This window comes from Dermacentor silvarum, chromosome 4 (assembly GCF_013339745.2).
Source record: "Dermacentor silvarum isolate Dsil-2018 chromosome 4, BIME_Dsil_1.4, whole genome shotgun sequence".
Taxonomy (NCBI): Eukaryota; Metazoa; Arthropoda; class Arachnida; order Ixodida; family Ixodidae; genus Dermacentor; species Dermacentor silvarum.
Window position 1 is genome coordinate 163,304,536 of NC_051157.2, and position 65,591 is coordinate 163,370,126.

The 65,591-nt window shown below is 46.0% G+C and overlaps 1 protein-coding gene across 1 annotated transcript; it reads right to left on the minus strand.

Moving 5' to 3' along the window:
• Positions 1 to 20,574: 20,574 nt before the first annotated feature.
• LOC125945055 (venom allergen 5-like) lies at positions 20,575 to 60,612 on the minus strand. Its single transcript, XM_049666612.1, has 7 exons — positions 60,459 to 60,612; positions 53,393 to 53,723; positions 52,367 to 52,454; positions 38,651 to 38,826; positions 32,255 to 32,370; positions 23,093 to 23,186; positions 20,575 to 20,945 (listed from the first exon to the last, which is right to left on the minus strand). Exons 1-7 carry the CDS (start codon positions 60,527 to 60,529, stop codon positions 20,775 to 20,777), a joined length of 1,047 nt encoding a protein of 348 aa, XP_049522569.1. The 5' UTR covers positions 60,530 to 60,612; the 3' UTR covers positions 20,575 to 20,774.
• Positions 60,613 to 65,591: the final 4,979 nt, after the last annotated feature.

The following is a 65,591-nucleotide window of genomic DNA, read 5'->3' on the forward strand; positions in this document are numbered from 1 at the left end:
GACCAAATCAAAACGCGCCAAGCGTCTCAACGCACTCGCTTGCCCGCGAGGAGATCATAGCTCTAAAGACCGCTCAGCTGCGTTTAATTGGACGTTAGTGCTATCGAATTCACAACTCACAAGAGGTCCCTTAGGTGTCCTCGGATTTTCTTCTTCTGTGTACCTTGAACTACATTATTCTTTCGCGGGCTTGTTTTTTAGCACTCGTTACATTTGTTTACTCGCATGTCTTTACTACTATTAGTTGATTTGTTCTTAAATATGCATTGTCTGTCTCTTTTTATATTACATGTTTTAGCCATGCTAAAATGGAGCAGTATGTAAACAACAAAATAAATAAATATATAAGGGAACTTGTGGCCTGTTCAGCCTACTTCGTCATCTTAGGACGACACTCATGCATGCTGGAGTATTCGCTTGTTCTGGAAGGTGCTTGTTTAGTTTAGCAGAAAAAGGAAACATTTGAATGTACTTGGAACGACGCCGTAGGGCCAGGTAAAAGTTCCATGGTGTGAAGGCATCACAATAGAAACAAATAAAATTAATCTCACGTTATTCCTTGAGGAAAACAACCATAACTGCTAAAACGCGTCCTCGGAGGCAGCCACAACGCTCACTTGGTATACTATTGTCGGAAGCCTTTCTGAAAGCAAAGAGTTATCAAGGTGCTCTCCAGTAATAAACGCGGAAAACGAATATAACTGTCTTTTCAACACGTTGCAGAGGAAACACCTAAATTCTCTACTGGAAAATGCAGTTTCGGTGTTCCGGAACCAGCGTGAAAAAGTGACAAAGGCGTTTCATGAGTGGGGACATCACGGTTTTTGGCGTCATGCGCTGACTTAGTGGCAATAAATATATGGTGGTGGCCAAATGTGCCCACCTCGAGCTTACACATGGCATGAGCCTTCTCATAAACGACGAGACAATGTACTCCCAATGTACACGTAACCTTTCTGACACGCTCTATTGCCACGTTGCCTCTCATGACGTACAGTCAACCACAAAAGTTTGCGGACCACGCGAGCGCGTGGCCAAGAGCCTCTTCGCGACACTTCCGCTACGTCACCAGCGATCGACAGCAGCGCTACGTTGAAGACGCATCCCTCTTTAAATCTATGGCCTGTCTATTTTCGCACTGTGCGCAAATATTTTCTACCTATCTCTTTCAACGTGACGCGCTCTTTGTTAGCCAGGGCTACTTGCTTATATTTTGAGAGCAGAATATCAGTACAAGTAATCAGACAGCGTATTCTTCGGCTGTTATCAGTTCTATTTTAGCGTAGCCACGCTGTTTTTTTTCGTGAGTGCGTGAGTGAGCGGTGAGGCAGCCATGGGACACAGATGCTTAGTCAGTAGGCAGAATTTTTCCGTTCCTCCCCCATCGCTACGTGACAGTAGCGGCCGGGATTTGATCGCCTGCGCCCAGGTTTTGCTGCGCAAAGCCCGAACCACCGCGCTGCTATAGTGGTTACATTTAGAAAAATAAGAAATAATCGGGTGCGATGACTCTTTTTATAACCCTTTGCGACACGGCGTCCTCGTTTGGGGACTCGAACTTCGTAGGCGCGTCCCACGCCACGTGTTTCTTCAAATGACCTAAAACTCAGTGTGCCAATTCGTGTCCGCTTCCTGATGGGACAACTAGCGGTCAGTTAACTTCATTGTCCTGCGTATTGCTGCAGATGATCACTTTGCTGGAGACACTACCATGTTAGACAATCGTTCGACGTGCCGCGTTCCAAGACCAACGTCAAGAGTATTTTTTTTTTCTCCGGTCGACACGAATACAACCGAAAAAGCAAGTGTGCATGCGTTTCGGGCCTAATAGTTGATTCTTTTTATGCAAGCATTGAAGCTGACGGATTTCAGAATAATTAGATAATGAGTTATACGCTAATTAATTTTTTTTACTGAAACTCGCACAAAACAGCACATTGCTTCGTCTTCTTTCTTGGAATGTAAAAGTGAGCGTCTTGAAATGATGCCATGCGCATTTGACGCATTTGCAGACAGTGCATCATAATTCGTGTCTGAAGGGGATGAATTTATTCACAAGACATTTACAGAAGTGTCATAAAACATAGGTCTCTCAATGATCTAGTAGGAAGTGAAATGTCCGCCGTTTTCTCGCACCTTATTGATGCGTGTGGGCATCGACTCGTACAAAGATTCAGTAATCTCCGGTCGACCGCGCAGGCTTTCCCATTCTTGTGCGATCGCTTGCCACAGCGTATCGGCCGTGCGGCCGCGGTTGGCTCGTGTGGACAGCCGTTTCTTCAACATGCCCCAGACATTTTCTATGGGATTCAAGTCGGCGCCACATGGAGGCCACTCAAGCTGGCAAACAGCATGTTCTTCTAGCAATGACTGGACGATACGTGCTTTATGGATCGGGCTGCGGTCGTGTTGAAAAAAATAGCAGCCGTCGCTGAAGGGACCGTCCAGCGCATACGCAACGAGGTGTCTAGTGATGACGTCGCAGTACCGTGACGCAGTGAAGGGCCCTTCTAGACGCACAAGGGGACCAAGGCCATCTTTGCTGATTGCTCCCCACACGCTCACGGAACACCGTCCACTGGATAGAACACTCTGTGTGTAATTAGGCAGATATCTGCAAGAAATAGCATACAATTGGGTTCCAGCGGCGCGTCTAAAAATGTTGTGATTCCTCTTGCGTATGAACTTTATAATGCTGTTATAGAGTTGCAATAGAAAACGTGCAAACATCATTAGATAGTACTGAAAGACCCACTGGCAGCTTTTAATTAGCTTAAGAGTAAGTTGTACTATGAAACAATCGTTAATGTTTTCAACATAATACCACTACAGAAAAATCTCGTAATGTCCAAAAGCTCATTTTACGTGAAACATGTTGTGATGCAGAATTAGCTTCGTGAATTAACTGCCAATACACTATAAACACACCTGCAGTTTAGTGGACGCCAAACCCGCTTCCGTTGGTCCCAGCGCGTGGAAAAAGTTGACTCGTCGCTAAAGATGACATCGCCCCATTTCTCCGGTTTCCAATCTTTCATTGCTGTAGCGAACATGAGTCGTTCTTGTAGCTGGCTGTCTGAGAGGCAGGGCTTCTGTGCTGCTACGAAAGACTGCAGGCCAAGCTCACTCAGCCTTCTTGTTACAGTCTCAGACGATACTATGAGCGAGAGCGCTTCTCGGATATCCTCTGCACTTTGAAAAGGATCAGCCACGATGGCGGCCGTAATCAGGCGGTCCTCTTCCTCAGTCGTGGCCCTTGGACGCCCACTGCGCTCCATATCTGTGAATCTGTCATCGTCGCGGAAAGCTTGAATAATCCTATTCACGGCAGTCCGGCTCCTGTTGGTTCGGTGGCAGATTTCGCGCTGAGGTATTCCCTCTATAAATAAACGCACAATGTGCCTTCTTTCGTCAAGTGGAACACGCAGCGGCATCTTTCCAAATAGGCAATCACCACGTGGCCTGAAGCAAGTCTACTACGTTTTCAGCGACTGATGCGAAGATGCGCCTATGTGTGAAAGAAAATTTTCTATGCATCCGCTTTTTCTTTATTTTTGAGTGACAGTGAAACACCTCCCTACCCTTTCTCTCAAGACGCAGAAGCAGCAACACTCATTGGACCAAGATGCTGCCAACCAAAGTGCGCCAGTAAACGTCGCGTAAAAAAATCGTCGCAGCGCTTCGTGAAACTTATCTACCCACTGGCACACCAGTCGACAAAGGTTGCAGTGATTGCTCCGATACTGCTATCAAGCCAGATATGTGGCGGTCTTATCGCAGACAGCGCTCTGCGTCAACACAACGAACTAACAATGTCATGCACGGGAATAAAAAATTAACAGGCAGGCGAGTACCAAGAGGGCTCATATCCGGGAGAGCGCCCCTGTCGCCGCTAGGTGGCGTACCGCTAGGTGGCGCGGATAGGCAGTCTGGCACGCGCTCGCGTGGTCCGCAAACTTTTGTGGTTGACTGTACTTATAAAGGGGTTTAGGCAGCAGTCATTCCTGTGACTGACAGGTGACTCGCTCTGGCAAGAAAACTTCGGGCCATTTTTTCTGAAGTTATATGTGGATGAGCACATCCGATTGGGGTGTGTATTTCGTTGATGCCTGCAGTTCAGTAAATGCGGCGCAATATCCCGTTACTAATCCCGATGCAAAACTGCATCGCAGTAAAATCAAAATATAAACACGGGATGCATATTGTGACAAAAATCTATATTTTAAAACTGCAGCGCAAAAAATATGCATGCGTGGTGTTTAAGTAGTGGGTACAGGGTTTCTCGCGTATTTTTAGTTAAAAAGTCGTTTTTTAAGGCAGCGCCGTTGTCTTTTGCTTTCTTTCTTTGTCGAGCCCGTGTACTGGTGCTGCAGTTCTAAAGTGCATTTCACTCGACTAGCCAAGGATTGGTCCCACTGAATAAATTGCAGACTTATTCTACCCAGATCACTTGCGTTGCTGCAAGAGGATCGCATTGAACGAAGGTACCGCAGCCGATGTGAGCTGTAGGCATTCGATCAGCATACGTTGAAACCAGGACAACAAGCACACCTGCAGTTTTCGGCTATGAATAATCTATAGCGTAGTGACACTTAAAAGGATGAGGCATTGTGCATTCCCAACAGCTGCTTCTTATACTCCAGCAACTGCCGCTAGAGGAAAGTGAACTTGGCGCGAGCGGCGTTCGTTCCGCTGTGGCCTTCGCCAGCGGCCTCTTACCGCGTGCCCCCACAATGCGGACTTGGTAGAAAGGTGGACAAAAATAAAAGTGTATATTCGGAATGTGAAGATTTCAGTGGCCTAGCTACTTCTATCGAGAGTGCAAAGAAAAACAACGAAGCAACGCGTCTCGATTGCAATGAGGTTTCTCGTTTTGCTCTGCTTGCTTTGCCTTGTTTTGGATAGTATTGGTAAGTAGTTCTTTCTTGCAAAGTTTACCCTCACAAACATTATATGAAGCCACGTTGGCATAGCGATAAATGCGTATATACATAATAGGAGCAAAATGATCAAAAATATAAGTGGTCTTATATTAAAATGTGAAATCCCTAGAACTTTTTTTTATTATTTTAATAACTTTTTGCTATCGCCCCGATGCGCGCGCGTGTCCAAAGCGCATTCAGGTGAAGTCCCAATATGACCTGCCGAGGATGCTAGCGTCATCTGGATATCATTTCCGCAAGAAAAGTACCCGAGCGTGCGGCTGTGGGTCTGGTAGAAATGCTGGAAAAGGGGTTTGTGTTTGAGTTTCCTCGTAACAGAATTATGTTTTCTCGTACATTCAAATAACAATCCGACGCCGAATCCGACGCCGAATCGTAAAGTCGTACTTTGACATTTTCTGGTGGATTTCACGGTGATAAATTTTTGTTTACCAAAACCTTGCACCACATGAAATGCCTGCGCAGTTGGGGTGGTTGGGGATAATTTTCTACGCCACGGATGCCGACATCACACGCCGACGCTGGACGCCGATGCCGACGCTGATGCTGATGCCGACGCCGGATTTTCTGCGACACGGGGCCCTTAACGCGCGTTAAAATTTTATTGAGCAGACGGTTGCTTTTGTCCTATGGTGGGAGGCGTCCCTCAGTCAAAGAACCCTTGGAGACGAGCCATCCTCTCTGCCCGGTCCACCAGCTTGCGCTGGTTATCCGGGTGGGTGTTGGTCAGTTGGCGCTGCCACTGCTCGAGGAAGGTTTGGAAGTTGGGTACTAGGGATATGGCGTGTGGGCATTGCCACATCATATGGGACACCGTACAGGGTGTTTTGGAGAGTTCGAACTAATTCTGACGCACTGTAGTAGTGGTCAAGGAACTGAGAAAAATATTTTTTCCGTTTTATTGCCATGTTCCCTACACAGTAGAACGGAAAATATCCTTCTTTCTAGATTTCCTTGATAACTACTACAGTAGTTGAGAAAATCTATAGTTTTAGCAAGAGCGCAAGATCACGAAACATGGCTGCTCTAGATATCACAGTGCATGGACGCACTGTGATATCTAGAGCACTAGTTACCTTAGCTCGTTTGGCGTTCCACGTACCAGAAAGGTGGAACACATCCGTTTAGGGCGAGTAAATGTGCTATGGCAGCGCGTTTGTGTGTGACAACAACGTCAACAATGACAGCTACTGGACTGCGACGACGACACCAGCAAGAATGTATTTACTACGACAGCCATACGAATGACTTGACGATGACCGCTATGGCATGACCGCTACCGTGATGATGTCATGACGACGACAGTGACAACGAAGACAGCATGACGGCTGATGCACTTATTCTCTTAGCATGACGAGAATATAAAGTAATAATAAAGTAATATGAAGTAAGGCTGTGTAACTGGGCCGTTGAAGAAGGTGGTGTGATGTCATTGATTGTGTGATAGTGCTAGTAGCGACGGTTAAAGTAAAGTATAAAGTGGCGCTCTATGGCTTGTAAAAGTAAACTGTTGGTATGTGATGTGACACACGTTCCATTCCTCTCAAAGCGCTAAAGCCGCCACAATTCAAGTAGAGGGGTGAGATTTTAGGCTCGTTTCGTGCTTGAGTGCAACAGCAACGCCTGCGCTTTTTCAGATGCTTTCGAGTGTTTACATGGGTGCCGCGTATTCATTTTATAGAAATATTTCTCATTTATGTTTTACAGCGTGGCTTGTTTATATAGGTTAAAATAGTTATATGCACTCTGATTAGTGAACAACGGCTTTTTCCGATACAAGAAGTGCTACTTCCTGTTCGTTTTACTGTACTAGCTAATATATATATATATATATATATATATATATATATATACATTGTCTCCGCCCTGCTGCACGTAGAGCTAGATTGTATTCTGTGCCCGGGTTCCACGATCAAAAAGTAATGTAGCGCGTCTGACGCCGTGAAGATTAGGCAAGCGATGTGACAGAGCACGATCTCATTGCAGGATGGTCTGCTTCACATAGGCGACTGCTTACTTTAATGTCATTCAGATTGTGGACATGTAGTGTTTGTTAGTACCTGCTATATCACAACACGGTGACTCGTGGTTTTACATAATCATGTAATCAGGTATCGTCTATTACGCAGATTACTCGTGAAAGTCATGGAAATATTCTTGAATGAAACGTGTAAAAATGGACACATAATCCATAAAGATTCTCCAAGGCCTCAAATCTAGACGGCTCTTGTGCAAGACTTAAGTTAGAGTTTTTACAACATCACGCCCACAAGAAGCCGGTCAAGGTCCCCGTAGGTCCTCTCCAGTCAAAGATTGATCGGTATACTTGAGCTAACGTTGTACCAATCATTGTCTTTGCACAGAATATCGTGTTCCTTTTCTCGGGTACTTCGCTCTCCTCGCGGTCCGGACTGTCTGCACGGCCACTGAGATGCAGGTATCGCCGAGTGGATAGGTGCTCAGTGTCTTATACTGCTGTAAAAAGTAAAAATATGTCTGTAACGGTGGTATTCTTATGAAGCGCAACTCACTTCTACGATAAGAGATAAGAAAATAAGAAAAATAACAATAACTATGCCGTAGTAAACACTCCCCGTAATCTAAAGATACCCGTCTCTAAAAGTGACTTTTGAATCTAATTATCCTGAATAACCTCAAACTTCATCCGAGGCTACGCTGATTACCGAGCCACAAGGCACATCCGCATACTACTAAAGCAACGCGTTATGTCGATCCGAGAAATAGAGAAATTAGTTTCTAAAAAATTACTAAATGTTTAACAAGATAGTCCCCACGCAGGAGACAGTGAATATACTGAAGAACTGCAAGCCAAGGTGACTAAAACCCATTCGAGCAATTCACTGTGGCGGAAAAGACGAGCTAAATCAATGCACCCATATGTCTTAGCAACCAACCAGTGGCGCGCCAACGAAGTAACAAGCAATACTTTGCTCGTCATGGTCATACTCATACTCCAATAACAGAATGTCGCTCATAGTCACAGACTGCTCCTAAGAAAGCTACGACAACCTGGCCTAAAGTGATTCGTTATTCCCATTTGCTTTCTACAAATAAAAACCCTTTATTCGATACAAGATTTTCAAGCAGTCATATATTTTTATATAGAAACGTCTACTTTTTCATCGTTCTCCGATGATAACGTTTCACCGACTAACAAATTTTAAACTTTATCGCATGACACCGAACGCGCCTGTTATAGTATCGGACGTTTCTCGCACGTTATCGATGGTTCTATACGTTGCCTGTTGTCACCGAGCCTTGTGTAATCTGACTGTATGCGCAGTAATCTGAATTGTGCAGTACTTTCTGGAAGACATGCGGGCACCAGCGATTGCGCTGGAGCCTTTGACGAGTCATGTATAAAAGCCGACGCACTTGACCCGCTGATCAGATTTTGACAATCGCAGATTGTGCTCGCAGCTATCGTTGGGCCGCTTGCTTTTGTGGTCACAGGTTCTCCTTATAAAGAGTGCGTTTTGTGATTCACAGCTTTTGTTACTGTGTTCTGTGTTCTCCGTCACCATAACGTGCCAATATATGTGTATATATATATATATATATATATATATCATAAGAAACCACGATTTGAAGACCTACACGATACATATATACATATGTATATATATATATATATATATATATATATATATATATATCTTGGCATCATAGCTAACAGCTATTGATGCCAAGACAAGCATAGGGGAATTGGTAAATTATGAAGCAAAGGAAGAATGAGCGTTATCAACATAACTTGCCGCCGGTGGGATCCGAACCCACAACTTCTGCATTACGCGGGCGTCGCACTACCAATTGTGCAACGACGACTGCTGTCAGCGCTGTCACTAAGTCGGGTAATATTGTGTACATGATTTCGGCCTGGGGTTCCGATTCCACCGGCGGCATGTAATTTTGTGCCAACGTTCACTTTCACTTTTTTTTATTATATTCTTTTTAATTTCAACCAAAGATAATTTCCCTTGTGCTTTCCTTGGCTTCAACGTCTGGTGATTGACAAACATTTTCCTTCTTCTCATATATGCATGCATATACGATTTTTAATGAGAAATTTGCGCATCTAACTGTTATTCTCGGTATGAGTTCTAAAGTGCGTCTCAGCTAAATTTAGCAAGGCTGCTCAACGAAAAAAAAAAACGGAATAAAAAACACCGCATATCCACGGGGTGAATGATGATGAGTGGGCGAAGCTCCGGAGGGAATCATCGGTAAACCGTGAATCTTCCGTGTAATTCGCCCAGTCTCGCCGCACTAAATCGAACGATTTACTTCTACCAATGACACGCGCCATATGTGACGTCATTCCTATTTTATAACAGCGCCCTTCATTATAATTGCACCAGCTCCCGCTTAAGGGGACGCTAGCACGAACGCGTTAGAAACGTGCAGTAGTCTAAGGGGAAGAGGCCACAGCGTCTTACGCAGCCGTTTACACATGCCGGAACGTGCACCGCGTTTGCCGACGCCATCAGCGTTTATGAATACGGGGGTAAGGCGGAGAGGCCACAGCGTCTTACACCAGCTTCTTGCACGGGCCGTAACGCGCTAGCACAAACGCGTTAGAAACGCGCAGTCTTTCGTTAATGTTAGGTATTTATTGCCATCGTGGTGCGTCTGTCCATGTGCGCTTCGTGGCGTAGTGCATTCTTTCGTCGGCTCTCGTGTGCGTCGGACGCTAGAATCATGTGCTCCCTCGGAGCGGCTTTGGCGGGTGTTACCCGCGGAAACAGGCTCAACGAGAACGACGATAGCGATTATCAGGTTGTTTTGCCGCAGTTGCCTACGGGTCGTGTCGCTTTAAACACCGTCTTTTTACACGGCGACATCCGAGCAAGGCCCTATAAGGTGGAGGATTTTCGTGATGCGCTGCGCCCTACCGGACTGCTGCCTGAAGTCGTCGCACTGGGAGCGTACCAGATAAATCATGTCTGGGCGGTCACTATGTGCGGTGCTGATGCAACAATGAGGCTACAGGCCATCAAGGAGCTTCAGGTGAAGGGGCGTCACTGCCTCATCATCGATCCCCAGGACCGGACGGTGAAGCTGCGGCTCCACTGGCTACTTCATGGCGTCGAGGACGAGGATGTGAAGACAGCGTTCGCGGCCTTTGGCAAGGTGCTAGAGGTGAGCCGGGAGCGCTGGCGCGTCGAAGGCGTCAGTGACAAAGGATCCATGACGAGGTCTGTGTTGTTGAACTTCAAAAGCGGTGTCACCGTGGATGACCTGCCTCATCAGATCCGGGTCGCCGGTGAGCTGGCTCTTGTAGTTGCCCCTGGACGGCCGATGCAGTGCTTGCGCTGCAAAGGAAACGGCCACGTACGTCGCGACTGCAAAGTGCCCCGATGCTCACTCTGCAAACGTTTCGGGCATACTGACGCCAAGTGTGAGCGGTCTTACGCCGCAGCAGTTGGCCAGGCTGAGAGTGATAAGGCAGCAGAGCAAACCATGGACGTGGTTGAGGCCGAAGACGCGGCCAAGGGCACAGGAGACGCGGCGAACCTACAAGAGGTGACCCCCACAGAGGCACTTGACGCGGAGGAAGAACATGTGACGCCTAAACCCGCGACTAAATCAACGACACCGGCAACGGATGAAAAAGAAGTCGCGAAAGAGGACTATCTTCCTCAAGTTGCTGTGGTCGGCGTTCCGACCGCCTGCCAAGACCACACAGCGTTCGGGGCCACCCAAACGCCGGTTGCTGGTGCGGCCGTCAAGCGACCGCTGGAAAAGGAAGAAGACCTCAATGGTACCACCGAGGCAAGCAAGACGGACGGACCGCCCGCAAAGGCACCCCTGGGTAGACGTTCTCGCTACAAGCCAATGTCCAACGTCGCGACAGAGAGGCAGATCGGGGACAAACCGGCGTCGCAACAAAACGACACCGGGCAACCGGGCAAGCACGGTGACGTCTAGCTATGTGCTAGACGTTAAAGGTAAGCACCATGCCTCGGGTTCACCTCTAACACTGTTAGTGAACGATGGCTTCCAACCAGCCTTTGAGGTTCGCCACACTTAATGTGCGAGGACTGGCCGCCAAGAAAAAGCAGAGTCAGGTCTATCGACTCTTGGTAGACCAGGATCTAGACGTGTTGGCAGTACAAGAAACTAAAGTGGCAGGGGAGGAGGAAACTGGAGGCATGGTGCTTCGTTTCACGTCTAAGTATTTTGTTATGGTTAGTCATGCCGTTGGAACATCTGCTGGCTGCATTATTTTTGTTAAAAAATTACAGGGCCTTGTGATACAAAATTATTTTTCCTGTGTGTCGGGTAGGGTCGTGTCATGCGATTTTTCGCTGGGCGAGCGTGACTGGCGGGTCGTTTGTGTGTATGCGCCAAACGCGGTTAACGACCGCGTCAGTTTCTTTTCAGAAATTAAGAAACATTTAAACGTTACGAAACAACTGGTTTTGCTAGGGGATTTCAATTGTGTACTGAGTGGGAGGGAACAGAACGACAAAAATTGGATCGAACGATAAGAGCGCCGAATTTTTGAAAGAACTGATACAGGAGCATGAAATTGTCGACGTTGCCGAATGTCTCGAAGGGGAACGCGAGGTGCAGTACACACATTTTCAGGGCTCTAGTCATGCTCGCCTAGACAGGATTTACGTGTCCCTTCAAATTATACCTACATGTAACATTTACAATGTATTACCTGTTTCTTTCTCGGACCATTGCTTAGTCAAGTGCGATGTGGGCTTTAAAAAAAGAAGTAATAGTTTTAACTGGGACCTATGGAAACTTAACGTAATGCTCTTACGGGACGAGTCTTTTATAAATTTTGTGTCGGAAGCAATACGCGATGTTAAACTGGATGGTAACAATAACATAGGTGTAGACTGGGAACTACTAAAACAAAGATTTAAAATAAAGGCAATTGAAAGAAGCAGCGTGTTAAAATACCGCGAAAAGATGAGAGAGAGTGCATTGAAAGCAACATTGCAGAAAATAATTGCGCTGGAAAACAAACAGCCTGGTCTGTTTAAAGATGACCTAATCAAGATAAAACAACAGCTAGAGCAATTCGAGGAGCACCGCTATCGCGGCGCGCTCGTTCGAGCCAGAGCAGAAGCATGGGCCGTGGGTGAAACGCCCACGAAACGCGCGCTAAGTATCGAGAAGACGCATGCACGCCGCAACGAAATAGACGTTATTGAAGAGAATGACCAAGAACTGAGTGACCGAGAGAGCATCACATGTGCTTTTAACCGATATTACCAGCGGCTCTTTGCCTACAAGCCGGTGGATATCAAAGGGTACAAGGAAAACTATCTGTCACGTATGCCCCAACTATCAGCTGAAACGAAGTCGCTTCTAGAAGCACCCATTACCCTTGCGGAAATTGAAAACGCTATAGATAACCTGAGTCCTAATAAGTCGCCAGGTCCGGATGGCCTTAGTGCAGCTTTTTATAAAATGTTCAAGAACGAGTTGGTGCCTTTGTTGAAAGCGGTGTTTGACGTGGCATTTGCGAACAACGCATTACCACCATCATTCTCGGAAGCACACACCGTCCTTATTCCTAAGACAGACCAAAAAGCAATGCTGAGACTGGTCACATCATACAGGCCCATTTCGTTAACCAACACGGATTACAAAGTTTTAATGAAAGTTCTTGCAGGTCGACTACAGTCGGTCATTAAGGATCTTGTTGGACCACACCAGACTTGTGGTATAAAGGGACGCACTATCGCCACAAATATACACACGATGAGAAGCATTCTGGAATGTTGTGACGATTATCAGTATGTTGTTGCCATTATGCAGATAGATTTAGAAAAGGCTTTTGATTTTGTCCCGCATGATATTTTGTTGTTAGTTCTTGAACATGTGAAGGTAGGATCAATCATCACTGATGGGGTAGCTCTGGCGTACCGGAACTGCTCAACACGGCTGATTATTAATAAGACACTGGGGGCCCCCATTAAAATAGAGCGTTCCGTTCGCCAGGGATGTCCACTGAGCCCGCTTTTGTTTGCCATTTATCTAGAAAGCTTTTGTTTGGCAATCATTCAGAACAGTAGCATAAGGGGCTTCAAACTTATGGAAGCCGAAGTGAAACTCTTAGCATATGCAGATGATGTAGCAGTGTGCTGTACGTCGAAAGAAAGCATTACAGAAGTAACCACCATTGTTAAACATTTTGGAAACACAACAGGGAGCACAGCAAATTGGAGTAAGTGTCTGGGTTTTTGGCATGGTGAATGGCAGTCAACACCGGAAACATTCGCCAACATCAGATGGATTAAATCGCCAGCTAAATACTTGGGCGTACCACTCGAACATTACCGTCGTAATGAGGACTACTGGCTTGAAGAAGCTAAGCGAATCAAGGAAAAAACAACTAATTGGAAAGGCACTCATCTGTCAATGTTTGCGAAAGCCACTGTATGCAACTTGTTTTTAATAAGCAAGATATGGTACGTCATGCAAGTTTTATACTGTTCTCGTAGAAATGTGCAAAAAATCCACAGAGTTTTTGCTGTGTTCATTTGGGCATCAGAATGGGAGAGATGTAGCCGAATGAACTTGTTTAAGCGAGTCAAAGACGGGGGCCTAGGCCTGTCCCATCTTTTCGTTAAACAGCTAGTGAACAGGTTTACATTCTTTCGAGACGTGCGCGACCCCTTTCTGCGCACCATGTGTCAGTTGCGACTGAGCAAGCATCTGCCGGCTTATGTGGTAAGCAATTCAAGTATGCCTGGTTCTCTTCGAGGGTACCTAAGGGAAGTAGTTGAAGTGTCCGTTTTCTATCCGTACGTTTTTCTAATGATTACCTTTTTTCGGTGTCACGGAAGAAATTATACAGGGATACACTTGACATGATCATACCGGTTCCCATGTATAGAGCCATAAACAGTGGAGGACAGGGACATGACGTTTTAAAGCGTGTTAAAAAAATGCAGGTGCAGCCAGGTACAAAATCCTTTTTCTTTAAATTACATACCGGGACTTTGCCAGTACGGGGCTTTTTACAAGAAAAGGGTTTTTATTTACCTTGGGGAGCAAACTGCCTTATATGTAAACAACTGGAAACAATCGATCACGTTTTTTTGCATTGTTGGGAAGGGGTTTATTTTTGGGACGTTCTTCAAAGAACACTACAGAAAGAATTGCCCTTAAATTCATTAGGTATTAGATTTTTAACTGTAGAAAATGAGGACGGACTGCCTTTGGATCTCATTATGCTAATGGGCCTCCACTGTTTATGGCGGGCTCGAATGGCAGGTTTTTATTGTGAGCCTGACCGAAGGCCTGCGCGACAACTTTTCCGGGAGGATGTTTCCAAGTTCATCGATGTAATTAAAGATCAGGAATGCCCCCCGGATTGGCTGACGAGGATTGAGCCCCTCGCAACTTTAAAAGAATTTTAAACCTGACATGACATGGCAGCCAAAATATGGCTGACCGCACAACATGGATGCATGCAACTGTGAAAGTATGTGTATATGTATGATTATGTATTTTGTTTTTTGGCAAGAACTGTTGAAATTGGTGTCCACAAAGTGAATGTTCCGGCAATAAAGAAAAAAACCAAAAAAGAAGCTTCGTGGCGTAGTGGTTAGCGCCACGCGTTCAGAAGCGAGGGGTCCCTGGTTCAATTCCGCTACGGCCACAACTCTCGGAATTTTTTTTTCTCATAAAAGTAGACGTGGCTACCTACTACGACGACTACTACTACTACAGAGGAGGGACAGACCCACACCCTAAGGAGCTTCGCCCCTAAAAACTCAGTGCAAGATACAATTATAAGGCCTGCAGTGTTTGGTCCCCAGAACTCTGGCGAGCACAGTAGGTCTTAAAATCGTGTCTTGCACCATGTGTGTCTTCGTTGAGCAGCTTGGATAAAGTTAGCCGGGACACCCTATATATTCAAGCACATGTTTCTTTGAACCCTTTAGATGCATCACCTCATGCCGCTGCCGCGTTGAATTCAACTCGCAGACGAAGGTCACTAATAAACTGTTTGTTCTGAATCTGCATGCTTTCTCTATTGGGCCTCTCTGCTGGGTAAGAATAATTGGAACCTGTGGTGAATCATTCATTCAGATAGGTGTTTTTTTCGAATGCATTACTCGCACTAATTTTATTGGTTGATCGTAATGTATTTTTGCTTGCTTTTTTTACCTTTTGCAGCCTTCAAACTTCCTTTCTTCTGTCATAATTTTTTTACCTTTTGCAGCCTTCAAACTTCCTTTCTTCTGTCATCTTTCGGGAAACCAGTGCGTGCCACAGAATGAATGTCCCAACGGCAAGAAGTCGTGGATTATTGGTTGCGGAAAAGGCAATGTTTGCTGTAAAATTGGTAAGAAACCTTTCTTCCGGTGCTTGGTTTTATTATTCAAAGCCATCATATTCACATTATAGGGCAAAAATAAACGAATGGCTCGTGTAGGAAGACGATTATTTAGAGAGGGAAGTGTAGGTGGGCATGTGATGTTATGAGTAATAGTGCACGAGACAATATAAGAGAGAAGCCATTGAGAGAATCAGGGCATTATTTTCTGATCTGAAATTGGCTAAACAAGAGTTATTAGCCCCGAGAACGTTGAGTTGCGCCTCTTAGCGTGTGACGTCAGCTTGGGGACCCCGCTGCCGCTCCTCTTGAGTGCTCGACACCTGAAGGCTTCCATGACGTGACGGGTCTACTTAGCCTGCCTGAGTTTATACAGTGACGCTAGTCGGCAAGCTTTTACTGCATGGTACGGGATGTACTAGGACCCTAGTCACCACGAAATTGACCGGAATGTATTGATCATGGAGTCGTTTGCCGAACATGACTGCGTAACGGCGTGGACAAGTTGTAAAGACAGTTGCGTATTCGTGGAGAATCTATAGAAACTTCCCGGCTTCTTTTTAAAAATCAACTGCAGCGTTGGGCGCTCGCCTGCCCTGTCAGTGCAGTAATAATATAAGTGCTTACCTCTTTAAAGCACACCCAGCGTGGTCCGTAGCACTTTCAGTTGAGCATGAACGTTTTGATTTTGTTTCAGAACAGCACATTAGGCTTATTACAGACACCCTATGGCATTCGCAAGAAACTATGTGGTTATTAGGTTGATGCTAGTGCATGGAGTGCTTCAGTGACATTGCTCCGAAATGCGGTGTTTTACTGTTATAGGGCGAGAGCGGAAAAATGTGACATTACTTTTGTGGCTTAAATACCAGCAGGTGGAAATGGCTCGGCATGATGCAACCTGAGCGTGCTTTATCAACATTCCTAGATTCAACTCACATTCGAAGTGCCCACAATGCACTAAGAAAGGCTGAAAAGAGAAATTATGTGGGGCAGTGTACGAATCGCCCTAAATTTCAATTTTCTTTATGCTATTCATTAATGGCAACAGGAGCATTTCAACACCAGAAAATAGATGAAACTCATACCATCGTCAACACTTCAGTGCATATTTTCTACCGCCTATATATACAGCTATTTGGCGGTTCTGAAATGTCTTGAAGCTCTGGTAAAATGGCAAGCAAAATTAGTGGGCAAAGCAGGCACTGGTATGTCGTCATGTGCCACACTGCTGACCTGGATTTTGAAATTAAGCTTGATTGTTTCCACCATTTCTCAGTTTCGGCAGTGCATGCTACAGTCGGGTCAGATCAGTTTATTTCCTTAAAAGCCCCTTTGTCAGCGGTGTTACATACGGGAGTCAGCGTAAGCCAACTCTTATTCAGAGTTTTTTCTTTGTCCCCGTAATGGGTAGCGCGAGCTCAGCGAGGCTTGTACTGTGATGTGAATAAGTTCTGATGTAATAAAAACAGGTCTCGGCCCAATATTTCTTGCATTGTCTTCAATGTATTTTATTCTATAAGCGCCTCACATGTATTCTGAAACTGCGAGAATATAACTGAGGGGAAAAGTTTGGGTTTCTTATTCGTTATCTAAACAAGTAAAAATCTCGAGCAATATACGAAAAAGGACAACTTAAGCGACACATGCCAGCGCAATACAATGTGCCTCTTACCATGACTCCCTTATAAACAACGTTTCCTGCTTGTTTTTCTGTCTTTTTTTTTGGATGGATCAAGAAAACGTTTTTATTTTTCCAGTGATAAAGTCCTATTTCAGGACAGCTTTATTGCTTTTTTAAAAATTGATTGAAAAGAAATACGCTCGCCATGCTATCCCCCCAAAAAAGCTACAATCAATATTTGCGATTCAAATTGATAGCGAGATATCTTTGTGAGAGGATAGTGTAAAACATACAATTTTCACCCATAATAAAGCGTGGTGCAACTGGGGTTAGAAGTGGCCGCTTATCAGTGAGATTATGAGACTTCTCTTGTAAGCAAAATTTTTATTATCTAGAACAATGCACACAAATCGAATTGAGTAAAATGCCATGATCGTATTCAACCGCACTGCCGCTTCGTGGACAGAAAATTTCGATAATGCGCCTTAATATCCTGCGTTGCTTACAAAGCTGCGTAGAATTCAGTTTACTTACTGAGCGTTATCTTTTGCGAGAGTCATGAGAATGTGTCTGTGACCACAATTGGAGTGGTGTTATTGAAGGCATATCAACCCTTTCAGGCACCAGTTCTGTTACTTGAAAACTTACTTTCACCGCATTTCTTCCATCTTCAGAACCATAATATGCGTACAGCTGCAGAGCAGATTAAGACTTTTGAATTCTTTCGTGAGTTTTGTCATGTTCAGGGAATATGTACTCCATGCAAAAACGTAGCATAGGAACGTCAGATATGAGAACATCAACCATTTCATGCCTAGCAGGCTTGAAAATCACCTATCCAACCACTTGTTAATTATGACCAGAGCAGCAGATTGCTAAAAGCAATTAAAGAATTGACCCTCCTATATACAACAACGTATTCACGACGAGCAAAAATACGCGACCATCTGCCTTCCCACTCGTTTTACTAAAACGTTGTGCAGATGTTTTTGCACAGGTTTCGCAAACGTTTTGCAAAGATTTCAAGAAGGATTCGTTGCAGAAAATGCAAGAAATTTTATCTGCGATGGCCAATAATAAGCGCCTATGCAAAGGTATTTCATAGAAGTAGTCACGCGAATTAGTTCTCGAATGACGAACAGCTCTCAAGTGGAGGACGATTTGCTTGCTCAGGTTTTATTGAGGGTCATTGAGAAGCACCTATAGGGGCGTTGCAGGCGTTGCACATCGATGTTGCGCGAGGTGAAACCGAAGGAAAACAGTCGACGTTAGTCACTGTCCAAAGAAATGAGTACGTAGATTTGCCTTGACGTTTGTTGTCCCTTCAGGTCCGACCAGTGCATGCAGCATGGTACGGTACACGCGTAGCTGGTCCACAGAAACACTAATGTGTGTTAGCACAACGCGCGTGCCAGCAGCGGAAGCCGCAACGTTGTCCTGGCTCGGGTAGGGCCTATCGTGCAGTGCGTGACGGTGCGTCCACTATGATTCTTCGCTGTTGCTGCTGACGTTCTATACATCTACTTGCGAGCCACGCCTGCGCTCCACAACTGTTCCAGCCACTGGCAGTGCCACCACCAGCGACGGCCGCGCATGCGCCTCTAGCGACTTCTAAATCGCTTTCTCAAATAAATAGCTCTCAAATATCAACGGAAAACAGGTTAGCTATATATATATATATATATATATATATATATATATATATATATATTAGGCGGGACCATGCTCACCCTCAATGGATCAGGCTAAATATTAAAACAAACGTTGTTTTTTATTCCTAACAGCATCATTCAACATGCGGAAGCGTAGTCCTCATTAGGCAGTTGCAGAAGTTTTCTATTTCACCAATTTAAAACTACTTTGTCTTGTTTCGTACTCACACTGAATTCCTCTACCACGCAGCAAAAAAGCCTGCGTGCTCGTCGTTGGGAGGAACGTGCGAAGCAGTTTGCAGCGGTCGTATCAACAGAAATGCTAGCTGCCCTGGACTCAAGGCGTGTTGCATTTACATGATCTAGTGTGCATGTGCCGCTGTTGACCTCCGCACAGTACTCGAGTGCACCGAAGGCCAGCGACGGTGACATCTGCTGTGTCGTTCTTTTTCTCCGATTGGACAATACGAATAAACTATTGCAAATTCTATGAAGTTCGTTTGTAGATTTCGCATACAACTTTAAGTTGTGCACAGTCTAGCAATGAACTTGGCAAGCACTGCTACGCGAAGCAATGATCACTTTTCGTTTCTTGATATTCTATTGAAATCCTTGAGCTCTTTTGTGCGTGATGCTGTAGCATATTTAAATACGTGTAACCAATTTTAAATGAATTCAGACCTTTCATCTTCTTTGCCACTGCAACACAAACAGCCTTTTTATGGAGAGTTACCACAGATGTGAGTTTAATTTTCAATAGTCAGTCTCACATAGCAATACAGTACTTCATGTGTGAATGAGTAAATGCTTAATAATGATTGATGAGTTGTGGGGAAAAAAGTAATGCTGCAGTTAGAAAGAACCTATAAGTCATGATATGCTTCTTGCTCAACATGGTGCGCATGCGAAGTTAACTTTTGGTAAGAATCTGTAACTATGGTGCTTTGAAATCTTGGATTATAGGAGTGCTTTATTGAACAGTTGTACATTACGTCATTATTCATTGATGTTTGCCTTCGCGCAGATAAAATGAATGAACAGCGTTTTCGTAAAAGTACGTGGGGTGCCATTAATCGCGCACCAGTAAGATCAATTTTGCAGTTAGCCATTATTGCTGCAAACTAGGGAGCTAGGATTGCTATATATAATAATATATGGTAGTGTCGTACATGCAAAGAATCGCAATAGCATTTGCTAGGTGAAGAGACACCCCATCGACATACAAAGACTGCAACCTGGGGGTTTATTGACAATAATATTTTACTACGCGTGTGTAATTTTTGCGCTATATATTTCAAATGACTCTGGATATGTGCTAAAATTGTATCAGTAATTCTTTATCGACATAATTTGCATTCAAGGTTTTCATGATTTAAAGACTCAAACGCATTTGTAAAGAAGATAAAAAATCCTGCTAGTATACATCGGGAGTCTATTGGTTTACTAATGGAGTCAACTAGACTCAAATTGCAGTCATCGTACATTAGTTAATTTCTCAATGTTTAGTGAAAGGACAATAATTTCGAAAGCAGCTATTTGCTACGCCTTTACTTTGTCTTCATATAATACAGGACGGCGAACCATTTGAACATAGTGAAATTGCACAACGTCGAGTAGACAGACTTTCTCTTTCACATTTCGTTTGTTATGATGGTCATGACTAACAGCGCGGTATGATGAAGGCCAGTAAGGAAATAGGCCGCTAGACTTAATGCACAGTGAAGATATTTGTAGCGATGGAATATTAAAATTTCTGCTTGGTATTATTGTCACAAAGTACACCTATCATGAAATTGAACGCCAGAAGTATCAAATAAACCCGGTACCAATAATTTTGAAATGCGTTGACTTTTTGAAGTTGATGAGCTGCACCGCTTCAAATTAATGGTTTACTCGAGATGACAAAAAATGTTCAAAATGATTTTTCCTTTGACGCAAGGTGTGCGCACAAAATCCGCGCTTGCAGCTAAAGCCTGCACATGTTTGAGGGGCATAGAACACCAGCGTGATTATAGCAGCTGCAAGCAAAGCGTAGCACATTTGTTTTATTTGCAGACATGTGACAATCAAGCGCTATGGTTTCGAAGCGGAATAGTTACAATAAATTGAATGCAGAACGCGAAAGAAAGTTCGCAGAAGCCGCATACGCCGCCTAATTCCAAATGTATCAGCTGCTCGCTATGTTCTTGCCTCTTCCAATGACTCTGCATTCGGCACGGCTCTCAGCTAGAGACAGCTGAAGCGGCAGTGGTCGACCGCAAGTAAAGAAATCCAGTGCCAACAACTGCGGCAGCAATGAGGCCCAGGATGACGAACGGCAGTATCGCCCACGATGTAGCGGCGCCGGTACTGCTGCCCGATTCGCCAAGGCCGTCCGAATCTCCAGGTATGTGCTGCAGGAAAAAAATGATTGTGTTGTTTATTGACACACTATACCCTCAAACATTTTCAAAGAAATATGAATCCAGGATACCGGAGTGTAATCACTTAAATTGACTAATAGAAATGGATGCATACATGTGCCGATGTGGAGACTTGCTTCATCAGAAACATTGCAAACCGTAGTTTCGAACCTTTTATAACTGTTCCTTGAAGGTGTCGCGAAGACGCATGAAATTATTATTCAATACACACACACACGTTTACGGATCAGGATATACACGCCCAGTTGTTCATAGCTAGTACACCTATTCTTACATATCGGAAGTTTTATAAGGGGGCAAGTATATAGAAGGTACCTTGCGACTCGACAGTTTATTTAAAGCAACGATAGCAAAAACAATAAATATTATGGGATACAAATAGCTCCAGTGACATAAGAGAATAAATCAGAAAGCACAACAGGCTGTTTTTATGCTTCATGACCTCTAAATGTCAGTCAGTTCATTTACTTGCCGTTCTCGGTATAGCTTTTCCAATTAATATTGTCACTTTTATTGTTTACAGTTTTAGCATAAGTAAACACAATACCTTAGGTTTCTCGTGACTTTTTTCTGGATTCAAACAAAGGCGATATACAATGTCATTATATATTCGTCTCCCTAAATAACTGGTGCTCATGAAGTAAAAGAGCACACGTGCCTTCCCAAACAGGCTTACAGCCACAATGACAGGAATGCAGCAAAGGATGAGAATTCGGGAAACCTTCTGACGAACTGCGGTTCTCTGGAAGTGTGATGTTTAAATGTCGGTCACTCTTGTCTTCATATAGTTTTTCACATGTAGGTGGGAGAATCCTTCTCCAACGACAATGCATGAGAGAAATCGCAGTGTTTAATTTGACGGTCCATTTGTGCAATCATTATTTTCTGTTTAGGTGCCTTTGAACGAGCGAACAAGCACTACCAATCTTACCCATTGCCAGAAAGATAATGTCCATTATGTTTTTTTTTTATTCTGGCATTATTTTTTGACACAATGAGACACGCCATGAGTGGATCGCGACCATTCTACGGCCCTTCTCGCCCCGTTGCATTTATACCTGTGTGCCACCGGTTCTTATAATAGTTCGCTCAATTTTGGATAGGTCGCGTCGGTGTAGAAAGCATCAAACTGTGAAATGAGTGCGGAATTTCTAGGCGTGGGTATCAGACACGAAATCAGCATACAAAGCGATTCAAGGGAACCACGGGCTTTATAGTATTTTTATTAGCGTTCGCAAGAGCGTGGAGAAAGTACACAATACGCTCACGGGCAAAACAAAAAGACTGAGAAAATTCCCACGTAGTAAACGTAAAAAAATTCAAGGGCACTTAGGTACCCCTACGTGGATTAATGCGAAAGCATCGCGACCTCTTCCCGATGAGGACTCGTTTTACGAAAGGTAATGGTATTGTTTTCACGTTCCCTTATATCACTTCTCGCATCACGAGACTCGTTCGCGTACTTGCGTGGATGTTCAAAGGGGCTCGGCGTAGATATACTGACTGAGATGTCGAAGTCGAATGGTTCGTCCATCGGAGCGCACGATAGAACTCATCGAAATCACCGCACTGACTGGCATTGGGCCCGTGCCGTAAGCGCGTTCACAGAGGGAGGGGCAATATGGGAACGCTGACACGATGAGCGGCATTGGAACCAGTTGTGGAAGAAGACGACGAACGCGCGAACAGTGGCACGAGCGCGTCTCTGTGGCCACGTGACTTTTGTATCTTGCGTGTAGTCGAAGTGTTTTCGCTCAAAGACTTTGAATGTCGACTGAACGATGAGACATATAAGGCTTCCGCCTTAATAAATGCGCACGCATGCAAAATTGCAGAGTGAGTGGCCGGCAATGGCCTCAGACAAAATAAATATGTAACTGTCATGTCTTGTTTTTTACGAAAACATGACTGCAATATTGGTGTATTGTTAATGAAAATACCTTGTGACTGCCAACAATTCCTGATGTTAAAGTTTATTTAAAGCGTTTTGGACACGTCTTTGGTATATATATATATATATATATATATATATATATATATATACGCCTATTTGCGCAAAGGCAGAGATAGCTGCCGTTTGGCCCAAATTTGTAGCTTGTGATTTGAGTTAGACTTACGCACAGGCCATTGGCAGTATCACAGGTTGTTCCATCTGGGCATGCGCTGCAAACTGGCCCTTTCTTGTACATGGATGTACCAATAATGTTTCCACTGTAAGGGAACGAGTAAAATAGCGACAACAATGGTCACGAAGAGCTAACGATATCCACTATAGCGCAGCGCAGGACACCTGCGGTGTTAGTAATCCAGGCTCGGTATCCAAATTTTATAGTGAACCTTGTCATGCCTGGTTACGTCTAGTTGACAAGACATTATGGGCATGTGATGTGGTACAATCAGCGTCTGCCGAAATTTATCGCTACGAACTGACCGCGTTTCTCAGAAAGACCATCAATTCTTGGCTAACAAGCCTATGCGGCTGCCAAGTGAAATCACCACATAAAATGGTAAGTTATGGTGAGAAGAATCATTCTATTCATAGTTGATTCCGAGAGTAATGATCTGTCGCTTATTTTATTCTAAGAAATTCTATCCTACGAGGACCCGCATAATCTTTTTATAATGTTCTTGTAAAACAATCTGCCAAACATTTTGTTCGCATTTCTGAAAGTGGTCCATGCTATTATTAGGATTGCCGCATTTTATTTTCGAAGACCAAAGAATAGCACGACACCTTATACCCTCAACTCAGCAATAGACACTTTGGACTAACTGCATACGTTATACTGTAAAGGAATAAGAGAAAGCTGTCACCAGTAATAACGATGGGCTTCATTAGCAAACCCAATGGAACGGCATACGGACATGCGAATCAAAACAAGGTTTCCATTCCGTTTTTGATGTATGTCACCTAGCTCTTAATCACACAAATAAATGCCCTCAGGAAGTAATAACGTGCGTGCTCTTCAACAGTTTCGGCCACCTCCTAATTGCTATTCAAAAATTGTATTGCAGATTCTCACCACATAAATGGCTGGTAAAAATAACGCATACTTAAGTCAGGTATTCAGCAATAAAATAAAATGAGATTTTCACAAAAATGATGATTTGAAAATGATACAGTGCTCAACAAGCCAACAATTTTATTCAATAAGCCTGGAACTAGTACGTAGTTTCAGCATGGAGTATTAGCTGTTTGCGGAGACTCATACGCAAAAAGTCGCACTGGACCAACAATACGTGTGTTCTAGACGCCCACAGTTAAGTACTGTGGCTCTGCTTTGCACAGTAAAAAACAAGAACACCTTCTTTCAAGTGGTTACGACTATTGCATGGTCTAGCATTGTCACAACGACGTATCTAATAACCAGAGACAAAACAGCTTAAAATGTAGTTGCTTTTAATAGGATCATTTTCATAGAAGCAATACGCAACACTTTATTTTATTGCACAAAACTACTAATACTAAGGGCGAATACGGCTGGAAACGCGCTCCTTCAGCGCCATAATATTTTAACTATCTATGAAAGCCGTGAAAAGCGGGCTTAATTGAAACTGCAAACATTGGCCTGTGATCGTAACTGGCTAAGTTTTCTATCGTGTCCTGCGCATGCTCATTTGGGGCCCGCTATTTTATATTGTACGAGAGGACCGCGCGTCCGCTTTAACGTATTTCAAAAGCAACTTTATCCGTATATGTAAAGCCATTGCAGCGAAGGTTACAATGAAAAGTGTAGGTTGTCATAAAGTACATTTTTAACGGAAGTGCAAGCATGAATATTAAGCAGCATGACAACTTGATTTCGTCTAATTCATGAAATGTACTCCTTGTGATGTTTACTTAAGGCGCGAAACGAGATTGAGCTAATTGCTTGTCGAGTGGAGCTCGGCAAGTTTATTGCGTTAAGAATTATACACACACTCGGGCTGCCTTTTAGAGTCACCGCTGTCACTGCGCTGTCCTGTGTGCAATGGTTTAAGTGCAGTCGACAGTTCTAGCAATTAGAGATGCGAGAAGAAGAATAAGAAATTAACAGTAGAATGCTGCACTTACAACTGTCCCCTCGACCCAGCGCCTGGGCTTTCTGTGAGCATGACAGTGTTAAGAATAGGAATGGCGCTTGATTCGGCTATCATTTAGGCTACGCGGCGCAGCTCCTAACGGCTTGCTGGAAGTCATGTAGTCTTCCCAGGGTCCAAGGGCGTGCAGGAGTAGAGAAGGTTCATGGGTTGCGCTGTGTTACTGCGCACCGTTGGAGGTCACGTTAGATTCGGGATTTCTGAGGCGCCACGAAGTTTACATAGTGTGAAGAGCATCTGGCGCTCTGCCGGCGCTCCCCACCATGGAAGCTTTGTGAGTGGCAAGTGCTCGAGGTGATCACGTGAGCTCAGTTGCGTGCTTTCTTGAGTGTGCAGCACCACTCTTGTAAAACTAGCAAACGAATCTGTACTGCTTTTATACGCCCCTAAACATACAAGCCATACCTGCTGTAATGATTTCATACTTTGATATTGCTGATAGTGCTTCGACTTTCGGCGAAAGAGCATCTTGTGCTAGTGAATCGCTTGCAGAGCAAATAACAAAGCAAATGCGCAATTTCAAAACTGTTGAATATACTCAAAACTATCGCCGTCCTTGGGTACGAGTTAACTGATGTGTTCGCAGAGAGCAAATGGTGGTTGTAAAAGAGCAGGTATTGTAAGTGCTCTTTGAAATAATCCTGTAGTTCAAAACGACCTTCATGTGCTTCGAACTTCCCATCACGCTTGACAAAGGAGATTCATGCTGCAATATTTCTCTCTTGGCATGACTTCAGTTACCAAGAGTAATTTAACTTGACCTGCTGATTAGTGGCCTGACCTACGTTACCTGCTGTGTATTTTCATAATCCACAGTATAAAATATATAAAGACTCAAAAACGAATAATTTTTTTATCACCGACAACGCGAAGTATGGCACGCTGATAGCTGGTGAAATACAATCCCCAGTAAGCCTTAGACTATTCCGTGCGGTTTTTGTCGTAATGAACATTCTCAGGTCCGAGTTCGAAATATCTCTTCGAGAAGCAAAAGAAGTGTGAGTTACATTCGTTTGTGACACTTCCCGGTAGTGAACTGGAAAGAGTCAGCTTTTGTTCGTCATCTCACCTACCCGGAATTAGCAACTTTTCTCTACTAAAGCAACCCGTACAATTCTTACTGGTGTATTCATTTAGCTTTTCTAAAATCTACATTTGGGCTACTCAAGTATTACGCCACACGTTAATCTTGGGGAAATAACAAGACGACGTCAATGCTATCCACTAATAACGAGAAGCCGGGCGCAAGAAGAAGACGCATGATGACAAAGCAGACACGGTGAATCATTTGCACTACGTGTAGCAGAAAAAAAAAACACCACGTATCCACGAAGTGAATGATGATGAGTGGGCGAAGCACCAGGGGATCATTCGGTTAACCGTGAACCCCCCGACGCCGGCAAGCGGTCCCAGAGGCGGCGAGAGCGCAGGAAGTGGCGGCAAAACGCCGGAAGCGTTCTCTACGAAAAGTTGGCGGCGCCGATGCTCGGTTGAAGCGCGAGCTTGGCGAGCCCTCAGCTCCGGGTCCGCTTGCCGGCGTTGCCGTTTTGCTGCAGCTTCCCGCGCCCTAGAATCCGGGTCCGCTTGTTGTCTGCGTCGCCGTGCTGCAGCAGCTTTGCAAGCCCTTGACTCCGCTTGCAGTTGAGCCGCCTCTTTCTCGCCTTTTAATCCATAGCGGGCGCGCCGTTATCAGAAGCGACCGTTATCATCCATGGCTGAAGAGAGAAAGCGCGCGCCCGGAACGAACGCCCTTGTGCACCGCAGCGCCCCTAGCGGACTCCATGCAAATCACAGCTACGGACGACGACGACGAGGGGGGGACAAGGCTCGGCCCTAAGCTGCTTCGCCCCTAATACTTAATTGAGGACCGCTTCCACATCTGGGAAGGCGATTGTGCTGGAACACAAAGAGGTGTGGATGTCAGCTCTATCCAGCTAGTACACAGTTATTGAGCGGAAATTAGCCCAACACCCCCTAGACATTTTAATGCCTCCATATTGCTTCCATAAAAGCTTATTACGCTAACATTAGTTATGTGAGGACATATTTCTTCGTATGTCCGTGCGTTTCTTTCCTATGTAAATACGTGTTTGCAAGTGATTGGGAAACAACAACGTAACAGGAACCAAGTCTGTTACATGTGTGCATATTTTTTTGTCTTGAAGGTAGATTGTTAATAAGTGATTGTGAACCAATAAATAATGAAAATGGTTAAACTAGCACGATCGAACCACACTGCACGGAAAGAATACATTGACAACAGGAGCACTAACATACGGGAGCGAAGGGTTTCCTAGTAGTGTCAGTCGTAGGTTAGCATACGTGTTGTGCGTGTTTTCTTTCCGTACTGTAGGTTTCGCGCTAGTTTAATCATTCTAACGATGTACCAGCTAGCTCAAATATGTACACTTCTGTAATAAGCGAGTGTGTGTGATAGGTCACATGATCAACTACCTAACCTATTCTTTATAAACAAACATTAAATTTTCTTTTCTTGCGGTTATTCTAATCTATGCTTGACAGTAACTTTCTTCAGTACATGCGTGTGCGACCATACTTGATGCTCTTCCTATACAAAGTCTGCTTTGCGTTTTATTTTCAGCTTTTAAAGTTGTTGGCAAAAAAGAAAATGGTGTAGGATTTCTTATTCATAAGGACATAGCGAACAAAATAGATTTCTTCTGCAGCATAGCAGACATCGTACTAAAGCTAAATACGAGATATAAATTACAGGTAGTACAAGCCTACGTTTTAATCTGCAGTCGCGATGAAAAAATAGCACAGTCTGATGAAGATGTTGAATAAGCAATGAGAAAGGTACAAACAGTGTACTGTACTCATGGGCGACTTCAACGCAAATGTGGATAACAAGCAGGCTGAAGAACACGCAATTCGCAACTACAGCATCGGTCCTACGAATAGCAGAGGACAGCTGGTGGTAGAATTCGCGGAAATAAAACGACTCTGAATAATGAATATCTTCTTCAGGAAGCGCATTAACAGCTAGAAAGTGCACCTGGAAAAACCCTAATGTAGGAAGAAGAAATGAAATATGCTTCATGCTCTGTGCCCATTCCAGCATAGTGCAGGATTGTTTGGTAGGGTAAAGGGCAGTGATCATAGGTTAGTGAGGTCTAGCATTGCTCTCAATTTGAACAGAGAAAGAGAAAAATTTCCATAGAAGCACGCCAAGGTTGACGCGGTAAGGGAAAAAGCAGACGAATTCATGCTGTTGTTCGCTAACAAATATAACGCTTTAGAACCGGAAGATGAAGATAACATAGAGGTAATGAAGGAAGCTATAGCTAGGCTGATTTCAAAAGCAACAATTGAAGTGGGAGGTAAGGCATCCAGGCAAAGCTCTCCCAAGTAACACAGGACCTAATAAATAAACGTCAAAGCCATGAAAGTGCCCAACTCAAGAGAGCAGGAAGAATTCGCCGAACTGTCAAAGCTGCTCAACAAGAAGAAAGTAAGCGATGTTCCAAATTATAACGTCGGAGGCATTGCGGAAACAGTAAAAAATGGCCATAGTATAAAATCAGTGACATGAAAACTTGGCATAGGACAGGGCAAGATGCATACACTCAAAGAATGCCATCAGCAATTTTGATTGAACAGTAAAAGCAGCCGAATAATTTTATACTGACCTGCACAGTACCTGGAGCAGCCACGCAACCTTCATTGGAAGTTGTGATGAATACTGTACAGATGATCGTTTTATAACCAGCGATCAAGTTAGAAGAGCCTTGCGAGACATCTCCTGGGGACAAGCGGTAGGAGAAGACAGAATAGCAGGCTGATTTAATAAAATATGGAGGAGATATTATGCTTGAATAGCTTGTGGCCCTTTTTTGCGCCATGCCTCACGATTTCAAGTGAACCAGACAGCTGGAAGAATGCCAACACTATACTAATCCATAAGAAGGAACGAATTAAAGAATTGAACTATCGGCCCATTAGCTTGCTTTCAGTATTGTATAAAATATTGGCAAAGATCATTTTCAATACAATGAGGGCAACAGTTGACTTGAATTAACCAAGATAACAGGCCGACTTCAGGAAGGGATATTCTACAATGGATCACGTTCATGTCATCAAACAGGTAACTGATAAATCTGCGGAGTGCAATCAACACCTCTAGGTGACTTTCATAGATTATAAAAAGACATTTCATTGAGTTGAGATACCAGCAGTCATGAAGGCATTGATTAATCAAGGAGTACAGGAGGCATGCGTGAATATCTTGCGAAATATCTACAAAGATTCCACAGCGACGTAGCTTCTTCCCAAGGAAACTAGAAAAAGACCGATCAAGAAAGGGCATCCGGCAGAGGGACACAATCTCTCCAATGCTGTTCACTGCATGCTTAGACGAAGTATTCAAGCGATTAGACTGGGAAGTCTTAGGAGTGAGGATCAACAGCGACTACCTCAGCAACCTTCGGTTGCAGAAGACATTGTCCTGTTCAGAAACACCGGGGTCGCCTTACAACAAATGATTCAGGACGTTAACCGAGAAAGTATAAGGGGAGGGCTGCACATTATTATGCAAAAGACAAAGATAATGTTCCATAGCCTGACAAGGGACAATAATTCAGGATCGCCAGTCAGCCTCTAGAGTATGTACAGGTGTACGTTTATGCAGGTCAATTATTCACAGGGGACCCTTATCATGAGAAGGAAATTTACACGAGAATAAAAGTGGGTTGGAGTGCATAAGGCAGGCATTGCTAAATCCTGACTGTGAACTTACCACTGTCGGAGAAAATAACGGTGCACAATCATTGCATTCTACAGGTGCTAACATATGGGGCAGATGTTGGAGGTTAACAACGAAGCTAGAGATCAATTTGAGGACCGCGAAGAGCGATGGAATGAAAAATGCTAGGCATAAAGTTAACAGACAGGAAGAGAGCGGTGTAGATCAGAGAGCAAACACCGATAATTTAGTTACCATTAAGAGAAAAAAATGAGCTAGGCAGGCGATGTAATGCCTAGGGAAGACCACCAGTGGACCAATAGAGTTACCAAATTTGCGCCAAAGGAAGAAAAGCGCAGTCAAGGATGGCCGAAAATTAGGTGGAGTGATGAAATGAGGAAAGTTCCAGGCGCAAGTTGTAATCTGCTATAGCGCAAGGCATGGGTAATTGGAAATCGCTGGGATAGGCCTTCGTGCTGCAGTGGACATAAAAATATGCTGATGATGCCAGTGATGAAAATTTCTGAACAATTTTAATAGCAACTGTTGCAAAGATTCATTCCGTTCCTAAATACAGTATAGCCGCAACGTACAAAAAAATAAATGGTGCTCCACCGGTGGCAGCTACCTCTATCGGAACAGGTATGTGACGTCACGCGGGCAGTGCGGAGGCCTGAAGAGTCTAGGTGGTGTTAGTTAGTAAATCATAGTAGCTGCTGGCGCGTTCGCACTCTTCAATATCAGTATGCTCCGCAGCTCTAGCAATGGCACAGTAGCTGACATGAAAAATCTTGGACTGCGAATCTGTTGGTCGTAAGTTCTGATGCTTGCGATACACTGAGAGATACTTCTTTCTTTACAATGCTCTCGGAAAGATTTTTGGGACTCCAGCGGTAGCAATTGCGGACATCAAAACAACGAGAGAACTGAGCCCATACCAGCTATCGCTCTAAAAAAGAGCGATCAAAAGAGCCACAGCATAGTAATCAAGGGCCGCGTTTGCATATATCAGCTACGGGTAGCCAGAGCAGCTGGTTTAGCGACGGTAAAGTGGGCTAAGTGAACTGTTGTTACAGAGATTATGTTGTGCGTTCTACCGGACCTATATGTAAGCGCAGCTCGCATGAAATTAGCTAGCGAAGTATGTTCCGTATCGGGGCTTACTATTGCCCTGATTTATTTAGGATTAAGATCGCTAAATGACCATACCTGAGCATGCCTCATGATCCGTATTGCAAGCATTTGAGAAAATAAAACAATGGCTTAATCATACACTCCGAATTTCATGTATTGCTTAAATTAAAATAAATTACACAAATTGATCAAACAGAATGTTGCTTTGCAAGCGCTGCTTTTAACCACATTAGTAAGGAGTGATTTACTTTGGCGCTCTAAGCTTCTGGAGTTCTTTAATCTAGGGAATAAAGCTTAACCTTCAATTTCTTACATACACTGAACATGACAGCTTTACCCTCTAGCTCCGGCTACAATCACCTTTACCCGCCGTGGTTGCTTAGTGGCTATGGTGTTGCGCTGCTAAGCAACAGGTCGCGGCATCAAATCCCGGCCCCGGCGGTCGCATTTCGATGGCGGTGAAAGGTGCACGTTAAAGAAACCCAGGTGGCCAAAATAAATCCGGAGCCCCTGACAACGGCGCGCCTCATAATAAAATCGTGATTTTGGCACGTGAAACCCCATAATTTACTTATTCATTTAAACACCACTAGCTTTACCTGATCACCATCAGTGACATTTTGTTGCAGCAACTCTGGTTAACATCAAGTAGATTCAGAGTATAAGTCACGCTAAAAAATAATAATAGTTACTCTTCGTCAATACAAACAGTGATCGAGTCTATATGTTTTCCTATCAGCATGATCTCACCGCGCATAAATAACTATTCTGTTGTCGGCAATAATAACAGTCGTTCTCATTATTGTCTATGCTAAAACTAACACTCTTTCTGTCTAGTTCCTAGTTTGAGTTCATGACTGCATATGAATCTTTACAGGGAAACAAATTTTCTTCCCTTACATTAGAAGAAAGGGGCACTCAGCGTAAAGTGCTTGAAGCTTTGTTACGTCACATAACCATTCTTTAATAAACATATCATGCTTAGCCTCTGCCTACTTACGTTTTCCACTAGCTTGCCGGAGCAACGAGCGTCTAAAGATTCGTTATCTTGATTTGAACTGTTCAGTTATATACCACAGAAGTGACTGCTATCTTCGGTTGTGTTTACTTACTATTACTGTTACTATTGGGCTCTTAGATATTGACACAATCATTCCATTCTAGTTTTGATGCCTTTTCAAAAGCTTTATTGACAGTAAATATTTTCCGGAGCCCAAGCTGCAAATAAAGCTGCTTGAATTTCCGAAGAGAAAGTGAAGATTCAATAATTGCTACATTAAACATTTATCACAGCCTCCCGCAAATTGCAGCGTATCTGAACCAAAGTAAATACGCGAGTAAATATAGTGAAGAAATAACCTACCCTGGTGCATAGTTGCAGGCAAAGAGCTTTTTAAACGGCACGCTCGGTTCGGGGTCCTGGTGAAGCTTGTAGTGCGTGTAACCACAGCCTAGGTACCGTGTTTCTGCCCATGTGACCTGCAGTTACGGAATAACATTTAAAAACTAGTTTTTGTAGAGCCTATAGTGCTTGAGTATTGAAGTGACGTGCGTCGTGTGCGGTTCTGTTTTCTACTTCTGTCTCTAATCTGTTTCTATTCCATTTTGCTGCGAGCCCTCCAGGATTGGAGAAAAGTGTTACGGCCAACCCCCACTTCGCTAGCCTGCCCTTTTGGTGTTCTGTTTTAGCGGCATTTTTAACCTGCCATTTCCCGCCGCCGCGATTTTCGACCATTCGCCGCAAGCTAAACGCGGGGAAGAGAGCCAATCCCAGTCGCCGGGACGTATCTGGTTGTTTACTTTCACTGCGGTGGCTCGGACCCACCTAAACTAACTCCACTTCCGCGTATTCCTCAGCTTTTGTCAGCCGATTATATAAGAAAACCTGTCAAACTCGACAGTGCTATCTGCTTTCCAAACAAACAAAAGTGACTTCGTATAAATGAGGAGAGCGTTTGATTGGGCAGTTCAAGCAAAGCTGTGGGTCAGCGCCCTATGCTTGGGTCGGCGTTTGCATAAATTTGCCGTAGGGACGTTGGAATAAAATCAGGATAGAATAGTATACGTTACACTACTCCTGGTTTAATCAATTTTTGATGACAACAAAAAACCATTTGAAAGCGAGTATTCCCATTTCTCACAACATTTTCCGGGGGCTCACACCTTTGACAGTGATCAAATTACGACGAAAACATAGATACGGTGAAGCCTATCCTAGACGGCCTTTACAAAAAACGGTCTTTGTAATTATAGGACGCCTTGGGATGTACAGGTGCCCACAAAATAACTCGGAACGCCAGACCGGTGGCCGCTCGTCGGCGAAGCACAGCCGCGGAAAAATACAGCCTTGGTCTGCGCGTGCGTGGCATCCCTAGCAAGCGAACCTCGCTCCCTAGTGCATCTAGATAGCCGTTGCCTTGCGCCAAAAAAACTTGCGGTTGGTCCCTCTTAGCGCTGCGACAACACATCTGGGGGGGAGGGGGGGGGGGGGTTGTAGGCTACAGCGTGCTCACGGGCTATGCAACGTAATCTCTAAACGCACGCGCAATCCTTGTGGCGTATTCTCGTCGGAATCTGCATTCATTATAAGATAGTCATGCTTTCTGGATAGCTTACATGCATGGGATCCATGAGCGTTTATAGCTTTTAATTATACCTAACGTCTTGCATATCTGAATCAATGAAGAAACTATGAATTCATAGCTTATCTTTCATCTGGGCGAGCGCCATGGCCCGCCTATAATAGCACTGTATAGCGCCTTTTTCAACCGAATTATGGTGTTGCGCGATTTATTTTAGTCCTTGTGCAATTCTATTCCGAGCCACATTTACTACTCGATAATAAGAACAGCACTTTGACTTTGACAGAACACGACAGCTCCTTCAACAAGTATGACTGCGTGTAGTAATAAAAGCTTTAATTCACAATGACATCAGACGGCGTATTCCAACACGCCAATTTCATTCACAGGAATTAATTTTATGCATGTGGCACTATAATAAAGGTCTCTTCAATGCTTCGCAGTCACAATGAACATAGCATATATATTGTGCGCTATTTAGTTACGAAATGTGGCTGCTTCGTTGCAGTTTTAGTAGGGAGTACTCTAACATATGATCGCGTGTCTGCGTTGGTTGGCGCGAACATTCAATTTTTCGTTCAGTTTGGTGATACGTTGCTAATCAAGGGGGTGTTCAGCTGTGTAAGTTGAATGTTTAACAAAAAAAAAAACGTTCATTCGGGTCTTATATCGATTGCTAAGATGACTTTGACGGCGAAAGCTTTAATGTGTTGACGTCACTTCATTTGCGATTGTTTCCTTATGTAGGTTAATTAATTTAATAACTACTATTTGGTCGTAATTCAATTTATTGTTTTCTTACTTGATCTTACGGAGTCTTTAATTGCTCCTAATTAGTAGGTAACTGCTCTTTTAAACTCTTAATTAGTCTTAATTTGGCGTGACTAGTCTTAACATGGAGCCTCGAGTTGATCCTAAGTAGTTTCTATTACTGTTCGCAGCCCTTAACTACTTTTAAATAATCGTAATTATTCTCAGTTGTATTCTCAGGTGTCGTATGATGTCCGCGTATTGTTCTTGTTAGTTACCCTAACTACTTTTAATTAGTCATTGGTACTCATGAATTACTCTTAATTACTTTTAGCGACTTGGTGCTAAATTCACTTTTACATGCTTTATTGAACGGTAGAGGGGTAGTATGCCGCTTTCTGATTTTGGCTACCGCAAGTGTTGTCCACGATGGTCACATTACGCGACTAATGAGCCAGTTAAGCGTTTCGCTTTAAAAGGCGCCGATGCCCAGTAGCGCGCACGCACAGCAAAGCTTATGCTCCATCGCGTGCACAGGCGCGCACACAGCGTTTTAGAGACCGCATCCGCACAGCCCGCCTGTGACAAAGCCAAAAGTCACCCAACGATTTTTCTTTGGAGCAAGCCAACACCTATTTAGATGCACTGGGGAGCGAGCCGAGCTTGTTAGGGAGACCGCGCATGCGCAGACCCTGGCACTACTTTTTCACCGGCGCGCTCCGCCGGCGAAAGGCCACCGGTCCGGCGTTCCGAGTTATTTCGTGGGCACCTGTACGAGTGACACTAAGCGCTGAAATGCTTCACCATTAGTGATTACAAAGGCATCACTAACAATTTCGGAGCAATGTACGTACAGGTGCCAGTCACAGGTGCGATCGCGTCAAACAGGGGGAAAGAAAGTTGTTTTATGTTGTTGGCAACTTTTCGAGAGCAGATAGGAAATATTCCGAAACGTTAGAACCACTTCATTTTCTGCGGTTTTCCAAGGGAATCAGGCTGACGTGTGGAATAGTATCTCCCGGAAATGCCTGCATTCTGCAAACAGGACACCGCCCTAACGTTATGTAGTCTAATCCAATGAAGAGTTGTTGGCAAATTGTGAAATTTCATATTTTGCCGCTCTCCTGCGTGCGTTGCGGAAGCAAGGAAAGTGGACGCCTCTTTCCGTGTGGAAAGCTTTCCCATTGACGGCACGACACTCCTAAGAATTATAACGCTTGAGAATGTCTCAAACGTAGGCCATGAGGTGGTCGCGGGACCCCGTACCAGTCACATCGATCAAAAGTGCAAGACAAGGGCGACAAAAGCGTCGCTGCGCGGACAGCGTAGGGAAGAAGTATGCCATTTATGACTAAAGCAGAGCTTCAGTTATATGTCTTGTTGCTCTCATTGGTCGTTTTCTGCCCTTGTTCTCCGTACAACCCTGGCAAGCGTGTCGGTTACTACGAGACGGTATTCATGTGGCACCTTGTACTTCCAATAAACGTTACTGTTGTTTGTAAAAGTGTTATGTTGTGTTTGGTGCTTGCCCTTGCACCGCTGGAGCCGAGCCATCCAGGGTGAGTTCTACGGAGTTGACCGTCCAGCCTAAGCCTTTACGTGAAACAAAAGATATGGCGGGAACCCATTTCACCAAGTTCGATGTGCTGGATAACGTTCGATGTGAATTGTCAATTGAAATAAACTGTGTTTGCACTTATTGCTTTCTATGACTCTTGTTCGCAAATTTTAAATTTTTTGCGTCATGATTTGGGCAGTTGCGAATGTTGTTATTTTAGTTGTAAGAAATCCCGAATTAGCAATTTTGGACGCCCCAACAATATATAAAAGGTGTGACAGGACCCATAATACAATTGCTTTAAGCAGCTATGTCAACAAAGTGAGAGAGAGAATACTATTGTCGAGATTGCCTCCTCAAGGGCAATGATTGTTTTTCTTTTCGATTTTATGAATGGTTTTGAGAGCCAGTCTTCCATTCACGATGTCCTCAACTCGGTCTCTGCTCCTTCACAGAATAATAGTCCATGTCACTTAGCGGGGTATGTTTCGGGGATATTAAGCGTGCCTCCAAAAACATGCTACTATATGGGATCCCAGATACGTTTTAATATTTAGGTGATCGCATGCCACCGAATTATTTGATTGCCACTGATCTCAGATTGCATATGAGCTCCCTGACATGGTGAGAATCAGCGTAATGCAGACACCATCCACGGGCATTCAGAGCTGCCCGCCCCTAAATGTCTGCGCGACTACAATGCAGCGTGACAACTGTAGCCATGTATCTGCGGCATCATAAACTCGAACTGCCAATGGCAAAATGTGCCGCGATCTCATTTACGCGAAATGAATTGCACCGTCTCCAATTATTCCTACCGCAGCAAGAATAATTTGTTCTAACAAATTGTTGTAACATATCAGAGACTCCTTGGTGTAGCTATAGTGGCCTATCGTAGTATAAACGCATTACCGCGTCGAGGTTAAAGCTAAACCCGGTTACTTCACAGTATTTCCCATTATTTCAGGAACTATAGATGGATTCTATTGGAATGTTGTCTACTGTGATTACACCAAACAGTACTCGTTGTCTATATACAGTGCACCATGCCGATGCTCTCAAGTATGCAACCTAACTGTCGGAGCAGGCTGGAGAACATTCAAGGTCAACATTTGCACCCATCAACCAATGGACCTAGCTTGAGTTTCTCCTACCTGTTTATGTATATGCTGTGAGCCTCTATGAGTGATACCTCAGTTTGTTGAACTCACACACGCACTAAGCCTTGTGATCACTCCCTACCACCCTCGTTGGCTACATGTTTTCACGGACTGTAAAATAATTCCACTTTCAAGATAATCTCCCGACAATATTCCCAGAACACTTCCGTAGCTTATGCCTGGAACTCGACGCATACTTCAGGTCCCCTTGGCCTTCAGCAACTTACCCTGTCTCACATTTCACAGTGCAATACAGTACAGCAAACGTCTATACCAATGAATCAGCCACGCCATCTGGCTTTACAGCGGCTTCCGTCATACCGAAGCTCATCCTCGCTGAAAGATTTACACTGACCATAGGCCACTGTCCACTGAAGCAGAATATTTCGCTGGCCGTGAGCCGGTTTGTTTTTGTTCCGGATAGCTACCTCACATGCTTATGGTATTCTGCGATACCAGCCAGCTCTGCAAGCAATGCAATGCGTCGTGAAGTGACGCACGTATTATATCGGAACTCTGGGAAATTACAAAGCTCCTCCTTCTTTGGCCACAAAAATGGCCAGAAAATCACATTTCAATCATCGGCTGCATTTTCTGGTTGAGAATCACCAGGCCGAGGCTGAAAGAAAAATAGACTTCAACAATGCTTGTAAATGACGTACTTTCTCGCGAGCTGGCACAAACGTCCTTCTTAGTTGCGTCATACACAATTGTACCTTTCAGCACAGGACCGAAACAGGTCAACACGAGAAGCGTTTGCGTCGGTGGGACTGACGAAACAAGTATTGTGCACCAAAGTGCCTTTGAAGCCAAGTTCATCAAGCGCTAAAGGCAGCACACTGGTTGCAGTGACACTGGTCGATTTGTGAACACTGTCACGTGTCGCAAACTTCTGCACACTTGTTTAGTATCGGTCCTATATCAGCGCTAGGACGGCGGCAACTGGTCTCTTCTATCCCACTGTTGTAGCAGAGCCATATTTTATGACACTGTTAAGTCCGTGGCCGGTTCAAAAAAAATAAAAAAGCACAGCCATGGTTATAACGCACATCCACCATTATTTACATGCAATTGGACTACAGCCATGACTTTAGAGATACCACAACTATTCGGCATGACTCGCCTCTGCTTAATGTACTACCCCTGTCCCCAGTGCAGAGTAGCAGGCCAGAGCCCTCTATATGTCATGCCGACCCTTCCGCCTTCCTGTCAATTAATTCCACTCATTCTATAATTAATGATTTGACAATATTTCATGTAACCGTGTTTTATTTCATTCGGCTGGCTAGTTGCCGAGCTAAATTATTTAGAGAATAACATTTTGTTAGAAAAGAAAGCGTCAGGTAGAAATCCTTCAGCTGTGCATTCAATCAAGCGAACATTTCTTTATTCGAACGCTCGCGGACTGTGGCCGCCACTGCTTGTAGAATAGAATCGGCGGGGTCACACTGTACAACGTCGTTGTTCGGTCTACTGTGCAGGATATTTGAACAACATACCATAAGAATTGGACACAGACGAACACATGTGTTCGTTCATGTCTTGTTTTATGGTTACTGTAAAAATTCCAGCGCAGTAAACTGAAAGATGTACCAGTGAGCTCCACTCGAAGACTTATGCTACGGTGCGAAATGTTCATCATAAACAGCTCTTATCATTACACATTTTCTAGCAATTCAGCTGACTCGCCAGGAAAGAAAAAAACCTACCTGCGTAAAATGAGTAACCACACGCCCAAAGCCGAGGCGGAAGGGATCAGCGTTGCTCGGAGTGAAGTCCTTGTATTCGTCGAACCAATCCTTCACACGACCGGCGCTGTCCACAACTGGAGTGTCCGTCGACTCGTAATTCCAGGCGATGTTCTGACCCACTTTGGGAAAGTTTGCTGCGTTGGTCGCACATAGAACGCAGGTATTTCAAAAAAGGCGTGCACTAGCAATAACTGTGCGCACAAAAGCGGGCACGTAATGAAACACAAGGTTCGTTTAGCCAACTTACAGATTGCCACTGTGATTGCTTTATATAAAGGCTGTTCGATAACGTAAAAAAAATGTGGTTGATCCCTCTTATATAGGAATCGGTATAGAACACGAAAGTGAAACGTGTCTTCACAGAAGTAGTGTAATGTTTATTGCACATTGATATATAATGTCTATTGGTGTTTTGTGGCTAAAGCGCCCTTAGGCGTTGATGCACCCACGCTGACGCCTGGTGGCACGTCTCCTCCATCACGACTACCAACGTCGATGACCATGAGCAACCGTCGTGCATATGGAAGCTGCACTACGCTGCACACGCTAGCACAACGCGAAAGACGAAGCACGTAACTGACACACTAATACAACGCGCAAGACAAAGCATGTAACTGAATCGTCACCGAGTCAAATCAGCGCGTACAGCGCGTCGTAATTGCAGCCTCCGCGATCAACTTCAGAAACATTTTCAGAGCTAATTGCGGAGGCCACGCTCCGCTGTGCTGAGTACGGTGAACGCCACCTGGCGTTGGTAGTGCTTCTTGATGCCAGCGTCCCTTCGAATGCTGGCATCGAGGCGTCGTAGTGCTGAGACCACCGAAGCGTTCACTGTCGGTGCGCGTTAGTGTCATAATGCAGTACTTCTCTTTTCTGCTCGTAGGCGGCGGCACCGCCCCGAGCAAGAGCGCGGGTACACGGAGGAGTGTTAGATATATAAGGCGCGTCTGTGTAGCTCTCTGCAAATGCGTTTGTGGCGCAATGGGTTAAACGCTCGGCGATCTATCGTCGCAGACCGAGAGGTTGTGGGTTCGATTTCCAGATTTTGCATGTTTGTGGAACTTTTTCTTCTGGTTTCTTTCTTTGTATTATGTTCGTGTACATTGTAAGCTGACGTATTTCCGTGACGGAAATACGTCAGTGAAGTCTTGGTGGACCCCGGCATAAAACACTTTCGTGTTAAAATGGTCAAAATATCAGGTTATTACCAATATATCTAAGAGAGAAGACACAATTGCTGAGCTATTGATCACTAAAGTTGATGCGCAATCACGAGGTGTAACGATCAATGTTATGCGAAGCTGTTTAACTATATTTTTTTTTCGCCGGCTTGATAGAATAATTGGGGGTTTTGCGAAGCGTCACCAGAAGAAGCAAATTTCTTCTGTAGGTCAAGCAGTTGTGCGTCTGCGCTTGTGTGTGACACGAGCGTGGCCGTCACGACAGCTGATTTTGGGTAGTGCGGCAAAGAAACGTTGTAGGCTGTTTTGTTACGCCTTTGGTCGATCTCGAAGGCTTTACGGTCTAACAGAGCGCCTCAAAGCGTTAGAAACTGTGCAGAATGAATGGCATGCTCTCACTTTTATAAGACACTCATTGCTATGCGTAGGAACGCCCAGTACGAAGTTTGTTACATTGCTAAGCTTGAAAAACTCGCTCGTTTTCTTCCCAAGTCTGTGGCAGAATGGAAAATGGACCATGCGCGCCTGACGTTCACCGCGTGCCAGACATCTGAAGGAATTTCACGCGTTGCCACAAGAGAAATATGCGTCCGATTATGACCTAATTTAACAAAAAAGAAAAGCAATCGTGGCCTAGTGGTTAGAGCATCCGGGCTGCTTTGTTGGGAGCCGAGGCTGGATTACTCCATCGGACAGCTGAATTCATTTTTAAAGGAACCTACATACTTTACAGGAACCTACCTTCATAACGCCGTGTACATGAGATGAGCAAAGGAACGCTTCGCATTAAATTAACATTAGTATTCTTTCTGTACAGCTGCAATTTTATTCGCCTTTCGTCGTTTTCTTTTTTTGCGCAGAGCACATGCCGTTGACAATACTTTGTTGTCAATGCCCTCCATGGTGCGAACTTTGGCTTGATCGTGATTTATATTAAACGTGGCAGAATACTGTTATTGCGCCCATATTGAAGCTTTGCGAGAGAGAAAGGAATAAACTTTCATTTTCTCAAACGGTAATCTCAGTCAGGACCCTGTTCACCCTAGGTGGCAGGATTCCTTATTCCAGGTACCCTCTGGTTTGAGCTGCCTCCTTGGCCCGAGCGACGAGACTGCGTTGGTCGTCCAGGTCGTCAGAGGAAAGCTTGGCCTCCGAAATTTCAGTGGTGGTTTTGATGTGCGTGGAGTTGGGGTGCTCTTCTTGTGCTTCCGTGGGGCGTCCTTGTTTGTAGTCGTCTTTGGAAGCTTGTGAGGTGGGGTCTCTGGAAGTGTCATGTAGTGGGCAATCCTGGACCAGACATACCGTCCAGGGTGTCAGGGACGTCGCAGTGGGGGCATGTGCACGAGCACTGCGTAGGATAGAGCCTGTGCATTGTTATTCCATGTACATAGGTGTCTGTAGGTAACGAAGAATGACTCCTTCCTCTTTGCTCAGGTTCCTGTGTGGTGTAGCGTACATTCTTTTGCTGAGTCGGTAGTGTTGCAGAAGCTTCGAGTATTTGAGGGCGATGTCATCAACGCTGGCGGCCGGCCTGGTTTGGGACGGCAGGAAAGCCCGGCTGGTATGCTCCCGGGTGCCAGCGTGTGGCGCCACATTTCCTGTCATGCCCTGATGACCTGGAATCCAGTTGATGTGGGTGTCGGAGAGCGGGCGCGTGCGATGTGATTTCGAAGTATCTTGAGTGCGGTTTCTGATATGCGTCTTTTTTGACAGTTGCGAGCTGCTGCTTGGCAGTCAATGAGGATTACTGTTACTTCAGAGCAAGTTATCGCAAGAGCGATTGCCGTTTCCTCTGCAGTCTCGGCGGCTCTTGCCCGGATGGTGATATCTGTGAGTTCTTTGCCTTGGGGAGCCGTGACGCTTAGGGCAAATGCGTTTAGTTTATTATTACGGGCAGCATCGACGTACCTCGTATCAGGGTCTCTCGCGTGTTTCTTACTGAGTACGGAGATTTTGCTTTGCAGCCGTTGCTTATGGTAAGTCGGATGCATATTGCGTGGTATACGTGCAACGCTGATACACTCCAGTAGTATGGATGGGATTCTTGCTTTCGGGTCTGTTTCGGCCAGTAGCTTTCCCTGTAGTTTAGATGGCGCAAAACTGCAAGTCCGGTGGGTAAGAGCTCGAACCGCTCTAGTTGGCTGATTTGATAGCTCTCCAAGGCTGATAGCCTTGGAGAGCTATTCCCACGTACTCTGGACGCAGAGCTTCTCGGTTAAGGTCCTCAATCATTTGCTGTAATCCGTCCCCATTGTTGCTGAATAGGACAATGTCATCTGCAAACCGAAGGTTGCTCAGATATTCGCCGTTGATCCTCACTCATAAGCCTTCCCAGTCTAAGAGCTTGAATACTTGTAAGCATGCAGTGAACAGCATTGGAGAGATTGTGTCTCCTTGCCTGACCCCTTTCTTCATAGGTAACTTTCTACTTTACTTGTAGAGACCCAAATTTGCTGTGCAATCATTGTAGATATTTGCCAAGATATTGACGTAAGCCTCCTGTACTCCTTGATTACCCAATGCATCTATGACTGCTGGTATCTCTACTGAATCACATGCCTTTTCATAATCTATGAAAGCCATATAGACAGGTTGATTGTACTCCGCAGATTTATCATTTACCTGATTGATGACATGGATATGATCCATAGTAGAATATCCCTTCCTGTAGCAAGCCTGTTCTCTTGGTTGGCTGAAGTGAAGTGTTGCGCTGATTCTGTTGGAAATTACCTTGGTGAATATTTTATACAATACTAAAAGCAAGCTAATGGGTCTATAATTCTTAAAAACTTTAACGTCTCCCTTCTTTTGGATGAGTATAATGTTGGCTTCTTCCAGCTTTCTGGCACACTTGAAGTCGTGATGCATTACGTATAAAGGGCCGAAAGCTTTTCAAGCATGATATCTCCTTCATCTCTGATTAAATTGATTGTTATTCCATCTTCTCCAGCAGCTGTCTCCTGCTCACGTCTTTCAAGGCCCATCTAACTTCATCGCTAGTTATAGAAGGAGCCTCTGTATCCTGTTCAAGACTATTTCGAATGAAAGTAGCTTGGCTGCTCTGGGAACTGTGCAGGTCAGTGTAGAATTCGAATTCTACCACTGCTTTTGCTATGTCATCGAAGTTTCTGATAATATTACTGTGCTTATCTTTCAGTGCATACATTTTGCCTTGTACTTTCTTCTTGCTAATCAGTTTTGACAGTTCAGCGAATTCTATCAGATCTCTTGAGCTTGACACTTTCATGCTTTGTCGTTTTTTTAGGTCCTTTGTTACTTAGGAGAGCTTACCAACTGTTAACCTTGGTGCCTTACCTCCCACTTCAATTGCTGCTTCTGATATGAGCCTAGTTAAGGTTTCATTGATTACCTCTAAGTTGTCTTCATCTTCGTGTTCTAAAGCTGCATAATTGTTTGCGAGAACCAGCCTGAATTGGTCTCCTTTTGCAATTGCTGCATCTAGGTTGGCGTGTTTCTTCTTTACTAATTTTATTCTTTCTCTTGTCAAAGTGAGAGAAATCCGAGACCTCACTAACGTATGGTAACTACACTTTACCCTTCCTAACACTTCTACATATATGCTGGGATCGGCAGAGAGTATGAAATCTATTTCATTGCTTGTTTCTCCATTAGGGCTTTTCCAGGTCCACTTCCTGTTGCTGCGCTTCCTGAAGAAGGTGTTCATTATTCGGAACCTCTTCCTTTCCGCGAAAAACGTTGGGGCGTAGGCTTGTACTACCTGTATTCTATAGCTCCTATTCAGCTTTATTACGACGACTGCTACCCTCTCAATAATGCTGTGCAATTCATCAATTTCGCCCGCTAGGTCCTTAGGAATTAGAAATCCTACTCCGAATTATCTCTTATCTGGAAGACCTCTGTAGCAGAGGACGTGGCCGTTGGTCAGCACTGTATAAGCCTCACCAGTTCTGCTAACCCCACTAAGGCCAATAATATCCAAGGCAATACCCGAGTATTCCTCAAATAGCCCTGCTAAGCTAGCCTCACTCGAGAGGGTGCGCGTGTCAAGTGTTGCTAGGTTCAGTTTCCAGTGGCCGCCTGTCCGGACCCAGAGATTCTCAGCACCCTCTGCCGCGTCGCAGATCTCACCGCCGCATTTGTCAGGTGCTCCGCAGCCGCTGGGGACTGAGGCCCATGGGCCATGGGTTTTGGCCGTGGGTTGTTGCCCAGTAGTAGGTACTTTAGTCCAGAGCGTGATGTTGTCGGCGTAAAGGGCATGGTATAGGTTCGGGATGGCGTTGAACGGTCTTGATAGTTTGATCATTGCGATGTTGAAAAGAAGGGGTGAAATAACTGCACCCTCTGGACTTCCTTTGTTGGGTAGCCTTTGTCGGTGTGTCAAAAGCTGCTGATGTAGGTATATATTCGGCCTCCGCAGCCTGTATCTTCGAGGTTGTGGAGGATAGTTCCGGGGCTCACGTTGTCGAATGCGCCCTTTACGCCGATTGCCAGGACTAATGATTGGCGTGTGTGATCAAGGGGGTCGAGCAGGTCTTCCTTGAGGAGTCTGTCCACGTCCTGCGTGGACAGATGCTGTCCGAATCCGAACATGGTAAGCGGAAAGCATCCGTTGTCCTCGAGGTATGGTGTTAACCGGTTGTGCGCCATGTTCTCGCGGAGTTTGCACTCGCATAATGTGAGGGAGATGAGATGGAGGTTTCCGGTGCGAAGGGGCTTTTTTGGGTTTGGGGATCATGGTGACCTCCGAATGCTTCCGGGCTGCTTGTAGGCCCTCTTTTCCAAGCAGCCGCTGTAGCAATGGAGCAGTGCTGTGGTGACCGATTGAGGGAGGTTGCGTAGGAGGTTATTAGTAATTCAGTGCTTGCCGGGACTGGTGTTTCTAGTGAGTTTGGCTAAGGCTGCGAGGAGCTCTGCTTGCATGAGGAGCTTGCGCTCGCAGAATGTGAGGGAGATGAGATGGATGTTTCCGGTGCGAAGGGGCTTTTTGGGGTTTGGGGATTATGGTGACCTCCGAATGCTTCCGGGTTGCTTGTAGGTCCCCCTTTCCCAGCAGCCGTTGTAGCACTGGGGCAGTGCTGTGATGACCGATTGAGGGAGGTTGCGTAGTGCCAGCCGCGACTTGTGTTTCTAATGAGTTTGGCTGGGGCTGCGTGGAGCTCTGCTTGCGTGAATGGTCGATCAAGATCTGCGTTTGGAGCGCCGTCGTATGCCTTGCCGCTCGCCGACGTAGTGGGCTTGTCGCTGCTTAGTTTCTGCTGAAGTTCTCGACGTAGATCGTGCTCCGATCGAGCGTGGTTGTGGATTTGTGTGCGTAGAAATTGCCTCTGTTGCGTTTTGCTGCGATCGGTAGCTAAGAGAGCGTGTAGGAGGTGCCAGGTTTCTTGGTGCTGAGTGTAGATTGTATGCTGTTACGAAAGGTGTGCCAATTTTGCCGGCTAAGTTGCTCCACGTAATCATGGGCCTGTCTAGTGAGAAGGGTGATTCATTGCTTAAGTTTTATATTGAGTTTCTGCCGTTTTCACCTCTTCAGGAGGCTTGTTTTGGCCTCGCCGATATGAAGGAGATGCGGGTCGATTATGGGGGTGTTGGTGCATGCTCAGGTGGATGTTCTTGGCGTGGTGTTCTGTGGTGATGAGAAGGTTCTTGAGCTAATGGTCGATGTCGTCTATTTGTATGTTGCCGCTGAGGTTGTCTCTGAAGTACTTCCAGTCTGTTAGTCAGGCAACTCCAGTCTTGGTCGGTTTCGGTTGTGGGTGATGTCAAGTTGGAGAATGCGGTCGTCGCTTCCGAGCGTCTCCGAGAGTTGGCTCCATTCGACGGGACGTTCACTGTGAAGGTTAGCTCCGGGTTTGTGTCACTGGAGACACTATTTCCAACTGTCGTGGCCTGTAGCATGTGGTCCCAGAGGGTCAGCCGGTGTTGTAGTGCGGTGTCGTGTACTCGCGCTACCTTCTTGGTGGTGTTTGGACAAGCCCATGCTGTATATGGGGAGTTGAAATATCCCATATAGACAACTTGATGGCCTTTCGTGCGTTTCCTGAGTTCACGGATAAAGTGGTTGAATTCCGGAAGTTGGTCACGAGGAGGGCTGTATATTTTTATAATTTTTTATTTCAAGAAACCACTAAAGGCCCTCACAACGAGGGTATTACATAGGGGGTGACAAAAATTGTATGGCAATCTAAAGAAGGAATAGGCAACAAGAATAAAATGTGGCAGCACAGCAACAATCAATGAACCATAATGAGAAAACGCAACATAATAAACAGCACACACACACACAAAAAAGAAAAATCAAACATCGCGGTAAATGGAACAGAACTAGGAGAAAAGCTACTTATCACATTCATTTTTTAGAAGTTCTTGAAATTTCGATGTGTTTATTTCAGTTGCGATTGTAACAGGCAGCTGGTTCCACTCAATAATGGTTTTGGGTATGAATGATTTCGCAAAAGATGAAGTGCGGCAAATGATGCGTTTGATCTTGAAAGGATGGTCACGGCGGGGAAAGAAGGCCGATCGTGATTGAAAGAAATCGTTATGAAGCAACGGATGATGGTAAATTTTTTGAAAAAGAGTTAAGCGAGCAAGTTTGCGACGATGGGAGAGGTTAACAAGACCAGCACGAGCTTTTAACGCCGTGACGCTAGTGAAACGTGAGTAATCTGAAAAAATCAAACGAGCAGCACGGTTTTGCAGGGATTCGATGTTATCTATGATATACTGGCAATAAAGAGGCTTTGCTGTGTTTTCCTGTCTGGTAAGATCTCCACTAGGGTGTGCTCGATGGGGATGTCTCTATTTCGTGATCTTGCGTTAGTTTTTTGGTTAGGACGGCCGTGCGCTAGGTTTGTGTAGAAGTGTTATCTTTGAAGCCGAAAATTTTGGGGGTTGCTTTGCTGTAGCGAAATGACTTTGGGGTGGTCCTGTTTGACGAGTTCTTGTAGGTTTGTACAGCGGGGCAGAAGGACCGACAGTTCCACGGCCAGATGCACAGTGGATTTTTGGGCGCTCTTTGTTGTGATCTTAGGTGTCGCCATCATTAGGCTCTTCAGTTTCACAGGCAGAATCACTGTTTGGTGAGATCTAGCGGGATGCTTTGTGACTGTTCGTGCGAGCCTTCTTTCTGCCCTGCTCGGTGGTGTTAAGAAGGCTGTCAAGGCAGGACTTGGTTACGTAATTATTTTTTTTGCGTGGACTATGAAATTGTTGACCTGGGCTTTTAGGCCAGTCACCTGGCTTGTGAGAATGGGGAATTGATTTGCGAGGCTGGTGACTTGGGTGGTAAGGGCCGCAATCTTCTCAACGATAGGCTTGGTGATGTTTTCGGTCATATCGAGAATGTTCTTTGTAAAGGTATCCTCGAAGGGCAGGAGGTGCTTCTGAACTCTAGCTTCGATCACGGTATCAACTGCCTCCGCAGTTATCGTTGTAGATGGTTGTTTGCTTCTATGTTCCTATTCTTTGCCACTTTGGAGTAGTCTGTCTATGAGGCTTTGTTTATTTAGCAGTTTGCTCTCGAGGGGTCTTCCGGCTACCGCTTCTGCTCATTCGACGCTGGCACTGCCGGAGCTGCCAGCTGGTTTGGCGTAATTCACGGATTTTCAGGAACGCGATCTTCATCGTGATCTTGACGTTGGTCTTCTACTTCTTGTAGTGCTACTGGTGGTGTTACTTGAGTTGGTGGCGTATCCATTGGCAGAGCCTAGTTCAGGGAAGTCGTCACAGCTGGAGTTCCATCGACTGGAGCGTTCTTGAATCATGTTTGCTATTTCTGTCTTACTTGGTAAGGTGGTGGGTTAGGCTTGAACATTTCTTTGTATTCTTTCCAGGTCGTTTCTTGTCCTTCTCCGCAAATCTTGCAGGTGGGTTAGCAGTCATAGTTTGAAGGTTGGTTTGTTTTGCTACATTTGTAACAGAAATTTGGGGTTGGTTTTGGGTAAACGTCTAGGTGATGGCCAAGGTTGCCACAGGTTCGGCAATATTTAACTGACTTGTGGTAGGGCTTGCAGTCGCCGCTCTGATAAATGCTGCTGCTGCTGCTGCTGCTGCTGCTGCTGCTGCTGCTGCTGCTGCTGCTGCTGCTGCTGCTGCTGCTGCTGCTGCTGCTGCTGCTGCTGCTGCTGCTGCTGCTGCTGCTGCAGCACAATGAAAATGCCCAGTTTATCTGCGTGCGCGAAGTCTCCGCGATGCATTGCGAACACGAGCGTGCTGCCCAACGACACAGTTCGTCACTTGTCACCGCTTGCCCATTGAAGGTGCCTCCGTGCGCATGTGCGCAGAATTTGAGTGCGTTGTTCACTCCAATGTGCTTGCCGATTGCCTCTGCTGCTGAGCTAACAGCGATCGCAGATGGATATCGTAACGACAGCGCAGCAATCGCATTTTGGTGGTGAGGGCTCTTGTGGTGCAGTTAGGAATTAGACTTCGAACACAGGAAGGTGTTGCAATTGTTAGTGCGCCGTGCTTGTGATGACAAAATGCCATTGCACTGGGTGTTTTGCGCTGACCGCTGACCGTGTTTGCTGCACTATATCACTGACAGAGCAGGCCATCTCAAATGACAGCTGCGATACGTTGTCGTTGGAAACACTACGCACTGCTCAAGATCGTCATCCACCACGGGCGCATCGACGCCTTGCAAGCAGCTACAGTGACGTGCGGATAAATATTTGCTGTGCGCTACGTAGCCACAAACGCAGGCAATGAACCGTGTTGTGGGGGTCATCACAGCCAAGAGACATATGCATAATGCTGCGAAAGTCGCTTTTTTTTTTATAGCTGCTGCTGAGTACTCACCGATGACAGTGCGTGCTGCGTGTTTTATTTCGCTGGTCAAGATGTTAATGCTGCTGCTCAGTTCTGCACCACGTGCTGCTGCGAAAAATGCTGCTGCTGCTGCTGCCCAACCGTGCTGCTGCTGCTGCTGCTGCTGCTGGGGCTGCTGGTGCTGCTGATTGACACGCTGAACTCGGGCCAAACTCGTACATCGCTGAAACCCCCCTCGAGTTAAACTCGGGAGCATGGCGGCTGGCAGCAGCTGCTGCTGCTGCATCGCTCCAGCTGCTGCAAGCTGCTATGCCATCTGCGACCCCTGCTCAGCTGCTGCTGCTGAGTTTCTGCTGCGTTTTTGCTGCTGCTGCTCCAAAACGCAGTGCTGCTGCTGCTGCTGCTGCGAGTTAGCTGAACGCTGCTGCTGCTGCTGCTGGAGACTGCTGTGCTGCGGCTGCATATTATGCTTTCCGAGCACAGACTGCTGCTGCTGCTGCTGCGCTGCTGCTGCTGCTGCTGCTGCTGCTGCTGCTGCTGCTGCTGCTGCTGCTGTGCTGCTGCTGCTGCTGCTGCTGCTGCTGCTGCTGCTGCTGCTGCTGCTGCTGCTGCTGATGATGATGATAATGATGATGATGATGATGATGATGATGATGATGATCTATGGTGTTTAATGGCGTAAGGGCCAGATATGACCAAAGAGCGCCAGGCCAGTGTTCATGAGTTGACAATGGAGCAATGAATTGCGAAAGGTAGATGTGACATGGCTGTAAAAGAGCCTAAAAACAATCGCTGTAAAACGCGTAAAATGTTTATGTAATAAAATTATGGCAATGGCTAATGAGGTTCACTATGATCACGAAAGAACAAATTGCAAGATAATGACGATAGGCGAAAATATATCACAGATAAATCTTTTTAAAAAGCACTACTGCCTTGACAGACCCTTTGAAAACGTTAGGGCCTGGAGGCGCGCGCTACGCAAAACTACTATCGCGGCGACATCCTCTGAAGAGAGGACGCGCTACGAAACTATTGGGCAAATAACATGCAGTACAACATCGCTCAGAAAATCCAGAACAGCTTTAGTGCTAAACAGAGGTTCGTCACCAAGAAACATAGCGGGGTGGAGAGAGAGACGGTACTGGTACGCTAGAGGGAAGTGTCTTTTTCTCTCTTTCAGCTTCCCTGCACTCCACGAGCACGTGTAGCACGGTAAGCCTCTCTCCACATCTACCACAGGTTGGCGGGTCATTTCCAGTTAAGAGAGAATTGTGGGTGCCATATGTATGTCCTATTCTCAGACGAGAGAATAGGACATTAGTTCTTCGTATTTTTGTAACAGATGCCACGGGCCAATCTGTGGCTTAACTAAGTGGAGCTTACTGTTCGTTTCGGCATCCCACAAGCGCTGCCAGTGACTTCGAAGTTTCTTTCTCAAGTAGGGCTTGAGATCTGTGGCAGGGATAGAAGCGGTAGGGTTAAGGGCTCGCGATGTAGTTGATGTGGCCATTTGATCAGCCAGAACATTGCCCTCTATGCCTCTATGGCCAGGCAACCAGCACAAAATAATATGCTCGTTAGACATGTATGCTTTGCACAGAGCAGAATACAGTTGAATGAGTACAGGGTTTTTGTGTCTATGTAGAGTCATGAGGGCTTTTACGACGCTTAGGGAGTCTGTAAATATTATCGATCTTTTGGGGTTTGATTTCCCTATACTCTTCACAGCCGATAAAAGTGCATAGGCCTCAGCCGTAAAAATGCTTGTTTCTGGGTGCAGTACATCTGACTCGGAGAACGACGGTCCGACTAGTGCATAAGACACCCCTGCATGTGATAAATTATGCTGTAGAGGACGTGTGGACCTTCAAAACAGATGACCGCCGCCGTAGACTGTCCGAGCTTGCGGGCGTTGAGGACTGTATATCACGCTGGCACTCGGATTCCATCCACTGGCTCCTTACTGTAAGCCCCAGGCCTGATACCGTAGAAAACACCTTTGCTAACATCTTCGCGAGTTGGCTTTTACGTTGTAATTATTTCCTCCAAGCTGTATGTTGATGATGTTGGCTAAGTTTTGAGCGTAGTTCTTTTTGGCTCTCCTTGCAATACTGATCGTTTTCTTTATTTGGCATTTGTGCACGGACGTTGCCGCGGAACTTTCTTGCAGTATACTACTGGCTGTTCCGACTTCGTGAGTGATTGCGACGAGTGATCATTTGGCGAGTTCAAAGCCAGCTTGTGGGCGGTAGATGATCTTGATGTCGTCCAAAGGTAGGGATGGCATTCTGGACTTCCGCGGCGGTGTCGGCATGGCTGGCTGTTGTGTGGATTGAGGGGGTGTGCCAGCTTTGATGCGCGTGATTTCTTTCTTGCATTTCCTTGCCCATGTCAGCTATTGGTCATCGAGGTGAATAGTTATGCCACTGTTTTACTATAGGTACAAGATTGCTTTCTACAGTAGTAAACTAACAAGCCGATCTCATTTCGCAACCCTAGAAGTGAATGGAGCCGAGCCACCAGGCTGGTCTAATAAGTAGTATCTGATAAAGTCAGGTTGTTCTGGAGTAAATAGTCTTATGAAAGCATGCGCGGGATAGCAGCGTTAGAGACCATGCGCTAGTGTCATCGCTTGTGAATTTTGCGCGCCATTATTGCAACACCTCGCGTATGACTGATAGGTTATTGCGAACTTTGTGCAACCGTATGGCATGATAATAAAGGCATTAAGGCCACGGTATAAAACTGTTGACTTCAACCCAAAATAATCTCGGCATGTTACAGAGTTTGGCATGCCAGAATACTATACTCCACCTTCCACAATTAGCGAAGCTGAATCACTCTTCTTCGGCTGAGACTGCATTAATGCGAGAGCATTATACGCTCCATTACGCAAACATCCGTCGGCGTCGGCGGGACCGAAAGATGGCACCAAAAATGGCCGACGGTGCAACAAGTAAAAACACGTCAAAAGTCCTCGCATTGACGTCAAATTTTGGTCTGGGTGGGAATATAAAACGGGCCTGTGTGGTGCAAGACAAGCCCGCTTCCCCGATATCAGGGCGACTCCACGGTTCTGGCTGACTAAGGATGTACCTAGTGCGTGCGTGATTGCACACGTCACATCGCAGTCATCTGGCTGACTGAAGGTGTGCCGTAGTGCGTGCGTCATTGGGCACATGAGGGCGCAACCAATGGGCAGGAGGTGGTGCCACGTCACGAGTGTATAAAATGAGTGAGTTTATAATGTGTCTCTGCCGAATTTTTTTATTCTTTTCAGCAACCTGTACTTTTTTAACTTTTTCGTGAATGTGCGATCCTACCCCGCACTCGAACGTTGCAAATTCCAAACGCTTTCTAGCTCATTTTTCGTCTTGTCGTGCAATTTCATTATCCCTTTAGATGATGGGTTAATGAGTTCTTGCCCAACTACCTTTATATATTTACATGATGCGAATGCGTGGTTTTTAAGTGCGTACATTGCGCGTAGAGTAGGTACGCGGAAGATCACATGTTGCCTGTAAAGGTCAACGTCTTATTGAAGATTTACCCAATTTCCATTCCAATTCATTGCCGCGTTCGTCCTCTTTTTTTCATTGAGGCCCATGTGGGCTAGGAAGCAGGAAACGCATTTTCTGGTGGTTATGTCCAGCCTCCTCCTCACTAACAAGACACCAATGCCTGTTCTTCACCCGTTATTTTGTTGTCACCTAAAGCGACATCAAGTTTGTTGACTTACCTGTCATTCGCTCCTCTTCTTTATCGTGATCGTTGCCGCACTGGTTCGTGAACGCCTGGGCCACATCAGCTAGCTCGTTGTCCCATTTCTGGAGTGAGAAATCGTAACGTTTATCTAGCGTTTGTAAGCTACTTCAATCCACTATGCTTGAATTGAGTTATGGGCTTTTACGTTCCAAAACCACGATCTGATTATGAGGCACGCCGTAGTGGGGGACTCCGGAAATTTGGACCACCTGGGGTTCTTTAACGTGCACCTAAATCTAAGTACACGGGTGTTTTCGCATTTCGCCCCCATCAAAATGCGGCCGCTGTGGCCGGGATTCGATCCCGCGACATCGTGCTCAGCAGCCCAACACCATAGCCACTGAGCAACCACGGCGGGTCCCACTCTGCTTGTATTCGTGCGATATTATACCTAAAATAATGTCAGAGGAGTTTACTGAAGTTGCAGAAATCTACAACAGGAAATATAAAAAAATAATCACACAATTATTTGATATCCACGGTTGTGGGGGAAAATACCGGTGATAACACAACATTACTAAGCCACACTCATTTTTAAAAGATAAAGTGCGTCTTCGTGGGGAGAAGTTCCTGCATCCAATCACTGCTGAACTCAAAAAAGCTTCATTGTTTTAGAAAGTCCTCATGTGTGTATGGCAGAAAGGCTCCATCACCTTTTCTTCAGCATATGCTTCTGTATCGAATTGCTGCAATCCTGGATGCACCTGTGTCGAGCACAAAAAAAAATTCTACTAGAACCATTATCGAAAGTGAATGATTGTGTGTATTCATTTATTTCTGATTGCTATTCAATGCAAACGCCTGTATGAATTATCCCTATACTACATATAAAGTAAGTACCCAACTCACACACTACGCCATAAGTTGTATTCCAGCGTGAAACGGCGCTTCGAATGAGGGCTTTGGCTCAGAAATACTTCTTATTGCTCATCATAGAAACATTATAAAAGTCCGAGCTAATGCATGTCCTAGTCCATGCGCAACACTCATTGATGAATACCAAGCGGTACATGTCGATAGCCGCTGGAAACCCGGGCAGTCGTCCTTGGGCAACCTGGGAACGGTAGTCGTTGTGGGCCTTGAGCACTTCGGCCTTCTCAGCCGCGCTGAGCCCCGTCGAGATGAAGGCGCAGTTTGGGTTGGGAGGCTTGCAGGCCGTGTGCACCAGACCACCCGGTAGGTTCTGGTACTCGGAACGGCAGGTAGAGGGGAGGGCATCGCCAGGCACCGCAGCAGCAAACAGGAACAGGGCGAGTAATAAGGCGTCGACAACATGTCCCATGACCACGGCGTTGTGCTTTTCCTTGGAGCCAGCGCCATTAAGAATGTATCTGTGGATAGATAGGTGAGAATTGGCTTAGGTATCATTAGAAAGCTACAGAAATGAGCACTGACCAACGCCATGAATCATGCAGTATATGAACGCCTCTGTATTCTTCAGTCAGAAAAGTTAAATTGTCTTAGCAAGTGTGATACTCTAAAGAAATGTATCATACAGAAAAGCGGGTGCGCTAACTAATTTTTAGCACTCACGCGTAAATGTCTGAAAGGCACCTATTCATAGATGCTTGCATCTCATTTATTGAAGTAGTAAATCTGGGAAACGTTTTATTGCGATAGCAATTATATGGACACTTCAACCGCATTTCTGCCGTCGCCGTGAGGTTCCGTATAAAGTCCAAGGGCGATAATATCGTCGCCGCGCACCGCGAGCGAAAGCTCGCGGGGGACGCGCGCTATCACGGAGAGCGAACGCACGGCGGAAAGCAAAAACGACCGTCGCGCGAAAGGCCGTAGGGGTATGGGAGGGAGGGAAGCGGGACGACGCTGTGCTCCGGCACGAAAGGCGTATCTTGCAACCGGACATAAGGGGAACTTGCCACTCAATCTCCCACGCGAAAGCAAGAAAGCGGGAAGGCAGCGCAGGAGGGAGGAGGGGCGCAGCTTCTACTCTGCCAACAACTGCGCTCGTACTTTGCCCGCGGCTGTGGTGGTCGCCCGCACCGTCTGTTATCTCCACATGGCTCTCACCTTTGTATGCGCTGTGCATTTGCCGCTCAGTTTCCGTTGAAGCGATAGACCGCACGAGCCTTCGCCTGCTGCGGTGGCTGCGCTTGCTGACAGCGTTTTGACAGTCGTTGTCTGCGGTCATTCAGTGTGATCTATTCATGTTTGCTTGTGCGCGCTGACACCACGCTTTTTAATTCACTTAGTAAGCGAATGTGTCCAAGTTTATGCAGCCGATAATACTACTATCCCTACTCCGAATAGCTGTCTACTAATTCGTTATCGTAATTGATGCTTCGCCTTTCGGGCGAAACTGCGACAGTTTTTTTTTTCGTCAGAATGTTCCGTACACCTCCATCCATGCAAACGTATCATAGTATGCCTTCATTAATTCACCGTTATTACACGTTTGCAAACATCGTGCCATGTCTTGGCATTTCTGCACAATGTGACATATGTCCAGTGACTGCTGCAATCATTTCCTCACTCAAGATAGGAGAACGGGACCACGGAACAAGATTACACTAGAGCCCGAATTACTTGCTAATTACATAAATTATGTGGCCGGATAATTTCTCGCTGATATACTGCCCGCTTAGCCTTTGTACTGTTCTCTTTTTCATTCTTTTGCGATATCAATTATATGGACAGTCTAGACGAATTTCTACCCTCACCGTCGTCGTCGCCGTGAGGTTCCGTACAATGTCCAAGGGCGATAACTGTCGCCGCTCGCCCTACGTTGTACGTGGGAGTGAAAGCGTGGCTCACTTTCGTCACTTTCGCGCGCGGTTGCGCAGACATATCTTGAGAGTGACCTGCGTTGGGGGCAGAGTCTATAGGTGCGTCGGTGCCCCCTAGCTTTGTGCGTGCTGTGTGTTCTCGGCGCACAGTTTGCGTTGAAGCAACAGACAAAAGTATGAAGGTCACTTCACTCGCTGCTGCTGCCGCGTTTCCTTACGTCAGCGTCTTGACAGCGAGTGTCCGCGGTCATCGAATGTGATGTGTTCATGTTTGGCTGTGCGCGCTGACGCTATGATTGTTAGTGCGCGCTGGTACTATGATCGTTAATTAACAAGCGAATGTTTACAAGTCGATATAGATGAAGTGCGTGCTGGTACTATGATTGTTAATTAACAAGCGAATCTTTACAAGTCGATATAGATGATAAAAGTACTATCCTTACGGTGTATGGCTCTCTGCTAATTTGCTATCGCAATCGGTGCTTCGCCTTTCAGGAGAAACTGCGACTTTTTAACACGAAAGTTTTTATGCCGGGTTTCACGAATGACTTCCTACAACGGATGCAACGTCAGCTAAGTCACCGCCATCTAGGAGCGGTGAAGCGAAGTACTGCATCATGACTCTCACGATTGCCAACAGGGAGCGCTTCGGTAGCTACAGCGCAGCGGAAGCTCGAACGCGGGGTAGCCATAGTATAAAAAACGATTTTCGTGCATAGAGTTTCATACAATAATTATACAGTAATTATAAAATAAATAAACTTTACCAAAAGTGTCTGGCGGCATGATTCGATCCCAGGACTTCTAGTACAGAAGCCATTACATTGAAATCATTACGCCACGCACAGATGCATCGACACGTGGCTTAGAACGCCCTAATTAATTTCCCAAGAACAAGTCAGCGCCTGGAGCGTTTCGAGTTGGCCACCTCGATATGCTGAACCGCTGCCATTAGCAGCAATTGTGTGTGTTCGCAGACTATTCTGCACTTACAAAAGTACATATTGCTCTGAAATTTGGGACAGTGAAGGCCGATAAAGCGTATAATAAGCAAAGCCACAGGAGCGTCGAAATCCACAAGCACGAAGATTCGAGAAATCCATATAGTTCGCATCATTTCCATGGTGGCTGAAAGGTCGCAGCACCAGCGTTCCCTCTAGTAATTATTGTATGAAACTCAATGGTTGACAGGGATCAGGCAGCCATCTAAGAGCGGTGAAGCGAGCGCCCACAGGGGGCGCTTCGGTAGTCACAACGCAGCAGAGGCTCCAAAGCGGTATGGCCTGGTGTTGGTACTTGCCGCACATGGTTTGTCTTTCGTGTCGGATAACCCTGTCGCGCCTCGTCGCCTACGGAGTGCAGCTTCAACATGCATCAGCAGTGCCTACACGCCTCCTACTGCTTTGCTTGCGATGGCACGAACTACGAAAACTGCCGCGCGAAGGGGCACAGAAAGGCAAGGACGTCGACGGGGGTATCTCGCTTTGGTCCGGCGAGAGACACGCCAGCGCGAAGCAGCATGCCTTGGCGTGTTCGCGGCGCACGCTGCGAACTGTCACTCGCATTCCTGAATCTGAGCACGTCGCAACTTATCTGCCCAAGACACTAGGGGCCAAAATGTTAGTACCATCGCCGAAGCGATTCGGCAGCTGGACGCCGCTCACCAACACGACGCGCGCGCTAAGCAAACATGCAACGCAGTCGCCGGACCACAAATTGTGCGCCTTTCGCTCCAGCGTACCGTGAATTCACGAATGAAACATACAACAGCTTCCATGAAGACACGTTTCACTTTCGTGTTCTACCGATTCCTATGCAAAAGGGACCAACCATATTTTTTTTACCACCTACTTACATTGCTCCTTGGATGTGTGGTCTGTTTCCTGTCTTTCTTTCCTGGCTGTTAGCGCTAACCTTGCGCATGGCAGCACGAACATGACAGCAAAAACAATAATAAAAATAACGACATGCGTCCAAGAAGGAACGGCGAGTGCCAGTCGCTTGGTGAGGTAACGTCGAAATCTTGAAGCGCGGCAGTGATCGCGTGAAATGACAGTCATTGAAGTGCGTCACCACGTTTTGTGCAGATGTAAAAAAGCACGATAAGCCCCATGCTGCACTGAGAGCTCGTGGTATTGCCGGCTCTGTGATCGCGGGCAGGCGCAGCGCTGCAAGGCAGCTCCTAATTTTATTAATTAGTAGTAATTTTTCAATCACAAGCATCACAACGCCGAGTATGTGTTGCGCCAACGAAGTTCGAATCGGGAGGACACAAGTGTTTTATGCCTTGTCAGGAAAGTCAACAGTCCCGCCTGCATGACTTCGGGGACTTACTTTTGTGCTGACTACATCATAGGAATCATCATGCACTCTTCTACTCTTGGTATTAGGCACCCCATTTTTTAGTGTTCTTGAGGATTCTACCGTCAGCTCATTTCTACAAATAAATTTATTCCTCTTCCTTCTCCAGACTACCTTATGAAAAACATTCAAGATCACCCACTGCAGTGCTCTTCGTAGAATATTTTCTCTAGGTGCCTTCAGGAAGCCTTAATGAATTATCTGCTACGAATTTCCATTGGTTTCTCGACAATTTGGTTGAGCATTCAGTGCTTTATGGTAACGTAGCTTTTCTAACAAGTAAATTCGAAGAAACTCACTTGAGAAGAGATAAGGAAAACCCTTCCTGAACGCGTAGGAGGGCAAAGTCAATTAAGTATTGCATTAGACAGCATGATGAGCACAGGTTCACTGTAGTTTAGTGGAGATATATAAAAAATGCGACGGTTTGGCATCATTAATCGCAACTGCCACTCCATTCTACTCTAGAACCCACCCACAAAAGGAGAAAAAGTTCTTTCCTTAAAGAACACTAAATTATGCAATGTTCTGTGCACCAGACTCAGGCGCACGATTTCATCTTATGTGAAGTAACCAATTTTGATTTGATGATGCGAGTTGAGTTGCTGTGGTATACACAGACCACATAGAAAATCTATACCAATGTAAAAAATAATAGGTTACGCGCATTATATTTACTCTAGACATTTATTCAGACGGAAATCAAGAGTGTTTCTACTTCTACGTGGATAGCAGCGAGGTGGCCGTAAACGGGGTGCGCTAACCTTTCTGGAGCATGAGGGAAGGACCTAAACTGTTTTGTTGATGGAATATTTTAGTTTACCAAAAGCCGCCTAAAAGGCATACTATAAATTAGAAAAGTCGAAAAGAATGCTTCGGCTGATAACACTGATGTACCCCAGCAGGCTTGACATCATCGTCTAAAGTTCTTCGCTGATGAAGATTATGTGTAGCCACAGAAAGCGGGGTGTTCTTGCTGCAGACATAACAACCCTCCGTGGAAAGAAAACGTCGTAGAGCGACTTGAGCAAGAGCGCAGTGAAGCTGTGCGTTGCGGTAGAAGAGCTCGTGTTACAGCTGCATAGGAAGCGCCAGGCGTCGACGAAGAGCCAAAGTCGAAGCTCGCGGTAGGCCCGGCAGCGGCGGCCGGCAGCGAATTTGAACCCTCCGTGCTGTGGCCTGGTGGCCAACAAAGAAATTGGCAAGGTAGTACAAGTCGACGCTCTCCGCGCGGAGTTATGCTGTCATCGTGCTGTACAGCCGGTCTTGCTTGCTTAGCTTGTGTGTTCAGGCTACACTTCTTACTTTATTTGGCTGTTTTCTACCGCAAAGTACATCTTCGTTCACTGACAGTATCGGCCGTGTCTTATCTCATAGAGAGTGAACCCCGTATTTCGCTTACATATGCGAAAAGCTGGAGAAAATATCCAGCCGAGTGGTTTAAAAGCCCGGGTGATGGTGTATATTTTTTGGACATATTGATGAATGGCCACGGAGGGGGAATTTACAGGTCCTAAGTAAATTTTAGATGGTGAAGCAGCACAGAAAACAAAGGAACGTTCATATAGCAGTAGAAAGTGCGGCAGAACGCGTTGTTGTGAGGACAAGCGAAACGAAATCGATTGACCTGTAACTGACATTACAGGATGAAGTGAGACAAAGGTGAGTAAAAAGTGGTGTTTCCAGAACTGGCACGTCATTGCACGTTGTAGTTAAACAAATCAATGACAAAAAATAAACAGTGGCAACCGCAGCGAACAAGATTCCTGCGTGAACAAGATTCTCTGTGAACAACATTCCTGCGCGTGAACGCAAGGGCTAGAAAGACACAATCCTACTATTCCCTGATGGCCAGTGCAGGGAAATGTTCATTTGCCGCCTTAGCCGCCTTAGCAGGTTTGTGTCCACCAGCCCAACGACAGCTAGCGTCGACACGCACCAGAACCGATCAGACTCAGTCGCAGCGGCAACGCTACAGCAGCTTATTTATAGTTTCATTAGTTTGGCTTGTTCACTATATGCTTATTCAGGGACCACGGTTGTGAGTGTATGTGCGTTAAGCGAAGACACGTATTGCCACAGTATGTGGCTGCAGCGCAGTGGAACTTCGTTTACGACTTGTCGCTCACAGTGTACGCATTCGTACGAAATGTTACTTCCTTCGCGACAGAAGGCATGCTGCAAAGCCTCCCATGCACGACATTCTCAAAAAGTGACAGGCCTGCACGGCACACGCAGCACAGTCACAGCGTAAGCTGGTGGAGCGGCTCAAGAGTAGCTCCAATTTGGTCACCACGCGCAACAGGGTCTCCGCGGCAGTCTGTTCATCTCGTTTTGACGATAACGATCTGAACTGTCCACCCGGCGTCGACGGCGAGCTTGTAATGCTCTCGGCACAGCAGTCTGCTGAGCTCGATCAAGCCTTACAACTGCAACTTAGATGTCGGGCACACCGCGTTTGCAGGCACCTTAACTAGATGGCGCCCCCCCACTAGCGGAGTCTCGGCAGCTCGGGAGCACGTTGATTGCGTGCCTCGTCTGAATCGCGTATCTTCGTCTGCGCCTGCGCACGCTGCGTTTGAAGGCATCTTACTTAGATGGCGCCACCACACTGGCGGAGGCTCGAGTCGGCTCCCCCTGTGTGCTTGCTGCTCTCCGCAGCAGCAAGCACACATTTTCCGCGGCTTGATAGCAAACGCTTGCGTGGCTCAGTGGTAGAGTATCAGACGCAGCGGGCGCGGGTTCGATCCCGGCGGGAATTGGGTACTTCTTTCACATTTCCGGCGATAGCGGTCACGCGGCGGGAGCCGCCGGCGGCGGCATCATCGCGACCCGAAACGGCTATTGGAATGAGCCCATAACAGCTTACGCTGTAAAATTACTGCCGCAGCGCACCTCACACGAACAAGCATGTTGCGGCGCCTTGCATTCACCGGCACGCCTCGAATTTTTTAATACCTGAAACGGGTAAGTGCGGCACGGAAGGCGCTGTTGACCGGAGTTTCCGCAGCGCCACCTGGGCAGCGCATAGTCCTCACACACGGAACACAGGGTGCACCGGCCAAACAGTCTGACGCCCGGGATTCAATCGTCGAGGTCGGCACGAACTTCGACAGTGCCGTCACCTTCAGTTGTTATAAAGACCACATGCGAGAAAAATGGGTAAGGGAGGAAACTTTGTTGGTTGTGGCTTCTTGCATGGCGTAGCAGTGCTTGTCAATGAAATATATAAATTATATCACGAGAAAACACATTACAAAATAAAAATCTGACGACTATTAGAAATTGTGATTCTGCCATTTATTTGTGAAGGTACGGTAAAGCTTCTAAGAAATGATCAGGCCAAATTCTGGGGCAGAGCAATATCAAACGCCTGTGCGCTTTTGTAATTACATCGCTGCGAAATTGAAAAAGAAGGACAAGAATAAAACACTGACTCTCCTAGAAAGACGCCGCATGTACGACGTCATGAACACAAGGAACATGTTTGTGCTGGCTGCAGCTAAGATTACGATGTCTCGACTTAGGCACATGTGTGCTTATGTTATTCTTCATCGTTTAGGCAAAGATTGCCCTGCAGTACCCAACGGTTTTCTAGCAAACATATTGAAACAATTAATGAAACACATAGCACTCACTCGCCAACTAGCCGATTGTACTGGTCTGCTGAGCGTACAGTTAGGCAGTTACCATAGTCTTCTTCTTTGGTAATTCCAGTAATAGTATGATGTATAAATAAAAAAAAACTGCATACTTAGTTTTCTGGTATCCGCATAAAAAGGGTTTTAGAACGAAGCTTACCGTTCAGTTGTGTCCAACTGTTTCTTCTTCCTTACCACCCCAAAACATTTGCTCCGCTGTTCTTGTTGCTATCCTCTGACGTTGTTACTCCTACCCACTATGGGGGACTGATCAAGACTCAATTGGATGCGGCTTAATGGATATAGAAAAGTCAATTTCACTTAGAAATTTCCGCAAAGTGATCAGTTTAGTGTGATACATGCAAAAAAATGCATGACGTAGCTTGAATTCTAATGCACTGGGGAAAAAAACGTCACCGACGATAACGACACTCCCTAATGCGAAATTTGAGCGCAGCTGTATACGTGTTTTGATTTTGCGATATATCGAGGCAGTGTATTTGAGAGACACATGCATGCGATCATAGAGTTTCATATTTTTATTTAGAAACTCTATGCATGCGATATATTTGAGACCGAAATCACCGCAGGGACTGGCAGTGGGCCAGTGCCATTAGCGCCTTCGCAGAGGGAGGGGCAGTATGGGAATGCTGGCATGATGACCGGCACTGGAGCTAATGGAGAAGACGACGATGAACGCGCGAGCAGTAACACGAGCGCGAGGGGCCGTATGGGAACGCTGGCAGTGGCACGAGCGCGTTCGCGAAGTTGCGCCAAGAAACGCCGACGCTCAACGCAGGGACAAGTACGTAAGACTAAAATGATAGCAGAACTCATCTTACGGCGACTGTCGATGGTGATGCGATTAGCATTCTATGAATGAGGCGACAGAGCGTATTTCCGAAATCAAATTTGTTTAACATCTGTAGTTGTCTCTCTGAGACTGCGTCGGCGTAGAAAGTGCAACGACGACGGCATGACGAGAGTCAGGTGACAAAGCTGGAATGGTGACGACGGAACAATCATGGCGGCATCACGACCATCACCTCATACATACAGTGGCCCAAGCTGGTAGAAACCTCACGGGCAAGCGAGCGCGTAGAGACGCTTGGCGCGTTTTACTATGGTAAAAGCCGTAGGTGGTTATGTTGTCGGTGCCCTTGGTGGTGACCTTTGCGAAACTTTGCCGTGACGAAAAATGGCCAACGCCGCAAAGAGTAAAAATGCGTCAAAAAGCGGTCGGATTGACGTCACATTTCTGAGGGAGTTTCCCGTAAACAAATTAAATTAGTGGCTTTGAAAACAAAATTTTGTTTATTTCGGTATGGGTAGGAATCGAGCCCAGGCCTCCGGGGTGCGAGAGGAGCACGCTTCGCCGAAGCCACGTCTGCTCCACGGTTCTGGCTTACTTATGGTGTGTATAGTGCGTGCCTGAGTGAACACGTCACGTTGTCGCAGAGATGCGCTCGTGCTAGTGCTCGGGCGTTCGTCATCGTCTGCTTCCACAGGTGGCTCTGGCATCGCTCATCATTACAGTGTTCCCATACTGCCCTCCGTCTGCGAAGGTGCTGACGGCATTGGCCCACTACCAGTAGGTAGTGGGCCAGTGCCGGTGATTTTGGTGAGTTCTGTCATGCTCTCTGGTGGGCAGTTGCCACAATTCTTCATAAACGTATGTTAATTGTGACAAATATGCCATCAGGCTTTCGCCTTCCCATTTTACAAACCTGTAACACTTGCTTAATTTTTGGCCTTATCAAGGCACAGTGAAAACGCAGGTGTGAGCTTGCGCGGCCAAGCAGCATGCGAATAACGCAGGCTTCCGAGAGCCAGCATGAATTGGCGGCGCAGCGATGCCTTCTCCTTTCACGCAACACCTGGCGCGCTACTGCGGCAGCAGGTGTCCCCTTTCGCCCCCTCTGCTCTAACAAAGCGCGCTGGTGACGTGGTGTCACCGCCACTGGGAATTTAGGTGCTGCTACAGAGGCGGGACGCCAGTATTTTCGCTCAATGAATCACTTGACAGTTTCACTTCACAAACCTAAAGCGTGGTTTTTGACGCAAAAGCGTCACATGGCTCCTTGATCGAAAAAGACGGCATCCGGCGTCTGTATCAGCCAAACGGCACCTAAATTCACTTTGGACGCGGCGCCACGGCACGAGCACGCCTTGACGGAGCAGAGCGGGCAAGAGGGAACACCTGTTTAAGCACCTGTGCCGCGGTGAAACCTTGTACCAGTCAATGTTTCTCGGATTGCTGTTAGGCAGTATTTTGAGTGTAACGATGTCGTTAAAAGGCCTCTTAACCACGTCTGCCATTTTGTTTACACATTTTAAATAAACACGGGTGTCACTCCAGAACTGACTGGAACACCACGGATGATTTTCCTATAATTGACCATTACAGTGCTTCCTTGACCTGAGGCGTGTAAAAGAATTCGATAAAACCCATCTTACTGTGCCTGTCGATGGTATAATGTGTTTAGTATTGAATCAGTATAGAGACACAACGTATTCCAACCGTTCGAAACAAGTTATGTATGAGGCCTTTACTGCAGCGGGACTCCTGTTTCGTGCATGCCTAAGGAGATTCGTTGACATCTACGCCCGACGCCGCGACACCTGCGCGTGGCCTCCAAAATGCATGGCGCGTCACTGCGTGCGAGTGCTTATAAATACGTCAAGCGGCAACCAGACTCCGCTCTCGCGCTTCGTTACGGAAAAGCCGCGCCATCTACAGGTGCGGCTGAGAAGTCCGTGCACATCCGAGAAACGACGCCTGGTAAGCTGGTGCCTGCGAATGCGTTTAAAATTGTTCCGCTGCTTGCCGCAGATGTAGGGCACGTACTCATTTAACGAAGTTTGTGAGCGGTTATTAAGAGCGCACATCCCCAGTGCATCTGTGGCGCACGCACTCGCCACGAATATAGTGAACTAGAATATATCATAGTGACATCACCGGAAGGGCGCGCCAGGTTTTCCCGCGTCCCGTTACGCCCGGGAAAGCGGTCTAGAGGCGCTGCCGCTCTCTATCATACTGCAGCGCGGACGGCTGGGCTTGCGTGGGGCACGGATAGGCATTCGTCAGCCTGCCTCTCCTGCGTTCGGCAAGCCTGTTGTGAGTGTTGTGTGTCTTGGGGCACCTGTTTTCTTTGTGTTCATGCAAGGGCCTTCTCGTGCGGACCGTGTGCCTTGTGCGTCTTCACCGCATGCAGCTCGCGGCATGGCGAGGGAGGCGAAGAGATTCACACAGCTTCGCTCCGGGCTCCCGCACGGTCTACCCAAGTGGACCAAAGCGTCGCTGTGCGCGGCTCTGAAGACGAAGACCTCCGCAAGAAGTCGGAGCGCAACCTTTACACGGATGATAAAACTCTCACCGTTCCTTCGGCGGTATACGAGCATCACTTTGAACCACACTTAGTTCGGCGCGACTATAGTGAGCGTGGTAAACAGCAACGAATTGCAGATTCCGCGAGGGAAGCCGTCGCTTGCTCCGGACGCGGTACCAACACTGCTTCCAGGCTGTCCAAGTATCTTTACACCACAAAACCGTGACGAAGGCCACAAAGGAAGGGGAAACTACAGCAGAAGAGGGCGTGCCAACAAAGCAGGAGCCGGTCCTGCAGCGGCGAGGATGATGCTGGAGCGCCAAGAGCATGAAGATCCGGACAATGGAAGCTCCGTCCCAGGATTGGTGCCGAATTGAGTTGCAGAGTCTGGAGGCCGTAATATTTGTAACATCTGTCCAAATGGAGAAAAACTAAAGGTGTGGCATGAAAAAGCTGCGTGTTTTACAACGTCAGAAGGAGCAAGTTACTGTGAAGGTGTACATTCAAGGTGTACTATCTGCTGAAAAAGCAGTGAATTTTGTGTGTGGTGTAAGCCATATTTTGAAAATGCGCATGAAGGCTATGCTTGCAAGGAGCCATGCACATTGAGGATTTAAGTCAGATTTCCCACTCTCTGTCGATAAAGCTTTGAGCTGCAACAGCCAGCACTGCACATAGTGTCCTCCAGCGGTAAGGTGCCTCGGAATAGAATCCACAGAAAGTATTTTCCCTTTAATACCAGTTGTTTCAGCTAAGGTGAATCAGATATTTAAAGTAAGCTTTTAGATCCCGACCTAGCTTCTGCGCCGTTGTAATGGCAGTGGTTGGTGGCATCAGAAAACAGACGAATCATGATAACTGGTAAACTTGGTAAACAAATTTTGAATAGTTAACTTTTGACTGTCACCTATTTTGTTGGTTACCTTCGCTGAAACAACTGGCTTATCTTTCTTGTATATGTGCACAGTGGCACCATCTTTGCTGGCATGTTTGCTAACTTGTGTGCTCGTCGTTTTTTAACTTTCAGGACAGATCTGCACCGAATACAAGACCCTCCGAAAAAACCATTGCTGATTAGAAAATCATGCGTAAATGACGCTGTGCACCTGTTACTGGAAGAA

Coding starts and splice junctions, on each gene's coding strand:
- LOC125945055 (XM_049666612.1), bottom strand. CDS start 60,529: ATGCGCTGCCCAGGTGGCGCTGCGGAAACTCCGGTCAACAGCGCCTTC. Junction 52,455..53,392: donor CTATCGACATGTACCGCTTG/GTATTCATCAAT, acceptor TTCTCACTCCAG/AAATGGGACAACGAGCTAGC. Junction 38,827..52,366: donor AGAAGAGGAGCGAATGACAG/GTAAGTCAACAA, acceptor CGACCAACGCAG/CAAACTTTCCCAAAGTGGGT.